The sequence below is a fragment of the Lissotriton helveticus genome, chromosome 9, assembly GCF_964261635.1.
Source record: "Lissotriton helveticus chromosome 9, aLisHel1.1, whole genome shotgun sequence".
NCBI classification, from domain to species: domain Eukaryota; kingdom Metazoa; phylum Chordata; class Amphibia; order Caudata; family Salamandridae; genus Lissotriton; species Lissotriton helveticus.
In genome coordinates, this window is record NC_136070.1 from 632656384 (window position 1) to 632728472 (window position 72089).

Below are 72089 nucleotides of genomic sequence, written 5' to 3' on the forward strand. Positions count from 1 at the left end.
TTTGCAGGGGCCGAGTCCCTTGTCTGACATCCATTCTGCTGCCCGAATTGCGAGGGTCTCTACTGCCCTGAACTTACTGGCACAGCGGCCGGGCTTTGCTCCGCCAAACCGCACTTCCTGACGACCGGCCGGGCTTGGCTCCGCCGGTCAACTACTACATCTCCCAGCAGCCTCCAGGGGGGAGGCGCCTACGACGAGGAACAGCGCGCCAGGCGGCGCATAAAGCGTTTGCAGGTCCCTCGTCCCGCGAGGACGCGCGCGGGACGCCCGGACGAAGCCCGGACAAAGGGCGGGCCGTCTGAGGCCGTCCGAGGTCGGACAAGGTTGGGTTGGGCCAGGTCCCTTATTTTGTGGTGTTCGTAAACGTTGTGTTATTACATCTGGCAAATCTGGTGATTCTCACAAGTGTGTATTGTAGACGCTGTGCACATATTTTATCATGCCGGTTAAAAAGGCAGTCACTTCTAGTAATTCTATCGAGAATTATCTTGTACAGGTTGTTGAAAGAATCAATAGTGATAGGAGATCCTCTCTTGGTATAGATCTGACTACCCAATCCTCCCTTACTGATATTGACTTAGATGATCCTTTTGGTCTTCAGATTAACACCTGCTCTAATGGCGTAATGCCTGATCCTGCTCCTGATACCAGCATTATTCAGCCTAGTGGTATTGTAGCTGGAATTGTAGACCGCAGTATTGATGAGGCTTTGGTAGAGATCACTAATAGTAGCGAACCCCTGATTTCCCCCTCAGCTCCTATTTTAGTTGTAGGGAAACGGGAGGGCTTAAGGTCAGCTAAGAACAGAGTAGCAAACCCTCCTAGGAAACACTCAGAGGAAGAGGAGCTTGATTTGACCAACGAGGCTTCTCTTACACTTTCTAACGCCCAATTCAACAGACTATTGTCTCTGATTGATAATAAAATTAAAGGTGCGGTTAAACCTCTTGTCAGTAAAATAGACAAGTTAACATCTGAGGTTAGCCGATTAGAAGGTCTATTAAAAGATACTGTGAGTGAGATGGATAAGATCCCAGAAAATTTTTCTACCAGGATTAAGGACATCCTAAGCAAACCAGACACAATTGATAGCAGCGGATTGGTCTCCACTTCCGTCCCAAATCCTCAACTGGTATCTAGGTGCGTCCCGGCTGGTGATGCTTCTAATGTTTTCATCCCAGTTCCCGACACTGAAGACCAAGCTGTGGTAAAAGGATCTTTCGAGCTTGTAGTAGAAGCCTCCCCACTAGTACTTGTTCTTGCCAACGTACCACCATTGGCCCACGATGAGAGGGAAACAACATCTTCCCTAATTAATAAATCCTTATCGTGGTTGACCAACAATATGGTTATTTCTCCCTGGGGTAAGCAACAACTTGCAGAAGAGCTTGTTAAAGCGAGAAGGGTACAGTGGATTGGGGACAGAGCGAAAAAGTTTAAGGGGGAGTGTGTTGTCCTACATTTTTCCGACCCAGGGGTTTTACCTAACATTTTGCCCAACATTTTCCCACCACAACGGAGATCCACCTCAATTGTCCCACTGACTTTGGACTTCTTTTACCCAAGAAAGGGAAGCGGGCCAAATCCTAGTATTCTAAGAACTAAATGGAACATTGTGACAAAGAGGGGGAGGAAGGATGTTGCTTCAGTGGATTGGGGATTGGGGTTGGAAAATCGATTCTCTGCACTATCGAATCTAAATGCTTGCGACTGACAACCACTTAGTAGCAATTCTTTGATTTTGTCTGATTGTGATGGAGGTATTGTTGAAGGGGTTGGTAATGTTGTTAAAGATTGTATTTGGGGGAATTCCGCTGTGGAGCTAGTAGCCCCCACCAACGAAAATAATAGTGTGCAGAACTCTGGTGGTACGGAGAGTCACGAGACTATTATAAACCCTTGTTCTCCTATGATATCTAGCTCAGGGAAGCTTTTGTCCTGGAACATAGCTGGACTATGTTCGAGGATGGATTGTGCTGACTGGTTGGGATTCATTAATAAATATGATCTATGTATCTTTCAAGAGACTTGGGCATGTGACCCTATCTTTGCCCTGGGGTATATAAATTTTTATGTTCCTGCCACTAAGGGCCCTAAAGGTCGGCCAATGGGGGGCCTTACCATATGGATCAGGCAGTCTCTGAAAACCATAGTAAAATGTGTGGAGCTTGACCATAAAGATATTCAGCTTATCAGATTGACCAGTGATGTATCCATCACCATAGACATTTATAATATCTATGCTAGAGGTGGCAGTAAAGGTAAATCAGAGGTTCTTTTGAGTCTTTTTAACTTTCTTGAGACTCATTCGGCAGGTAAAAATATTCTAATTGCAGGCGATTTAAATCGCACATTCGAACCCCTTATCACTGGCGACTCTCCTCTTGGAGCAGAGGAAGATAAGCTTTGGAATATCCCCATATTAGAATCACCACCAATAACTCGCTGGACATCTGACATATTAGGCTTGAACGCAATGTGTCTTGAGCACGGGCTTCGAGCCCTGAACGGTCGAACTAAATCAGACCGTGTTCCTGCTACGACTTTTAACAATGGGCGTAATAAAAGTCGTATCGACTATGTCATTTGTAGTACGTCATTATGGTCATCTCTGAATGACATGGTAGTAATAGCCAGGCCAGAAAGCGATCACGACCCTTTATGTGTCTCACACAAATGGTGGACATCTAAAGAAATTATTCACAACCTCTCAGATGAATTTCTGCCCCCAACGATTCTACCATCTAACAATATGCGTAGGTTAAGGTGGGCAGGTGTCAAGGCAGACCAACAGACCCTTGTAAAAATAAGTGCTGCGGCTGACAAGGCCATCATGGCATTGGAGAATGTAGACGGGTGTTCCCAGGGCAATGAGGATATCATAAATGCACATACTATTCTCTTTACGGAAGTCAAAGGCTTCTTTGTGAAACCTGTGAACAAGAGGGCCTGCCCTTGCAAATCAGCAAAATGGTATAACCCTGCCTGTAGGACGGCAAGATTAAAACTAGGAGCTGCAATTAAAGGTAAAAATTTGGATGGGATCCGTTCAGCTAGGAAGTACTACAAAAATTGTATTGTAAGGGCTAAAAGAGACTGGGACGAAGAATACTGGCAGAAGCTAAAGGATGCAAGCGATCGTAAACATTCCAGACTCTTTTGGCATATTGTCAAATGGGGTCATGATAGGCCTCCAGAAACTCCCAATAACAACGTCTCCCATGATGCGTGGGTTAAATTTTTCAGTGAGCAGTACTCCTCCAGGGATCAACTTTTTAATAGTGTAAGTCTAAAGTACCTGTATGCAGATGATGACATCTTTGTGCAAAGTGAAGTACTGTCTGCCCTGAAATCTGTTCACCCTGGCAGAGCCCCGGGTATAGACGGAGTCCCTGCGGATGTCTTTCTAAATGACACCGACAGGTGGAGTAAATATATCTGCCTCTTATTGAATCATATTGCCAAGGGAGCAGAAATCCCGGTATCATGGCGTGGTGCTGTTATTATTCCAGTATATAAAAAGGGAGACCGTGCCCAACCTTGCAATTACCGCCCAATTAGCTTAATTGACACAGTTCAAAAAGTTGTTGGACGTGTAATTATTAACAATTTGTTAGATTGGGCTGAGGAGCAGAATGTTTTATCCCCCTTCCAGGCTGGGTTCCGCAGGGCAACTAGCACTGTGGACCAGGTCTTCCGTTTTCAATTGATACAATGGAGGACCGTGGTACTGGGAGGATGCAGCCTTTACGCAGCGTTTGTTGACCTGCGGGCTGCATTCGACCTGGTGCCAAGGGCAAAATTGTGGGAGGTCCTTGCAGCTCTAGGGGTCCCAAAGATTATTTTAACGATGATTATGAGACTCCACGAGGGCACTTATGCCAAAATCCAATGGGGTGGCTATGGCAACGACACTATTGATTTTCCAGTCGCCAGAGGCGTCCGTCAGGGTTGCTCAATGGCACCAACACTTTTCACTCTTTTTATTAATGGAGTCGTTGCCCGCATGCAATCGCAGGTAGTGGATGCTCCTTCCCTTGCAGGTGCAAAAGTCCCTATTTTAATGTTTGCAGACGACACCCTAATTTTATCAAAATCCCCCAGCGGTCTCCAAAAGGCTTTGGTAATTTTTGACAAATTTTGTAGCGACCATGGCCTGGAGGTCAACGCCGATAAAACAAAGCTCATGGCTTTTAATCCATGTAGAAATTTTAAATCTAAAATAACCATGAGTGGGCGTTGCCTCGAAGTAGTAAACTCTTTTACCTACCTGGGTATTCATATTTCAAATGACAACAGATGGAACCAACATATAAACATCGCAGTTTTAAGACATAAACAACTGGCTGGTACCATCATTAAGGAGCATTTTAAATCTCTGACAAAACCAATCAAACCTCCTTTGATCATATATGAGGCCAAGGCCTTGGGGTCAGCCCTGTATGGGGCTGAGCTGTGGGGTCAAGAAAATCTTCTGGACCTTCAGGTCTCAGAAAATAATTTCCTTCGTAAACTTACAGGTACCCCACAGAGTAGTCCCCTTTTGCCTCTTAGATATGATCTCGGTAGGAAAGAAATATCGGTAATGTGCAAATTACGTCCAATATTATACTGGCGTAGAATCTGGACCACCCCTGAGTTGTCACAATACGCAGCTGGGTTTGCTGATGTCATCAAAGCAGACCGATTTCACAAAATCAAATGGTTTAGATTTTTAAAAGCAGCATTAGGCGAACTAGGGTTAGCTGAACTGTGGTCCGACCCAACTGGGTCGTCCTTCCCCACTAAGGAATTTATAAAAAATCTTTTCTGGGAACAGGTAGAAAACAGGAGTCTTCTTAGTAACAACCATGGGTCTATGACGGTTATTTTTCTTGAAGCTAAGCTTTTCCCCATGTATGAAATCTATTGGGATTTAATAACGAAACCCATGGATAGGAAACTGTTTTTCCAAATGAGGGCTGGCTCTCTACCTCTGTGTAATCTAACTGCAAAATGGAGAGAGGGAAGTCCAGCTCTATGCCCAGTCTGTGGGGAAGGAAAGGAAACGTTGGGTCATTTTTTGTTCTCTTGTTATGCATATTCTGTTCCTAGACGTGTTTGGTTGGCTCCTATGTCTAGAAATCTGGGTACTAAAAGCAGCATGGTAGCTTTACGTATAATAAAAACTACCTCCTTAAATTGGATTACCATAGCGACCGCAAAGTTTTTGGGGTGGTCGTGGGTAATTAGGCAGAGATTGCTAGTAGGGTAACTACTCTCTGCTTAGTTGAACAGAGATTGCTAGATCATCTACTCTCTGTTCCCCATGCGGGGTGTCTGATCTGTTAATCTATTTTTATCATGCGAACTTTGCACTTTTTGTCAATATATATTTGTTAAATGAATTTTTAATTGTCTTTTAAAATGTATCGTGCTAAAGTCATATTCGAAACTGTAATTTAATTGTATTTTTATTATGTGTTTGTTTGTCTGCTTTTATGAGTAATACTCGAATAAAGCACTTTTGAATTGAATTGAATTGGTAGCGGAATTCAAACTGTGCAGTCAATGATAAGATGAGAGGCTTCCAGTCTCATGAGTATATGCAGGGTTTACTCAAGAAGGGGAGGCACCATCAGTCCACACTCAGCACCCTCTCACAACTGTAGATTGCACTGTACATCAGTTGCGGTATTCAAGATAGGCAGTTACTCACAAGTGTCTAGTGAGTATGCTTGGTGGTTCAGTGTCAAGGAGGAATGCCATCGGATCTCACCTGGCCCCCTCACATTACGAAAGAGCAGCAGTTCAGGAGTTGGTGTTCTGTACAACTTTGTACCAATAGTTATCTGGAAAAAGTTGGCCTAACTCATCTGCTGTCAGGGTGAACAGGAAGGATCAGGATACCAGTGATGCCTCAGGAGAAGGGCAAAGACTGACGGTACAACTTGGGCGGTGATGTCAACGCTATCCCACTCAAAGGGATTGTCGCCAATGTTAAAATCAAGAATCCTATGACTAGATGAGAAGCAGAATAGATTTATTTGATATCACCACTTTCATTCAAAGAAGCAGTTCCTAGTCAGTGTAAAGAACAATGGAAATGACAGTTGACAGCTGATGGATTGTACTAAGGTAAAAAGAATGGAAAGGGAGGCGAAAGGAGGAGGATACCAACAGATTGAAAAACATCAGGGATTAAACAACAAAATCCAGCAGACATTCACAAATTGCCCACTGAGAAGACTCCCAGCCCTAACAGATTCCCACTCAAAGTCTTCAAGCGATACGCCAGACTAATTATCCATCATTTCAGGGCAATGTTTGTGGAAACCTACAAAACTCAATCCATGCAACATTTTTTTAAACAATTTTTATTAAGTTTAGAAAGTGGCACATCACATGGTAAAGCATATTACATTGTATTTCTACGTAGTATCTTTTTGCTAATTTCCTTATGTTTTAAATGCCACGTTTTCATGTTGCAGCAGCACAACTTCTGTAACATGAACTGTCCCTCATCCCTTGTGAGTCGCCTCCGTATGTGTGGTCATTTCTATTCTGTCTTCTCCAGTGTACGAGTTCCAGGGCCAGGAGGAATACTCTGCTACTAGTTTCATTCTGCGCTCTCCCGTGCCAGAGTCTAGGGGGTGTCAGTATCCCTTTGGCTATTCATTGATTCCCTATAATGGAGATGGGTTCATAGTCGCCTGCGTGCCCTCTGGTTTAGGGTCTCCTGAGCCTGAGTCTGGGTCCTTCAAGCTATCTACTGGTGCTTCCCAGGCTGTAGCCCTCTCAAATTAGCCAATCCCCAGCTAGCCTTTCTGAGAAGCACTCTCCCTTTTCAGTCTGCTCATCTCTTCAGTTCTTTTCGCCATGCAGTCACCTGCCCCCCTGGGCTTTTTAATGTCTTATAATTTCCCTTTTTGCTAAGATAAATACTAAATCCTGGAATACACTGCCCTGCTTTGTCTTGGATTTGTGAGGGAACCAACCCAGCAGGGAATGAGCTGACGAGTAGGGAATGACCATTTCTGTGACATCTGCAACCACCTTAGCTATCTCCTCCCAGTACCTGTGCAGTACAGGGCAAGCCCATAGCATATGTAGGATTTCAGTTCCCACCTCCCCGGATCATATACAGGCTGCTTCCGCTGTATTGAAAAGTGTATTACTATGTCCAGGTGTAAGGTATGCCCTATGTAATATATGAAAATTAAGTTTGAAGTGTGCATTTGTGGACACCTTGGGGGTTCGCTCAAGTATATTTGTCCAGTCCCTATTTGCCACAGGGTCCCCTAAATCCTCCTCCCATTTAGCTCACAGGCCAACTAGTGGTTGGAGCATATCCCATCGTATTGCCCTGTAGAAGCATTTGACTGTTTTTATTGTGTGCTCAGACAGGCCAATATATTGGCAAGCTTTATGGTTCTTAGGTTCTAATGTACCTGTCTTCCAGTGGCGACAGAGGGCCAGCGTCCCCGTTCTTTAGAGCAAGAGGTGGCCCTGAGGGAGCTCGAATTGCAAGCGGAAATAGTAGCTCCCCCTATCTGTACAGATACCCAAGTTTCTTCGCTCCCACTGCTAACCATTCTTCCATCCCTCTCTACTGTCCACCGTGGGGTAGAGGTAGGACATTCAGCATGATCATAGGTAGGTCAGGGGAGTATAGGACTGGGCTGTATGTCTTTTGAACACATTCATTCCAATAGGGCCTCATCATTACTTGGTGTTCTCTGGTGGTAGCCAGTGTAAGGCGACCAACCTTCAGTAATACTCTCGTCAGTACGTCTGTAAGGCGACCAACCTTCAGTAATACTCTCGTCAGTACGTCTAATTTTGGGACGAAAGCCCCCACTATGCAGTCTCTTGCCTGTCTGCCTGCAAGCCATTGCGTGAACCATTGTAGATGCCTAACTAAATCATAAGTCTCATAGTCAGGCCCCCCTTTGAGCGTCAGGTACTTTAGAGTGGATAATGCCTCTCTTTTCCAGCCCTCGTCCCAGATAAATAACGTGATCAGAGAGTTCACCTCAGCAAAGAGCGCTCTTGGGATCCATATGGGGAGAATCATAAATAGGTACAGTAGCCTAGGAAGTGCCACCATTTTCAGGAGTGCTACTCTACCCGCTACTAACAGGGGCTGTGTCTTCCAGAATTCTATACGGGAGTGCAATGTTCTGATGGCTACCCTATATTCCCTTCTATCATGTACGCTAGGTGATAGAAGCTCTTGACCCCCAGGTACGATAAGCATCTGGGTTCCTATTGCAGACCTCCCAGCCCCTCCCGTTGGTTCCAAGTCTTCTCCCACATCCCAGAGGAAAAGCAACAGGTTGTCTGCATAAAGCGCTCTATGCTGGCAATGATCCCCTGTTTGTATGCCCTGACATTTCCTCCCGTTGTGGGCTAGACTGGCCAAGGGCTCCACCGCCAGTGCACAAAGCCCCTGCCTGGTACCCCGCTCCACAGTGTATCGATCCAATATTGTTCTTCCCATCTGGAACTTGGCCTGAGGGTCCACGTATAGCATTTTAACCCAGGCCAGAAAGCCTCCCCCAAACTGCATGCGCTCTATTACGGCAGTTAGGAAGCTCCATTCGAGGCTATCAAAAACCTTTTCTATGTCGATTGCCGAACACAGCTGCGTCCCCCTATCCTACTGATGCGCCTCCTATCGACACCAGATGCCTTGTAACTTGGGATGAATCCCGCTTGGTCAGGATGAACTAGTGTAGTTATGTATGGGAAGATTCTTGTGGCAAATATTTAACCCAGGAGCTTGAAATCTAGGTTGTGCATCGACAACGGTATATAAGCTCTACAATTGTGTGGTGGCTTACAAGGCTTTAGGAGTGGTTGCGGTGAGACCCCATTGTCCTAGCTGCCTCATATATCTCCACTAATTTAGATGCCCGCGCTTCTATGTATGCAGCATAGAACTTAACTGGGAGCCCATCTGCACCTGGGGTTTTACCCCTTGCCAGGCCCTAGATAGCTGCACTTACTTACTGTATGGTGACCGCCTCATCCAAAATCTCATCCTCTTCAGCTGTGAGAGTTATAAGGGGAAGCTGTGCCAGGAAGTCCTGGATCGCTCTCTCCAACCGCCCCCTCCACACTCTTATATAGGTTGGCATATTAGCTGAGGAAATGCTGATTGATCTCTTCCTGCCTATACTTTCGGAGGCCATCCTCTCCTACATTTTCAACTATGGCTGAGCTTCTCCTGGTTGGGCTTCGAAATCCATGTTAACAGGGAGGCAGTGCAATCTCTCTTCATGGGTTCACTCCATGTACCATTTAAAATCGACACATCGTACTTTTTCCACTTGGGCTGCTACCTTGTCCTTAGACTCTAGTAAGGGTGGCTGCATTCCCAGGTTTCCTGGGCTTTGTTTTTCTGTCCCGCAAGTCATGTGCTGCTTTCTCTACCTCTGTTACCAGGGTATGCCTTGCTCCCATTGATGCCACTATGCTCCTGCCTCTAATCAAGGCCATGAACGCATCCCACTCTAATTGTGGGGAGGATGCTGTGCCCCCATTATTCACAAAATAGTGAACAATCTGTTCGCTAATCTCCTCTAAGAACAACTGGTCTTCCAGAGATTCCGGTTTGAGCTGCCAGGTAGGCATGCGGGTAGTCTCCCAATTCAGTTGCATAAGAACTGGTGGTCCCACAGCTTATGGGACAGATATTCTACATTGGTAACCAGACCGTGAATGTCAGGAGTATGGATTAAGGTGTCCAGTCACACATGCAGTTTGTCAAGTCGTGAAAAGAATGAATAATCATAGACCTGGGGGTGAATGTGTATCCATGTATCTAGTACCCCCATCTTCCTTGCCATTCGCAAAGGTGCGTGCTGTGCAATATCCTGGTGAGTCTCTCAGAGAGGGGTGTGAACAGTCCATCTGTGGGTCTACAGCACAATTAAAATCTCCCCCCATGATCATGGAGTGGACAGTCTCGTCAGGGAAGCATCCTGTTCTACATTGGGGCCATAGATATTTATTATAGCCACATCACGGCCATACAACCTACCCGTCACCATTATATACTTTCCCTCTGGGTCTATCAAGTCCCCAGTGTGCTGGGAGGGTACTGACGCTCTAATCCATATTAGGACTCCTCTGGCGTATGCTGAGTAGGCGATGTAGTATGCCTGTCCTCTCCATCTATGCTGTAAAGCTGCCCTTTCCTTGGCTAGTAGGTGAGTCTCTTGCAAAAGGGCAACGTGGATATCCCGCCTGGTCAAGTAAGAAAATATCTTATGATGCTTGGACATAGTGTGCATCTCCCTGATGTTCCATCTGATAACTTTGTAAGTCAGGAAGGTAGCCATAGACATGCCTTGTGCTTGATCCTGCATCTATCCCACTCTTCAAAATTCCTCACTCTGCGGCATGACAATCCTCCCTGGCCCCAGAACATTCTGGTTCCCAGGATGCGACTCACTATTTCCCCCAAACCAATAAACAGTTAACATCCCAACTCCCATAACCCAGGACAAATGAGTAAGAACCCCCAATCAAAACTTTTGTAACTCTCACAATTTACAATTGCGTGTGGGAGCACCCACTGCCTGCTCAAGGGTAGAGGTGATAATCAGGGTTGGCCCCCATGTGGGTTCCACCCCTCCAGTATATCTATCCTTCAAAGCTATTGTAGGCTCAGGGAAAGTAAGAAAAGCCTTCCTCTGATGTGCCCTACAAGGGCGATCATTGCTCTCCCCAACTCTGAAACGTCTTATGCCCTTTGTGGAATAAATTATTTAGTTGGATGTCCCTGGGGTTATTCTGGTTGGTTCCTTCCTGGAGGCCCTCGATATGCTTGTGCTATGGTCTGATTCTGAGTCATGGGCATCTCCCTCGGATGCTGGTTCTTCCCTGCCGGCTCCATTATTATTCAGTGATTCTACAGCTGCCACCGCTTTCTGTCTTTCTTGCTGAGCTCCGCCTTAGATGGGGCCGTGGAGGTGCAAGATCCACGCCTGCAATGAGAGCCAGTTCTGTTAGCTCTTCGACTGCGTGGGGCAAGGCCAGTCTCTGCCTGGGGCCGTTGATTGATTTAATCACAGACTTCCTGGAGGGCATTGAAAAATCACATACCTGTTGGGGTCAGCACTCTTAGCCTTGCTAGGAACATCATAGCGTACGGGATCTCAATCTGCTGAAGTGTCTTTGCCTCCAGGTATGCGTAGTGCTGTCGCCTGAAGAAATCTAGTAAAATCCTGACCGTGCTGTTCTCTACTGAGATTGATGCCTTCCATCAAGCCTGGCACAGATTATATGATCCCTGTCTTTGTAAAACTGGGTTTTGCTACAACCGGGCCCGACTGTGCCCCTGGGAGCAGGGACTCAGTAGGCACCCTGTGTGTATGTTTGAAGGTATAAAAAGGCGAGAGTGCAATCTTTTCCCTAATCCACTTCTCCAGATATGCCAGCATATTGTTGCCTTCAATTTTTTCTGACAGCCCCACCATCTGGATATTGTTACAACGTGATCTGTTCTCCCAGTCTTCTGCTCTCACTTTGAAGGTACAGACCTTCTGCTCCATGAAGACTAGTCTGGTGACTGCTGATGCCATAGTCTGAGGTATTTCCGCAAGTTCATTTTCCGCTGAGGTGACATGTTCAGCAAGGTGTCGATGATTGTCTCTTAAGAGGCCCTGATCATCTCTCTGGGAATCTAGTTTGGTCTCCACCACTGCTCGAGACTCTGTGATGGCCTGCATAATATTCCCGAGTGTAGGTCCCCCAGTTCCTACAGGCTGCAAGGTTTGGCTTTTGTTAGTTTGTGTACCCCCGCCTCTTTCCTGAGGTGTTCCAGTAGCGTCCTTATCTTTCCTGCAGGTTGCTTTCCCCATGTTGGCAGCCACAAAGATCTTTGTAGTGCAACCTCTATTCTTCTGTTCAGGAGTAGGCATATGTGGCTCTCACACTGTCCCCAGTGGTTTCCGCTGCTCTTTCCCAGGCCATCCGTGTTGCCCACAAGGCTATCTATAGAGCTACTCCAAGTCCTCACGCCCACAGTTGTTGAAGTTCTGCACTCTCAGTCTCAACCTCTAAGTCTCAGTGGCAGGGTATTGCAGGTGGACTTTGTGCTTTCTACATAATCCCCTCTTCTGCTGGGCCAGTCTTATAAGAGGGCTCTGCAGTCAAGTTCAGGGGTGAGGCACCTCCCTTTCTATTGTTCTCCCCAGGCCAGGGCTCGCCACCGACCGAGAGGTTCAGCCGAACCTTTCTCCCTCTTTGTTCACACTTCTCTTTCCAGAAATTAGGTCACCTCTAGGATATGTTGGGCACCCCTGGCTCAGGGAGGGAACCAGAACCTGCTCACATCTACAGGCACCGTTGTTTATTTCACTACCGACCACTTCACGTGGTGCCGCTCCTCTGCCTCTTATGAGTTGCCCTGGGCGTTCTCCGGTTTCATTACTCTTGGGTGAAGGCTGTACAGCTGATAGCGGCTCAAGACCCAGCTTCCTGTGCCACACAGGCTGCTCAGGCTATGCTCCAGAGTCTAGTGTCTCATGTCGGTAGTAGGGGAGGCCCTCCTGCGTCTCCAGGCATCAGTGCCGCATCTCTGATCTCCGTAACCCAAGGGAGTTAGGTCCTTGAACGGGACGGGGGGCAGGCTGGACCCTTAAAATTTCAAAAATACAAAAATAGTGCCACACCCTCCTTATTAGTTATAACTCTATTATTTCAGTTGAGACCAAACAATACTTCGTCACGTTTGGTCAGGTACTTTTATTTATACCAATCATTTTTTTGTTTTTTAACAAAATTTCATCTGTTTTTTTGGCAGAAAAATGATACATATTGAAACTTAAATTACTTTTTACACATATATATATACATATTATACAACACAAATATATTCACAAATCAAACAAAAAAACATCCAAATAACATTAGACATTAGACATTTCAATTATCGTTTTCTCTACCAAAGGTTTTCTTCAAGATTATCTAAGGCTACGTCAAATACCAGGAAAATATCCCCTTCTTGACTTACAAACTACAGATTATTCATAAGGCCCTGATGAGAGTTTGGGAACTTGTTGCCCGAACTTGAAACGTGTCGCGTCGGCACATCAACGGGAACAAATTAGTATATTAAGTATACATTGGAAATAGGCAAAAATCCAAATGTTCCTGGTATTTGACGTAGCCTTAGATAATCTTGAAGAAAACCTTTGGTAGAGAAAACGATAATTGAAATGTCTAACGTCTAATGTTATTTGGATTTTTTTTTGTTTGATTTGTGAATATATTTGTGTTGTATAATATGTATATGTATGTGTAAAAAGTAATTTAAGTGTCAATATGTATCATTTTTCTGCCTAAAAAACAGATGAAATTTTGTTAAAAAACAAAAAAATGATTGGTATAAATAAAAGTACCTGACCAAACGTGACGAAGTATTGTTTGGTCTCAACTGAAATAATAGAGTTATAACTAATAAGGAGGGTGTGGGCACTATTTTTGTATTTTTGGCATCTCTGATCTCGGCACACCACACAATCTCCACACTGCCTACCATCTGTCTAGGCCTCTCTTCCGTCTCCTCTGCCCTAACATGGGAGCGGAGGGGCCAGACAACTGTCTCAATTGTCAGCACGGCACTGATGGATCGTGGCCAGAGGTGCGGCCCACAATCCCCTCGGGTGACACCACTTTGGTTACTTCTTAGGGGGCGGAAGCAGGAAGCCTGCTCCGGCACTGTACCGGGCAGTACTGCGGCACCAGCGGTATGGCGCGACTCAGGGTATGGTCCTCCGTGGTTATGCCAGCTGTCCAGATTCTCTTTTAGGAGCCAGTGACCTTTAGCAGGAGCAGACACAAGGCCCCTGCGCTTCTGCAGGTCTCAATGCCGCAGCACCACTGACCGTGACTCGAGGTACTCATCCCTCCGCTACCTTACTGCAGCCAGTCTCTCTTGGGGGTCGCCACTTACAGCCAGTACTTTTGCCCCCACCTGCTTTGCCTTTCTGGCACTGCCCCCCTGGTCGCCACTGTCCCCCAGGCCAACACTCTCTCCCTGGTCACACCTTCAGGATCCCTCAAGGGTATGTAGTCCACGGCCTAGCGGAGATTCTCGGCCGCCATTTTGTCTCTGCCGTTCGCCACGCCATATTTGCTTGGCCAGTCCCTTAATCTTAATCCGGGTGCCTATCCACAGCTCCCTGGCACCGGGGATCCCGTAGGGCTCTTTCCGAGACCCTGAGTCCGTTTTATGGCATCAGGATGACACTGGATGGAACTTCACCGGGAGGAGCACCGATTTGCGCTGCCTACTCTATCGGTGCCAAGCCATGCACCCTCGAGCCAAACAACATGATCCATGTGGGGGAACAATATTGGTAATTCTGGAACCAAGGAAGCAGTCAAATGATTGTGCGTCATATCACCCTTAAACTAAAAGCAAACTGTCAAATTGACTAAAAGTCAAAATAAATACACATTAAGGAAAGTCTGCTACTGCTCAGTCACCACTAAACTACATATAGCTGGCGACCAATTTAAATACTAACGGATGAAAAGAACACAAAACCAGCAGTTGAGATCTGAAAATCACCCCCTTTCTAGCAGCTACAAAATGAGATTTTAAATCCTGCCCCCCCGCTCTTCATAATATGAAAAGGAGCATTATATACAATAGTCTCACTACCCCCTTTTTCCCTTTTTAATATCCTCTATAGAAATACCCATTTATATCACCCCTTGCCGTATTACAGAATTGCAGTCGTTGGTTAATAATTTCCTGTGGGGAAGACAGAACTACACAAGTCTCATTTCCAAAATGTTGTCAGTCATCATATGAGGAAGAGTTAGGAGTGGCAGACTTTAGGCTATATTACTGGGCCTCACAGATGGCCTTGACCAATGAGTGGGTGTTTTGCGACAGAAGAGACCTGTTGATTAGATTACAAATGGGCCTGCTGTATAGATATGGTCTTCTCACACTGCCCCTCATGCTCTACCACTAATCTCTAGATTTCTGTAATGTGCTGGCAGGACAACTTGAGAGATATTAAATGGTATGGAACACTCACTGAGGAAACCCCCATTATGGCAGGGCACCTCGCTTGCTCACAGGGGAGGCTAACAGGGTTCGGTCCATGGGATTTGATCAAAATATCAAGGCTCGAGGATTCCTGGACTCAAGTTACATCAAATCGTTCAGGGATTTGGTGGCAGAATTTGCACTCCTCAAGATCCAGTTTTATAGGTACTTGCAGTCGAGGCATGCCTGGAAACACTATAGAAACAAGCTGGAGGCAGTGCCCAAATACAAATACAATCTCCTAGAAGCAAAAAACTATTGAAGAGAGATTAGTCAGTAAAGGAATATCGAAATTGTGCAGGGTCTTGGTGGTTAATTCCTCTCATCCATTGCTTGTACTTGAAGAAATAAATGGGAACTTGACCTGGGCTGATTAGAGGATGAAGAATGGGCCGGAGTGAAAGTGAATTTGAGATTCCAGGCTTAGACTCAGACAGTTCAAATACTTTCATGGTGCCTATTACACCCCACAAGACTCTGGTGGAAGGGTTTGGCGCAAAAGCCCAAATGTTTGTGATGTGGAAATACTACAGGCAGGCATTCTTCCATACAATTTGGTAGTATCCAGTAAAATCCAGATATTGGCCCAAGAGATGAAGCCCCTTCGGGAGAGCCATGGGTAGGCCAGTTGCGTTAGACCCTAAAATTATTCTGTTGGGAATAAATGAGTGATTGGGTGGCTCATGGAGCACTCATAGCTATAGGCCTGCTGATAGCAAAATGAGACTGGCAGGACCCTGGCAAACAAAGGAAACCCCCAATCTTGATGAGTGGAGAAGGGGTATAGACTTTTGTGCAAATCCTGAACAGTTGGAGTATAAGGTAAGAAGTTGTCAGAAAAGCATGCCATAATATGTGGCAATGGTGAGACTATTCTCAATTTGCATTATAACAATCAAATACTAGGCACTTGTAAAATAAGAGGAATATCACCATACGGAACACATTAAGAATGATTTTTGATTTGTAGAAACAATTTTTATTGGCTGTCAAGTTCGAAAATAGTTCAGTACAATGGATAAAACGATGCAGTAATAACCGACATTCTAGGATTACAATGCATTTCTGACAAGATGCCTTTTATATATAACAATCCCCCAAACCGTTTCCTCCCCGTGTCCCACCCCCCTCGTCAGTGTGCCGTTGTCCTCTCTCTCAAGCAGCTGTGAACCAACAGCGAGTCACCTCCCTGATAAGAACAATAGTAAAAGGTAAGTAGTGCGTATCAATGGGGGATCCGATCTCTCAGAACCTCTGTCTTTACTTGTTGTTATTGTGTGCCTCGTTGGAAGTGGGGTACCCCTTAAGATAATATCCCTACGGTGTCGCTACTCCTTCATCTTCGCTCAGTTCGCTCTCAGGCAACTGGAGCGCAATCACTAGGGCCTCCCACGCTCTAGCCACCTCTAAGGCCTTGTCATTGTCTAGGCGCCTGGCCTGTTGCAGCCGCAACGCGCTCTCCGCCTTTGCCCATCGCACCAGGGTGGTCCTCCACGCAAGTAGCTGGGTCCCTGGTTAGATTTCCAGTGCATGGTGATCTCTCGTTTGGCCAGTATCAAGCCCAAATCGTAAAACGTACTGGTAACGCGAGTACGGGGGGTGCGAGGGAACCATAACAATAAGCAAGCGCCCATATCCGCGGCTATCTGCCGGTCCGTGACAGCATTCAGGCAGGCCATCACCGCTTCCCAGTAACCAGTTAGCTCACCACAGGACCAAAACATGTGTGCGAAGTCCGCTTCCGCTGTCCCGCATCTAGGATAGAGCGAAGATACACCTTCAAAATATTGCGAGATCTTAACTGGCGTTAGGTACGCTCGGTGTAGAGTAAAAAACTGGATCAACTGGAACCTGGCATTCCTAGTGCCCTTCCACGCCCGCCGTATTAGCTGCGGCCACGTCGACTCAGGGATCGGTCGCCCGATATCACCTTCCCACTTGGCTCTCAGCCCATCCATGGGCTGCAGGGCTTCAGTCGACAGCCTCCGATAAAGGTAGGTGATGGCCTTGTAAGTACCAGCTGCCATGACCACATACTGACAGCACTCCGATGTCGGTGGTTCGGTGAGCCCTCTCTTCCAGTGTCTCCGAATACAGGCCACCAGCAAGGCGTGCAGCAGATAGTCACCTCTTGGGAGGTCGTAAGCGTCTCGCAGCTCTTGGAATGTGAGCAGCGATCCGTCTTTGTAAAGATCACCGAGCATTTGCAAACCAAGCTCCTCCCAGGTCGCCAGCGCAGACCAGTCGCCTCCGCGCGGAAAGGCCGTGCACATCCCTAGCGGGATCTCAGGGGCATATGGGCGAGCGGTGCCGGAGCGCCTATGGCAACGAAGCCAACAGCTACGAATTGTACGTTCCTCCAGTGTGAGCTGGGCAAGGTCCAATTTCTGGCCTAGGATTATAAAGGAGATGACATGTCTTGGAAATAGCCTGCCCACTACCCCCTCCGGACCCCGGAATTCCAAAGCCACTGCCTGGATAAGCCACTGCAGCTGCGCCGCCAAGTAATACCACTCGAAATCCGGGACCGCAAGTCCCCCGTCTGCCCTGGGGCGCATCAACGTCGCCAGCGCAACGCGCCGTCTGCCGGACCCCCAGATGAACCCGGAGAGTAGGGAGCGGAGTCTGTTAAAAACCGACGCCGGGATCCAGATCGGCAGAGTGCGAAACAGATATAATAAACGGGGAAGTGCCACCATTTTCAGTAACGCCACTCGTCCCGCGACCGATAGCGGCAGTGTCCGCCAGTATCCCATGCAGCTTTGCAGATTCCGGATCGCTCTCTCGACGTTACCCTCCAGGAGGGCCAACGAGGAATGATAGATGTGCGTACCTAGATAAGGGAGGCAATGGTATTCCCATCGCAGTTCTCCCTCCGGTTGGGAGTCATCCGTCCCTGGTGCCAGCGGGAAGAGGCAAGATTTCCCCCAGTTGACTCTCAGTCCTGAAAGGTGGCCAAAATCTGAGAGCAAGCGCTCGGCCCCACGCAGGGAATCGTCAGTGTCTGCTAAAAACAGCAAACAGTCGTCTGCATAGAGAGAGATGTAATGGGTGTCGCCTCTCAGTGGAAGGCCTTCATACGCTCGGCCCATACGGGCGTGAGCGGCCAGAGGCTCTATAGCGAGCGCGAATAGTAGAGGGGACAAGGAGCATCCCTGCCGAGTCCCCCATCCAACCCTGTACGGGGCAGAGATGGTGGCACCCGTCTTGACCCGGGCAGTGGCCGCGGCGTAAAGCAAGGCAGTCCACTTCACAAATCGTTCACCCAGTCCAAAGGCCCCCAGTACCCGGAGCAGGTATGGCCACTCAACGCTGTCAAATGCTTTCTCGATGTCAATCGAAAGGACGGCGGCACCCGGGAGGCCAGCAACATCGCCCCCCATGACCCGAAGCAGCCGACGCACACAGGTGGCGGTGGTGCGCTGGGGAATAAAGCCCGCCTGGTCTGAGTGCACCAAAGCGCGCATGTGGGCCAGAAGCCGCGTCGCAAGAACCTTGCTCAGAATCTTATAGTCCGTCGTGAGCATGGATAGGGGGCGGTAGGCCGAACGGGAGCCAGCAGCACCGCCACGCTTCAGTAAGGGTACCACCAAAGCCTCGCGAGTAGTCGCAGGTAAGGCCCCGGCGTCCCAGGCCTCCCGGTAGACCGCCCGCAATCGCGGTACCAGCACATCCGCGTAGGCTGCGTAAAATTCAATCGGTAGCCCATCTGTGCCAGGGGTCTTGTGGCGAGCCATGTGTTTAATGGCCACACGGATCTCCCCTTCGGAGATATCCCCGCCCAAGCGGTCCACGTGCTCCGGGTCGAGCCGGGGAAGCTGCGCCGCTAATAGGAACTAATCTAGCTCCACAGGCGCACTTGGCATCTCGCTCCTATAAAGGTGTGCATAATACGTCAAGAATTGATCGTTGATCTCCGATTGAGTATAAACCATGCGTCCCTCCGGTGTAGTCAAAGCTACAATCGGAGTGCCTCGGGTCCCAGGATTGGCCAGCCAGGCCAGCAGCGAGCCCACCTTGTCTCGTTCAGCATGAGCTCTAACAAGAAACTCCTTATAGTCAAAGCAGCGCAGTTTCTCCATTGCTGACGCCACTTCCTCCCGCGCGGTCGAAACCGCTCCGCGCGCCTCAGGAGTCGTGTGACTACGTCGTTCCTCCTCGCGTAAGCGATCCTCGCTTTGCGCGACATCCTGCAGGAGGGTCTTACGGACTCCCGCGGTAGCCGAAATACAGACGCCCCGAACCACCGCCTTAAAGGCGTCCCACTCTAGCGCCCTACTTGAAGCTGTACCCACATTAGCATCGAAATAGCCTTCCACCCCAGTGCGTACCTCAGCCTTAAATGCCGCATCCTCCTGCGCCAATGGGTTCAACCGCCACATCGGGATAGCTTGGCGTTGCCACGTCCATTGGACCACTACCAAGCAAGGGTTATGATCGGATATCGTTTTAGCCAGGTATTTGCTGTGGCGGACCAAGCACTGAGCGTCCGGCGAGCAGAGAATGCTGTCAAGGCGAACATGCAGAGGGGAGTAAAAGGAAAAATCCCTTTCCGTAGGGTGTTGAGTTCGCCATGCATCAACCAGGCCCCAGCTACTTTGCCACTCTCCCCTACTCTTCGCGAGCCTGTGAGCTGCCGCCTGCGCCAGTGGTGGGTGAGATCTATCTAATTCCACATCCAATACAGAGTTAAAATCCCCCCCCTAGTAGGACCGTATTGGCTAGGACTGTCGCCAGTTTCCCGGACAATCGCGCAAAGAAAGGCAGGCTGTTCCACATTTGGGGCGTAGACGCTGCAGAGCGTCACGTCCCTCCCATCCAGGCGGCCCTGTACAGCCACAAACCTCCCCTCAGGATCGACTACTGTCACCAAGGGTTGGAAGGGAACCCCCGCCCGCACCCAAATCAAAACTCCCCTTGCAAAGGCCGAGTATACAGTGTAAAACAGCTGTCCCCGCCACCTGCGCTGCAGAGCCAGCCCCTCTGTCTAGTCAATATGGGTTTCCTGCAGGAAGGCTACCTGAATCCCCCTACGAACAAGATAGGCATGCACCTTGTGACGTTTCAGCATGGAGTTCAGTCCCGGCACATTCCAGGTCACACACTTCAGCTCAGGTAAGGTCCCCATTCACAAAAGCAAGTACAGTTCTAAGTAAAGAAAAAATCCTAGGAACACTGACAACACCCCAAAACCAGAACCCTAAGACCACCCAACAGTCCCGCGTCCCACCCATGCCCAGAATAGGCCCCAAACTGTAGAAACCCATCCAAAAGTCAAAATCCCAAGAAAGCCAGTCTCTGGTAACTACCAGAGTCTCACAATAGGTGTGAGATAGGGGGGGTGCCTGTCGCTATTTCCAACAGACCGCGAGCTACATATGCCTCCCGACCGGCCCTCCCCAGTGTGTCCTAGGTGCCCCACATCCCCACCCCGTCGATGGCAGGAGCCACAAAGTGTGCAAGGCAGCCGCCCAACAACAGTTCCCTGCCCGCCCGGGTTACATGCCTCCACCCCAAACACAGATCAGGAACTCAGCAGCATATACAATACCACTTCGGGGGGGCATTAGGATCATTCGTCTAGTAAGTCATCTGCAGTTCCAGGTGTGACATGGGGCGGCCCGGGGCCGCCACCGCCCGATTCCTCCGCCGCCGCCTCCTCAGATCCCCCACGGGAGCCCGACTCCATCGCCGACGTCGATCCCACTGTCTTGGAAATGGTAGAGACCGCCCGGAGGGCCTCCTGGCGTTCCAGCTCAGTCTGTGAGACGGAGGGGGTCCGAGCATTCGGTGGTCTTCTCTTGGGCCTCCTGTTCCGCCTAGGTCTCGGCGCTGCCCTCCGCGGCTCCCCAGATGTCAGATGAGCATCCGCACCGGTCCTGTATAATTCCAGCCAGTCCCATACCTCGTCAGGAGAATTGTAGAAGGAGGATTTACCTTCCATCATGATCCGCAGGCGGGCTGGGAACAAGAGAGAGTAACGGATACCCTCCTCCTGAAGAGCCTTCTTGACTGCCAGGAAGGTTGAGCGCTGCCTCTGAACCTCAAGAGAATAGTCCGGGTAGATGGAAACTTGGGCATTGTCCACTTTATAGGGCCCCAGTGCCCGCGCCTTTTGCAGAATAAGATCCCGGTCCCTGTAGTGCAACAAGCGCGCCACCACCAGCCGAGGAGGCCGACCCTCAGCTGGGGGCCGGGCCGGCACCCGGTGGGTGCGCTCCAAAGTGTAGAACGGCGTCAGACCCTCCGGGACCACCACGTCACGCAGCCAGGCCTCCAGATAGTCCTACATGTCCAACCCCTCAATTTTTTCAGGCAGGCCAACCACGCGTACATTATTGCGGCGGTTGCGTCCCTCTGCATCCTCCGCTCTCTGTTCCAGCAGGTTCACCCGTTGTTGCAGATCCCCCAGAGAAGCCTCAGATGCCTTGACCGTGGGTTCCAGTGGGACCATCCGAATCTCGGCCTGCTTGACCCGGTCTGCTAGTTTGCCATGGTCCGCCCGCAGGAGCCCCAAACTCATGGATACCTGACCGATGTCGTGGTGCAAGGCCTCTCTGGTGTCGGCGATGGCCTTCAAGATCTGCTCCAGCTGGTCTTGCGGTAGGCCCGTCGTCGATCCATGGGCCATTGTGGTGTCCTGACTGCTCGCCGTTCCCCCCGCATTGTCCGGAGGAGGCTTCAGGCGCTTCCCCATGGTGGCAGCCGGTCTCTGTTCTCCCCGACAGCAGGTGTTGGGCGTCTCCCCAATCAGATCCGCCGAGAGTTCACGCCGCGCTGGCGGGCCAGCACACCAGCCTGCAATCCCAAGGGACACTCCCCGTGTTACGCACGTGTTGGCGCCGAGGGTCTCCAAGTCCAGCACCCCACTTCCAGCACCGGGCTGACGTGCCCTGCGGCCCAGGACAGATGCCGCGGCTCGTGCCCTCCGGCTCGAGGAGCAGGGCACCTGGTAGGCGGCCGTCAGCGCGTCCCCCGTGGTGTGGTGGTGTCAGTGGTGGGCGGCCCCGGTCCCAGCCATGGGAAGGTCGAAGGTATGCACGCCAGGAGAGAGCCGCCCCCCGGGGTCAGGCCTCGCTATGGTCTTTGGCCCCCCGTCCGGGCCTCAGCTCCCCACGCCAGTAGCAACCGGTAGGGCACCACAGGATTAGGCCGCTTCGGGGGCCCACAGTGCTGACCCTTCAGGCCTCCCGCCGTCGGCAGGGCACTCCAGCTCCGCAGGACAATTATCCAGTGCTAGCAAAGCACTCTCTGCGAGGCACTGCAGGATCGGGCCCGCCCCGATCCCGCGTCCAGCGACCAGCGCCCAGCAGGCCCCCGCAGCCACAGGAGACTTCCAGCCCTCTCACCTGCGGGCGCTTTCGCTCAAATCCCGCTGCTGCTCCACTTCGAGACGGCCCATCCACCGCCGCCGCTGACCGGCCGTGAATCCGCGGCTCCGACTCCCGTGGCGGCCGGCCAGCCCCCACCGCAGGTCGGCCTCCTGCGTAATCGACGCCGGGGATGCAGCAGGGTGCGCAGGCCGCAACAAGATGGCCGGCGCTGTCCGCGAGATCTCGGGTGCGGCGCGGCTCCACACCGCCGTCGGGTCGACCTCTCCGCCCCCGATCAGGCCTCACTGTCCGCAGGTGGGGATGCGGTCAAATCCAGGTCAGTAGGGTCATCAGGATAAGGGATAGCAGGATAATCGGGGAAGGCCGCCTCGGAGCTCAGAGCTCACGCGTCCATTTTCTTCGGCGGCCAAGCCACGCCCAGAATGATTTTTGATAATGGTTTATTTGAAAAGATGGAATGAAAATTGCAGTGTCTGTCTGTTCCTAAGGGTTTTAACATTTTAAATCCATAACATAGTCTTAAAAAGCTGCAGGTATATGGCAACAGTTGATGGTGGAGGATTGCAAGTATGTATTCGTCTAGAAGTGCTGTGGAGAAAGAAGAAATGTTTATGTTTGCGCATACTTATTATGCATACTTTCTATGATAGAGAAATGGATTTCACAGAAATGTAATAGTTGTTGACATAGAAGCATGGACCCAGGCACACCAGCTCACTGCCTGTGACTTCGCCCAACTCTTAGTAATTACTTGCCTAAAGTTATTGATGCTACCTGCAAAATATTGAATATTGCCATGCCTATACACTACTAGGCTTAGCAAATAACCAAGCGTATCCACTACACTAATGAAGGGGCAAACAGATGCAATTAGCAGTAGGTGCAACAAGATAGGCTATTACTTCCCTTTGGGAGAAAACTAGATCCATTGAATTCAGATAATGGTTGTATAGATTATGGGATCTATTGTATTTGGAAAAAACTCTATAGCACTTGGCCATAAAATAGATGCTCACGAGACAGACTTGGAGACCATTCCTCAACTTCCTCTCAGAAGACTTTGGACAGCATACATACCCTAGATACCTCAGGATATGTGGATAATGCCACACAAGGGTACCCAAATATATCAGCTGGAGTGAGACCCCGATAGCATAATCAGAGGATATTCAAAACGGTTCAACCAGTATTTTCTAACGTGGGAACACCATACTATTCTTAAGTTTCTCTTCTGATTCTCTGCCTTTGGAAGTCTCTGGTGAGGTGGGGACAAGGAGGGAAAGTGTTGGGTAGGGTTGCTTGATACAGCGTGGCTTGTTTTCTTATAGCCTATTGCTCACTTGCAGCCTGTTGTAGGCGTGTTGGTGTCACGAAAAAGTAAATAAAAAGATTTGCTTGAAAAACAACTAGAGTACACTACCTCTGCACTTGCTTACTTTAAAGAGCTCCCAATGAAGGCACACTGCACTCTGAGAACTGGGTGTCTCACTGTCAAAGCCCTGCCGCGTGCCTCGCCCAAGGGGTGACATAGAGGGGGCAGCATCCTAGTGCTGCTCTCCTGCTAGATAGGATGGCAAATTGTGCAGTAAGGGCATCAATGGGTGAAGAGGGCTTCACCTCTATTTACTGCCATGTGGTGTAAGGAAGGGAGCGAAGAGGCTAGAGCAGGATCTTTAAGAGATTATCTGGCAGGCTAGGCCTCTTTGTCTTAGGAGGATAAACAGCAGCGGAGAAGTAAGGTTCCGACAGAACAGATTATAGACAACTTGCTAGAAACGTTTGCTATATTATCCATTGTGGGCATGGAGAAGGGCCCCCAACTTATTTATGAGAAATATAAGACAAAAGGAGGCACAGGTTGTCTGAACTATGATGGGGAATTCATGCTGAAGATGGAGTGGGCACCAGTGATGTTGTGGGGGTCATGAAATTGACCTTTGGGTGCAATACATGGGGAATGATGACAGACAGACCAACAAGACCCCCCCCCCCTTCCCCAACTCACCCACAGTGAGGCTCCAACAGACAAAGCCATAAGATTTTAGATAATAGTTTAGGAATGCTTTTTAGAACAAGGGACCACAGGTTAGCTTCAAAGGACCAGGAACTTGTGCAAGTCTCTGGCTATACAGTACAGGGGAATGCTCATGCGGACTCACTTGCAAATTCACTCACATCTGCTCCAAGTGTGCCAGTTGGCACCCACCAACCAAATGTAGCAAACGGAGTAAGACGGATAAATCCTAGGGAGGTCAATATCAGTGCAAAACAGCCATAACTTAGCACACTCTATGTCAGCACCATGACACACTTCGTTTTGCTTCTTCGCCCACTTTCCCAAGGATTATCCTAACCAGCAGAGCACGAACTGTTGTTGGAAGGTTTCTGCGAGGGTTTTAGGATTCCATACTCTGGATCTGCATTTATAAGACGAGCCAATATTTTTAATTCGGCCATTGAGGCACCTAGGGTGGTCCGGGGAGAAGTCAGTGAAAGTGTACCATTTAGAGAGGTTGGGCGGGCCTTTCGTACAGCAACCCCTACCTGACTTTATGTTTCCCATGGGAATTGCCTTAAAGAAAGAGCAGAACAAATACAGGATGATACATCAACTCTCTTACCCCAAGTGATCATATGTGAGTGACTACTTGGATGAAGGAGGATGCTTAGTTAGTTATCCCTCATTCGATGAGGCTGTTGATCTTGTTCAAGCGGCAGGCAATGATGCTCTTCCCACGTAGGCTGACCGAGTCTGCTTTCTGCCTCCTCCCTGTCAACCCAGATAGTTTTCATCTTCTGGATATGTCAGTGGGATGGGCAATATTTCTATGATAAATGCCTGACAATGGGTTGTCTGGTGTCATATTCCCAATTTGATTTATTTTCCTATTTCCTGGAGTGGGCATTAAGGCAGATCAATCCATTAAAGGGTGTTGTTGCACTATCTAGATGAGTTCCTCTTCATTGGGGGGGCAGACTCCAAAAAGCGCACCAAAACTCTTCCTGCCGTCCAGCACCTTAGTCGGTCATTAGAGGTCCCCTTAAAATCAGAATAGATTAGGTAGGTACACACTACGCAATACTAATAACCATAGGCCTAGATCACGCATGGACACATAACCTCTCTAGTATAAACTCTACTAGGCAGAACACAACCACCTAAGAATAAAATACATTTAGGGGTTTAAGCAAGAACACATTACACATGATGCATCACAACATTCAGAGGTGTACGGAAGGAAAACACATGATCCATAAACATACATTCAGCGGTGTAAGAACAGGGCACTCGATGCATCAAAAACACATTCAGAGGTGCAGGCCAACACAATTGCGCAAAACTCACATAAGGCAATTACCATCACATAGATAATCACATTGCGCCTAAATAAAATCACATACCAGCCCCCTGGCCAACTGGCCATCTCAAGGAGACTCAACAGCCCTGTGTCCAGAATGTCAGGGCGCACTGTCAATGCAGCGCCAGTCAGGGGTGCGCCACCGGCGCAAACCTAAACGTTGCAGCTGCACACTAATTGCTGGGCAGCTGGGAACACCAACAGGGCCTAAACGTTGCAGCTGGCACTAAGTGCTGCGCAGCTGTAGAAGGGGCCTGGCACCACTGTGCCATCTCTGTCCCTCCCAGGGACTCTCTCTTTCTCATTGCGCCTAAAATGGTGCAGCTGCCCACTAATTGCTGGGCAGCTGGAGAACAACAAAACTGCAACAGGGCCCTCACTGACCCTAGAACAGGACTGCACCAACTGTTGGAGCCACACAGGCTCTGAATACATATATGCGCAGGCTGTAGCCACACGGGGCTCTGTAAATAAAGATGTCCCCCAAACACTAAGGCATCCCATGGGGGAAACACGGGACTCTCAAAATCAATGGCCACGGGGAGCGCACTGGCTCCTGAAAGAATCACAGATGCCCCAAGTCACTCTGGAGCCTCAGGGGCTCTGAAACAAAATATGCCCTTGAGCCTTTCAGGCTCCTAAAACAAATATGGCCCCGTCGGTGGAGCCATCTGGGCTCGGAAAACACCTGGCCCACGGGGGCACTCTGACCCCCTCGAACTCTGGAGCCCTCTGCACTCTGAAGGTGTTCTCGAGGTCTTGGGACCCCCACGGGGTCCTCTTCAATCTATGTCCACGTTGGAGCGGCCGACTGACACACGGGGCCGCTCTGACACGGTGCCTCCAACCGGCACCAACAGCAGCCTCACGGAGCCCCCCCACTCCTTTCTACTCACCGGGCTGTTCTTCGGCGGGGCTCCTCTGCAGGGGCAGCAGGCGGGGCTCCTTTCTCCTCACAGGAGCCTCGCAGGTACGTTGCTGCGCTCGCTCTCCCCCCGGGCCCCATCCTGGGACCCGGGGCCACACTGCACCGGCAGGGCTCTCTCATCACATGGGAGCCCTGCTACCGCCGCCATCTCCGCTGCTCCCTTCCTTCCGTGTCAGGTCCCGGGCCAGCAGCCAATCACAGCGCTGCCCGGGGAATGACGTCACTGGGGTGTCCCGGGCCGGCTGGCGGTGATTTCTCGGGGCAGTACCGAGGGGTGGGCACCCTCGAAATCCAAATAAAAGGCAGAAGCGAGGTAGGCACTCGCTAGGGCGCCATACACGGGGTAGCACCCGAAATATAAAAAAATAGGCAAATAAAGGCGCCGGGTGGGCACCGGCACTCGGGGCACACAGAGGGCAGGAGCGCTTCCCTCAGAGGAAAAACAACAGCGCTCTGCCCAGCAATTCACAATAAAGCGCCCTCAAGGCGCTGGGGCCATGGGCAGCACCAGGCTCCACAGGAATGGCCCCCTTTCAGAAACCAGGGACCCAGCAACAAGGCCCTCCTAGGAGCAGAGGGCAGGAGGGTCAAAAGGAAGTCCTTCAGCCCCCAAGCAAAGCAGAGGGGCCCCTAAAACAAAGTCCATCCAGCATCCAGAGCCATCAGGTATCCAGGGGCTGGGCAGGGCCCAGGGAGGCAAGCCTTCCCCTGGGCCCAAGCAGCAGCACGCCCCTGGCAGGATTCAAGTCAGAAACAAGAACATTTTGTAAGGGGACACAGCCCCTTTTTATACAGTAAAATCCTTTGTCTAGCAGGGTGCAGGCAATGGGAGAACCAACTACAACTGGTTACAGGGAACTCCTTTCACTGGCCAGGCAGGGACATCAGACGCACCACAGGTGGTGGAGCCAGCATTGTGGCAGGCAGGCACAGCCCTATTCACTCCCTGGTGCTATCTCCTCCCACCACTCTAGTTGCAGATGCACTCATTCAACCAAGGGCTGACTCAGACAACCTCCTGAGGGCTCCCCAGCCCCTGTCACCCTCAAACCAAACAGTCAATCCACAAGCAGGCCCAGGCACACTCCTGGAGCCAGGCTCCAGCCAATCACGTGCCAGCAGACTCACTACACACGCACACCCATGTCTAGAAGTGGCACTTCCACACTAGACACATTCATGCCACATACATCATTACGCAGCATTCAATCTCACAAGTTCGCACATACCAAACTCGACCCTGCACTCCCCACACATCAGGAACTACCATGGTCACACATATTCCCCATGCATTCCTATGGGAGGGCAGGTCACTCACCACACATACACAGAGAGCTCACGCACTTTACACTGTACCACAGTGAAAAAGTGCGCAGAGGCCTAAAATCACCAACACCAGGTTACAGAAACAGGCTGGGTAAAAGCAAAAAGTTTCGGGGTGAACCTGCCAGAAAAGGGCCAGGTCCAACCGGTACCATGTAATCTTTCATGAAAATGAAGTAGTAGTTGTCATAAAAATCATTATGACATAGCACCTGTATCCCAGAAAAAACCTGTGAAGTTTAAAAAGATTATTGTCATAGGACTGACCTAGTTGTCTGGTCAAGTAGTCCTGGTCTCATGGAGCAAATTGTCACGCATCATAACTTATCAGTAAATATAAGTAATCCAACAAAAGTTTTCATGCAATATCCAGATTGTCCACAATGTACTGTTCTTACTATCAGGTTCAAAGCAGTCCAAAACCAATGGAAACTAGGTCCTAAAATGACATGCTTATATAAGCCATCTTATAATGATGTCATGATTCGTCAAAGTGTCGGAGCGACGTTCTAAAAAATATATATGAAATACAATTTCCATTTTACCATAATAAGATTCCTATGTGGCCAATGGTAAAGTTCCTCAATGGTTCATCAATCAATTCGAAACAATTTCCTAAGTAAATAATAAGTATCAGTATTAATTATCAAGAACTCAACCATAAATGTCAACCGGAGTTTATAGAGTGCATTAGGTATCATTGAAATTGGAGCCCACCCAGGGAAGCCGAGGTGCGGTCTCCCTTCACCAGTAATAAAACACCTATTCAGTCCGGGGGTAACCCTGATAAGACTTACAGGGCCAGATGTATCAAAGGGTTTTACCCATTCTGTGTCTATCAGAAAATGTACGCGTACATGTGGCCCATAGACAGAGTTTTTTTTTACCTCTGTACTATGTGCATATAGGGTAGTAGGATGCACTAGGACCATGCAGCACCACACTTAAAATAACTTTTTGTGATTTTTTTTTTACAAAGAACGGCACATGCCAATTAGAAGTGCGATCTGTAAAACCATCACTACCCTCTTTAGTTTTGAACATGGCTGCAGTGCAAGTTATTAATTGCCAGTCTGGGCCTAGCCTGATGCTTATGGGTATGTTGAGGGAGTTGGTGAAGGTTGTCTGCTGAGAAATGTTGAATTTCATGTGCACCATGTCCAAGTGGCGAAGTACATAGATGCTTTTTCTCATTTCCAGTGGGCAATATACCTGGTTCTTTACCCACAGGTGATGGAAGGAATGACTCCCTTCTAGGTAGAATTGTGGCACATGGCGCTTTGGAGCAGAGAATAGTGGCTTCAGAGATATATCACTGATTCCCGGGACCAGAGACAAATTACAACACACTCAAGTTTGTGAACTATTCCCAGACATGTTGCGTGGGGGGTATCATCTACCTGTCTGAAAGGTAAAGGGGTTTGTGCTTTGGCTAAGGACAATGGGAAATCACATGCATGGGTCTCGAGAAAACCTAGCAGCAGAGTCTCACTTTAAGAAGCTAAAAGTGGAGGAAGATACAACTGCAGGTTTCTCAGGAACGGCGGCCGTGACAGGATGGACGAAGCAAGAGGTGATGACAACAGACCAGAGGGCGCCAATTGATTCTGAAATGCTAAATGGGCATGTGGTGGCACCCACTGTCATCTGTAGCCTAATTATGAGGAGCTAGTGTACTTCACCATGTTTTCGCTAGCCTTCTTTTGGGTGTTCAAGACGTGTGAGCTAGTGGGGAAGGCAAGATTTGAAACATCATAAAGGGCACTGACATTTGGCGATTTCAAGATGAGCCAGGACAATGCCGAGGCAACAGTGACCTATTCAAAAATGGACCAAGAGGGCAAAGGAGTAGTGGTCCATTTGAGGAAACCATAAGTGTTGCCCTATAAAGCTGCTAAAGCCTATATGGCTTGTCATCCCAAGCAACCTGGATACTTGCTGGTTCGCCAGGATGGCAGACCTCTCACCCAATTTCATTCCAGATGCATCCTGAGGTGTGCACTTTTAGAGGTGGGATATCAATGACAAATACTTTTGACACACTCCTTTAGATTTGGGGCTGCCACCACTGAACTTCAGGACAGCTTGGGAGCAGGGGTAATGATACAAATTTGTAGGTGACAATTGGATAGATAAAGATCATATGTTAGGAACTGCGGCAAGTGGGGGCTTTGCCATCACTGCTTTCTCTGGGTTTCCAACGACACTGTGGTTTGTTAGTACATGGGACTGCAGTAAATCCTCCTTAACAGCGTTCGACAAACAGAGTTGTCGTGAATTGTTAATTATCGCACTGCTTGAAGGTATTTGTATGATGGGTGTTTTAAAGGGTTTAACTTGCAGGTAAAAATGATGTTTATGCATGGCAAATATGAAAGTGCGGGCTGTAGCTGGTCATAATGCAGGTGAACTTGCAGCTGTCAATAAAGTGTATGGTAATGTGTACCTTGATGTTTTATTCAGGAGTTTAAAAAGTGTGGATGATCGGTCACTCCTTTGTGGCCAGAGCGGAACAGCGGGCCAGAGAGAAGAGGTGGAACCACTGTTTCAGGAAAAGTCAATTGTCCTAGACGAGAAGCCCGAGAATGAGATGGGCCATGCTGGAACATAATTTTTGCCAGGTCTTATAGAAGAGAGCACATAAGTCAGACATACGGCTGATCATCCATCTTGGTGAAAATGACCTGCCGTTCTCTGGGAAGAGTCCCCATATTACATGTCTTGCCAACAAGACAGCGCTAATGGAAATCTGTGGGATAGTTTGGTTGGAAATGATCCGTGGCAGGAGATAGCAAGAATCTAGATTACTTGCAGCCATTGAAATTTCCAGGCTGAGAATTAACCTGCCTGTACTGAAATTCACAATGCTACAAGGATTGGGCTTTATAATACATAGCCTTCTAAGTAGGCATCTGAGCAGTAATTTTGCACCGGGTGGGTTACACTTGTCCGATACAGGTACAGATCTTTTCATCACAAACTTTAGGGATGCTTTGGAAAGGGCTGTCTGTACGTAATAGAGAAGCGAGATGAGCACAGGTTCATGTGAATCTGGGCAATAGCTTGCTTAATCTTCCCGACGGCCCCCAGCGCCTAGAGACCCTTACGGGTGATTGTGCGCTTTACAAATATGGATAATTATTATTATTATGGGGCTCGTGTATTGCGAAGTGCCATCCCTAAGGCTTGCCAGAGTTATAGGGCGATCCTGAATCTTTCAACAACTACAAGGGCACCCAGATAGTTGATCTTGGAGCCAAACAGCAATTTCTTAGGCCACTGGGAGTCATCATGGCAGGCTAGGATAATGTGACAGTGCTCTTTAATTCCTGAAGGGACAGTTGAAATCCTAAGCAGCTGTGGAGGCTGGGTGGGGTCTTGCCATGCCTTATCAGGACCATGACGCAAGCTAAAAGAGTATGGTGGCAACCTACTTTAATTGAATCAGCAGTAAAGAATCTAAGTGCATTAGTGTTGATACCACCAACGGGACAGTTCTGGCTTTCTTATGGTGGATTCCAGCTGTTTGATGAACTCCCCTATGACACCTGGATGGCCTGTAAAATAACCCAACGTATACATTCTCAAGTATCATTGGCAATGCTATGAACCTTCACACTCCAGAAGATTTCACCCAGATACTTTACATTTCTGGAAGTATGTTATCTCCCTGACACAGACAGAACATCTCACTCCACTCCTTGCTCAACCTGTACTCAACCTTTGTTTGCAATCGTGTATTTCTCAATGTCTACGTACGTATCTATGTACGTATGTAGGTGTCTCCCAAGCCTTGTGTATACATTCGATGTATTCTAATGCCATCCGCCTCTTTTATCACAACCAATTGTATTTTGTTCTGTGATGCTACTGGTCAATGCAAGGTTGGCTTTCTGATAGTTCATCCTGTGCAGCTCTAGGCACCGCCATGTTTGGAGTTCGTGCTCTGTATATCACGACAACAAAAGCAGTGGCGTTACGAAACTCGAGGGGGGCCCTTGCAAAGTACAAGATGGGGGGCCCCTCCGACCACACTCAGGAGTTCTCCAACCAGGTGCCGGCCTGAGGTGGGCCCCTGGTACTCGACCCCCCCCCCCCGACCCGCGGGTGGGTTGGTGGGTGGGTGCAGGGGCCTTTGTTACCCCACTCAACAAAATAATAAATAAAAAAAGGTAACCACCCCACCCGTCATTTCCGCTGTTCCTCTCCTATAAGAAGTTAATCATTTCTTGTGCTTGTGCTGTAGAGATCTCCTTGCGATGCCTTTGTGATTCTCGTGCTGTTTGTATGGCTGCTGTGGCCAGTGACTGTAATTAACAGAGGTCGCTGGTAACGTCGTCTGGAGATGTCTGCAGGGCAGGTTGGCGGGGTCACGGCGTCTTTAGTTGTATCACCCTAAGCCGCCGTGTCGAGGGCTGCAAGAATGTTTGTGGTAATTAAACTAGTGAGCGCGGGCGTGAATAATTCAGGACTACTTATTTAGGGTAGAGATTGCTGATAACATGCTGTGGACGTTTTTTTTGTTTTTGTTTTAGAAATGATTCACTGATTTTCTAGATCTTTTACAGAAAGTGTAAAGACAACAAAACTGTATTTTATTTAATTATTGTTTGCATTTTTACGTAGCGCAAACTTGGCCCAAGGACATCATAGCATTTTACATGAGCACCGGATTACATTACATATAAAGTGTATATTGTATTGCATTGTAATTGCATTACGAGGGGTCATCAAATAAAAAAAAACAATTAAAAACGGAATTTTTTCAAACGTTAGGTTAGCAATCTGAACTTGGAGGCTAAAAATGATGTTATTATCCACATATTGATTCGTGGGAGCAGACCAAATACATCAAAAAGCCCAATGGGTTATGAGTGGCCTTCAAATGAATTTAGAGAAGCTACATCCTTCACATTAAAACTCACATTCTGATTATGTTTTTATATTTGTTTGTGAATTAATTAAAGTATTTAATCATTTGTGTATTTGTTTTTGGAATAATAATTTATGTATTTTATGGTACAAATCTTTGAAAATTCTTAGGCTGGCATTCCCAACTTCTAGTAATGACTCAGTGGGGGTACCCGTACTCCAATAATGATTCAACGGGGGTCTCCGAATTCATGTAATGATTAAGTGGGGGTTCACAGAAGTAAAAAAGGTTGTATGTATTATTTATTTTGCGCTTCCCATGAGGTATTGCTGCTCCGCAGATTTGCTACAGATTTGCATCTCGCTCTGGGCACCCTTCAAGGGCATGGTTGAAAGGTTGTTGGGTGAAGTCTGGCCTGCATTTTGGTGCAGTGCGTGCGGTTTGAAGGTGTTGTGCTCATAGGTTTGGAGCACTGCAGAGGAATGGGAGAAAAGACAACAGCACATATGCTCACCATTTTTTCCTGGATATTTATTCTAAGAGAGGCGATTGAAGGCATCAGAGTGAATATTACAATACGTTTTTGCTAGAGGTGTGCCCGCTCGTGATGATAAAACACTAGAGGTCAACATTAATATGGGGACCTCCCAGCGGAGATGGATTGACTGATCCATAGGTACACTAGAAAGCCTCTGAAGGTACATTATTTTATTTATGAAGGAACAAAACCACAAAGACGTCTGTCTAGTTTTGCAATTTGCACTCTATTTTGAGGAAAATCAAAGTGTTTGAAAGTTTTTTGAACTGTAGGATGTTCATTATCCTTTCTTTTCCTTGGGAATGATGTTCCATTATCAGCAGGTTTGTACTGAGCAAGAGCCTCCATCTGATCAGTTTTTTTTAAAGTGGGGATGGTTTAGAGGGATGGCGCAGGTCATCTGTTTCTTTTTTGGTTGTATAAGTTAAGTTGCAATATAAACATGCATTAGGTTTCATCTATGTGATTAAAAATAAGCAGTTTTTGTTGTATAAGTTGTAGCTTGCTGAGTAGTTGTACAATACAAGTTACAGAAAGTCTGTTAAAGTGTTATGGCTTGTTTATGTACAAAAATGCAATATATTGTGCTGCTATTAGTGGATAGTGCGGGTAAGTAGTAGCAATATTTTGAAACATGTCATGAAAGAAGGAAATATTACAATACATTGATATACCAATATTATGTGTTTAGAGGAGTTCTGACAACTTTTGGGCATGGTACCACTGCATCTGCTGCACCATTCAAATCATTCCCCTTGTGCCTGCAAGATAACTCCATTTGTAATTCCCTGTTTAGTAGTAAAATATAGCAATATTTGGTGTTTAGAGGAGTTATGACAACTTTTGGCCCGGTGCACTGCACCTGCTGCATCATTCAAATCATGACCGGAATTGCTTGTAAGGTAACTGCACTTGTGACTCCTTGTTTAGTAGTGAACTATTGCAATATTTGGTGTTTAGAGGGGTTCCTAGAGCTCTGGACCCCGGTGTCACTGCACCAGTGGAAACCACTTGAAATCATGATCCGTGTGACTGCAAGATAACTGCAATTGTGTCTGCCTGTATAGTAGTAAAAAATTGCTTTGTTAGGTCTTTCAAGGATTTCTCACAGCATTTGGTTCCGGCGCCACTGCACCTGCTACACCATGCACATTTTCAAACTGTTGTCTGCAAGGTAACTGCACTTGTGACTGCCTGTTTAATAGCAAAATATTGCAATATTAGGTGTTTAGTGGGATGCCTAGATCTTTTGGTCCTGGTGCTACTGCACCTGCTTTACCATTGAAATCACGACCCCATGACATGCTAGATAAATGCACTTGTGACTGATCTTGTTTAGTAGTAAAATGTATCAATAATATGGGTTTAGTGGGGTCCCTAGAACTTTTGGCCCCAGAACCACTGCACCTGCTGCACCATTCAAATTCAGTCCCTATTAACCGCAAGATAGCTGCAATTGTGGCTGCCTGTTTAGTAGACAAATATAGCAATATTAAGGGGCTGATTACAATGTAGGGTGGATTGCCACCGCCCGCATTCCGTGGCGATCCGCCCTACATTTTCCTCCGCCCGCCACCTATTTTCCCCCCGCCATATTAGTATGGCGGGGAGGACCAGTCGACCGGGCTGAAAAGGGGCTAAATATGGTGGTGGTGTCTGCTAGACACCGCCATCCATATTAGCATGGGTGCGGGAAAGGCATGCAGATGTTGCTGCCGCGCATCGGGCACGCCTAAGGCAAGCCCGTCTGTGCCCATCCGTGCCTGGACCGTGCCCAGCACCAGAACGCCTGGCCCCCGCGACCGACATGACACCCGGCACCGCTATGATGCCAGCACCCTCCACGCACTCAGCACCGGACGATCACACACCTGCTTCCTGGCCACCCCGAAGCACACCCAAGGACCCTTCTCCTGCCGGAACGGCAGCTTCACCAGCATCCGACCCACCAACCCGACCACCGGGAAAGAAGCCAACTACCTCAGATGCATTCTTCTCAACACCCGCTCCGCACGCAAACACTCCATTGAACTCTGGGACCTGCTCGACACATCCTCCCGGGACATCGCCTTCGTGACGAAGACCTGGCTAAACCTCTCCTCGGCAACCAACATCGCCATAGCCATCCCAGACAGCTACAAGATCACCCGCAGGGACCGCACCAACGGAGTAGGAGGAGGAATCGCCATCGTCCACAGGAACACTCTCAGAGTCTCGACCAACACCGACGACACCCTCTGCACAGCTGAACACCTGCACTTCCAGTTCCCGATCCTTACCGACCCCAACACCACCCTCAGAGGAACCCTCATCTACAGACACCCCTGACCCCGAACACAGTTCAGGCACTCCATCGCGGACTTCGTCAGCACACACGCCCTTGCCTCCACAGACTACATCCTCCTCGGGGACCTGAACTTCCACCTAGAGAACAACAACAACGCCAACTCCACCACCCTGATCGACAAACTCGCCAACCTCAGACTCAGACAACTCGTCACTACACCCAGCCACTCCGCCGGCCACACGCTTGACTCCATCTTCTCCGCAAGCCCCTACGTCTCCTTCAACCACCTCCTTCAACCACACCACCGAACTCCACTGGACCGACCATCGCTGCATCCACTTCACCTTCCAGAAACCCACCAACGCACCACCGCACCCAACAGATCCCTCACCGCTGCTGGAGCAAAGTCACCGAAGACCAGCTAACCACCACCCTCGCCCGGAGCCCACCCGCTGACCCCACCGACCCCAACACCGCCACCCGCAACCTCAGACAGTGGATCGACGACTGCACCAACACCCTCTCCCCTCTCAAGAAACCCTCCAACAGCCACACCAACAAGAAAACCAGCTGGTTCACGGAAGACCTCCAGGCCTCCAAGCAAACCTGCCGTAAGCTAAAGAAGAACTGGCACCGTGAACATCGGACAGCTACACAGCCGACAAGAACGCCACCTGCAAACACCATCACCTCATCAGATCTGCCAAAAGGGCCTCCTTCAAAGACCGCCTAGACAACAACGCACACAACAGCAAAGAGCTCTTCAACATCGTGAAGGAACTCTCCAACCCCGGCTCCAACACCCACGACATCCCACCTTCACGAGACCTATGCGACTCGATGGCCACATTCTTCCATCGCAAGATCGCAGACATCCACGACAGCTTCAACGCCACGACCGCCCCGACAACCACTGAGACCTCCATCCCCAAGACCACCATCCGCACCGACCGCCTGCTCTCCTGGGCCATCATAAACGACAACGACACCATCAAAATCATGAACACCATCCACTCCGGATCCCCTTCAGACCCATGCCCACACCACATCTTCAACAAAACCAGCACCACCATCGCATCCCACCTCCGAAAAGCCATCAACATCTCCTTCGAGACTGCAACCTTCCCAGAGAGCTGGAAGCACGCCGAGATCAACGCCCTACTCAAGAAACCCAAGGGGGACCTCAAGAACTTCCGGCCCATCTCCCTGCTCCCGTTCCCGGCGAAGGTCATCGAGAAAACCGTCAACAAACAACTGACCTGCTACCTCGAGGAGAACAGAATTCTGGACCCATCCCAGTCCGGGTTCCGCAGCAACCACAGCACCGAAACTGCCCTCATCACCGCCACCGATGACATCAGGTCCTGCTAGACAATGGAGAAACCGCGGCCCTCATCCTCCTGGACCTGTCAGCCACCTTTGACACGGACTGCCACCGCACATTATGCACATGCCTCCACGACGCCGGGATCCAAGAGAAGGCCCTGGACTGGACCACCTCCTTCCTCTGCGGCAGAACACAAAGCGCCTGCCTGCCCCCCCTTCCACTCCGAAGCCACCGAGATCGTCTGCAGCATTCCCCAGGGATCTTCCCTCAGCCCAACGCTGTTTAACATCTACATGGCACCGCTCGCCCACGTGTGCTGACTGCACGACCTCAACATCATCTCATACGCCGATGACACCCAGCTGATCCTCTCCCTCACCAAGGACCCCCACACCGCTAAAACCAACCTCCAGGAAGGAATGAAAGCCGTTGCCGAGTGGATGAAGAATAGCCGACTGAAGCTGAACTAGGAAAAGACGGAAGTCCTCATCCTCGGATCCTCCCCCTCAGCCTGGGACGACTCCTGGTGGCCGACCACACTGGGAATAGCTCTAACACCCACCGACCACGCACGCAACCTAGGGGTCATCCTCGATTCTACCCTCTCAATGACAAAGCAGGTCAACGCCGTCTCTTCCTCCTGCTTCAACATCCTCTGCATGCTCCGCAAGATCTACAAATGAATCCCCACCGAAACGAGAGGAACGGTCGCCCAGGCCCTCGTCAGCAGCAGGTTGGACTACGGACACGCCCTCTAGGCAGGAGCCCCGGCCAAACACCTGAACGACCTCAACGCATCCAGAACACCTCCGCACGCCTGATCCTCGACATCCCTTGCCGCAGCCACATCACACCCCATCTGAGAGACCTGCACTGGCTCCCCGTCAACAAAAGGATAACCTTCAAGCTCCTCACCCACGCACACAAGGCACTCCACAAGACCGGACCAGCGAACCTCAACAGACGACTCAGCTACTACACCCCCACCCGCCAGCTTCGCTCCGCCGCCCTCGACCTCACCACAGTCCCCCCCATCCGAAGAGCGACCATCACGGGTAAGTAGTGCGCTTTACAAATGCTATGATTGATTGATTGATTGATTGATTGATTGCCCGTTGTGGGCCCCCAGGTTATTGGGGGCGTGGGGGGGTGCACATGGGGGGTACCTATGGTATCCCCTACATAGTCATGGACAAGGTGGCAGGCACTGCGCGGTGCCTGTCACCTTGTGCATGACAATGCATCCCCAGCATTGTGGCGATGGTGCTGTGAGCACAGCCCTCTACAATGCTGGGAATAGAGGATGCCACGGTGGCGGTGACGTCCTAATTGCAGGTGCCGGACCGCTGCACCACTGACAGCCGTTCTCAGCATCGCTAGGGTGGCGGGCACCTAATCGGGCCCTGTGTGTTTAGAGGAGTTCTGCCAACTTTTGGGCCCGGTGCTACTGCACCTGCTGCACCATTCAAATCATGACCCTGTTGTCTGCAAGGTAACTGCACTTGTGGCTGCCTGTTTAGAAATAAAATATAGCAATATTAGTTGTTTAGTGGGGTGCCTGGCGCTTCAAGTCCCGGTGCCACTGCACCTGCCGCACTATTGAAATCATGACCTTAGTGCTTGCTAGATAACTGCACTTATGACTGCCTGTTTAGTTGTAAAATATATCAGTAATATTAGGTGTTTAGATGAGTTCTGACCACTGTTAGACCCGGTGCCACTGCACCTGCCGCACCATTTAAATGATGACCCTGTTCCTGCAAGATAACTGCACTTGTGACTGCCTGTTTAGTATTAAAATATAGCAATATTTAGTGTTTAGTTGAGTTCTGAAAACGTTTGGACCCAGTGCCACTGAACTTGCTGCACCGTTTAAATCAAGCACTTTTCAATTGCAAGGTAATTGCAATTGCGACCGCCTGTTTAGTAGTAACATATAGCAATATTAGGTGTCTAGAGAAGTTCTGACAACTTTGTGACCCGGTACCACTGCACCTGCAGCACCATTAAAATCATGACCCTAGTGCCTGAAAGATAACTGCACTTGTGACAGCTTGTTTAGTAGTAAAATATAGCAATATATTTAGGGAAGTTATGACAACTGTTGGCCGCGGTGCCACTGTACATGCTGCACCATTTAAATCAAGCATTTAAATCAAGCCCCTTTTAAATACAAGGTAACTGCAATTGTGACTGCCTGTTTAGTCATCAAATGTAGCAATATTATGTGTTTAAAGGAGTTCTGATATCTTTTGGACCCGGTGCTACTGCCCCTGCTGCACCATTCAAACCCTGACCCTCTTGTCTGCAAGGTAACTCCACTTGTGGCTGCCTGTTTAGTAGTAAAATATAGCATAGCTCTTGTATATTAACTTTATTTTTAATGCACAATGTTTATAACAACATTTAGAATATGATAGTAATGACCAAATAGATTAAGTTGAAAAAATCTATCTGATAATGCCTACAAAGTGCAAAGAAAGGTACTGAGGCATGAATAGGAAATGCCACAAACATTCTAAGGCTAAAACATCTGCTTTACACAGCTAAGTAATAAAAAAGGAAGCATTCCAGCATACTGTTAGAAGCTGTCTGCCTTTTTCAGGGGAAGAGATCTTATTTAGACAGTAAATGGGGCTTAAACAGCGTGAACAGCTTCATTAGAAGTATTCTAAATGCTGCCGCCAGGGGGTGTTAACAAAAAAAGAAGTTCCACACAAAAACGAATGAACACAGTAATTTTGGTGTGGGGAATGATAAGAGACCCCTTTTAAGATATATTAAATACAAGAGATTTCACAAGCACAGCACAAGCAATATGCAGGCGAAACCTCAAAAGGGTAGTATTATATTATCTGGTGAGCAAATCCGAGTGTTTTGAAGGACATTTTTCTTGAAAGAGGTAACAAGTGCAGATACCTGAGTGCCGGAGTGATATAGTCACACTGGTTAAGGCTTAGAACTTATCTGGCAGCAGCATTCCGGCATCATTAAGGCTCATGCATTCATTGCATTGTCATATGTTTGATATAAAGTCAACTAGCACAATTAAGGCATGACAGCTTCGAGAGCTGTTGAAGCTTTGACTCTTTGAGGACACATCAGGTATGGTAAGAGGCACCATAATATTATCATGTTGTTGGAAGCATAACTTGTTTAGCTCTCTTTGAAGTGAGAGTTTAGACTTCATAATCACAGCCCGGTTCTTTAGTTCTGTTGATATGGCAGTGTGAGGGCTCCAATTTCCTTATCCTAGGTCGTGGTGGGGTTGTAAGTATTTTGATAGATCACAAGTATTCTCTCTCTTTTTCAGTTTTAGGGGCATTGTTTGGGTATCCATGGGTAAACAGCGTTTACAACGTAACTTTTATCACGCAAATCGTTACAACGACTTGCGCTGGGGGGCGCTCTAGGATAGGTAATAGTTGAATTTACTATCCAAAACCTTCCCTACTATCCACAGGGACTGGAGTTGGAATAGTAAATTAAACTATTCACTATCCAGCGCCCCCCAATGCAAGTCATTGTAACGACTTGCGTGTTAAAAGTTGCGTGGTAAAGGCATGCGTGGTAACGACATACATCCGTATCCATGTATCTATTGCCTGCACAAAATAAGAGGGTACAGAATTCCCTATATTTCATGTTTTTTTTCTCCAGTTTTTCTATAGGACATATTTAGGCCAAATTAGAGCGCATTACATGAGCATCATATTTCATTACATGAGTTCAATTTTTTTTATAGGCATGTATCAATTATGTGATTTGCCCAGCCAGAATTAAAAGATTTTGTACCAATGCCGAGACACAAACTTGGTTTCTCAGTTCCAAAGTCGATAGCTCTAGCCATTAAGCAACACCCTCTTGTTGTTTCCCTAGTGTCAAGATAATGTGGGTACCGTTAGCATAATTGTAATAGGTAAGGTTAAAGGTGTTGAAAAAGCTCAGTAAGAAGGGACAGCTATTCAAAGAGGAGAAGCAGTGAGATTTTGAGTCCATGTGGTACACGTCAACTAGATGAAGAAGGTAGGTAGATGTACGATATCAAAGGTTGGCTTTCTTGCCTTCAGAGTTGGGTTGAAAAAATCTGCTGTCCTTATGTTGTCTATTGTTCTTTCTCAGGTCCTCTTGTACATCCTTATTTAGTAGTTCACTAACCTATGCTGTGAATATCTTAAAAATAAGATGCTACTCTTGACCATCCCTCATTGTTAGACACAGTGTTCTCCTTAAACATGGAGGCCAAAAGCATTTTTGACCCTCTTTACATTATTGTCACCTGGGCTTTTTTGTAGTTGAACTCATTTTTTTTTTGTGTGTTGTATATCGCTTACTCATACACCTACCTACATCCTACGGCTGGTGGGGTAACACAAAAGGAGAAAACATAAATTAACTTCAATATTTCAAAGTAACCCACTGAGCCCCCCTCCCCGTCTGCTCAAAACTGCCCTAGATTTATTGATGTAGCCCACATCTTTTCACTGTCTATGGTTTCTGCCTTTCCTTTGTAAGTGGAACCTACCACAGTAGGAGTCACTCAGCGCTTTCTAGGATGTTAGAGTAGTGACCTTGGATTCTCTGTAGGATTCTCAGAAACGTTGGGCACAATAGCTCCCAAAAGTCTCTGGCTTAGAAGAATATACAAGAGACCGATACTTTATAAAAGTGATCTGATTAGTGGTTCAGGGCCGCTGAAATTATTTCCACCCCAAGAAGTTCCCGGTTTGTTTATCCAGGACTTTATTCCAGCATTTGGTCGGAACCTTATAATGTATTTAACCCAGATCTGTGACTGGGGGTGAGTGTTTGAAAATGTTCAACGCTCCGTCCATCATCTCTTTGTGTTTGCTTTGTGCATATCCTTATAATGCCATAATGGCTTCTTTTGCTGTGCATAGGATCAGAGACATGGCCTTCCCCCTGTGAGACCAACCAGGGACTGTATGTCTCTTAGGAGGGCCAAGAAGGATATAGGTGGGGATTGAGGAATAGCAGACTCAAAAATTATGTTAACATCAGCCAGGACCTTTTACCAGTACCTATTTAACTTGGGACATTGACACTGCAGATGGGTTAGTGTTTCTGTCCAACCACTGTTCCTTTAGCATTTCTTCAAACCTAGTTGGTTCCATTTGTATATTCACACTGGAGTATATTATTAGCAGTGCACAGTTTTTAAAATATCCTCCCTACCAGCTTTACTGTCTGCAAAGGTGTGTTCTCTGTGATAAATGCTGCCACATTTATTTTATGTATTTATTTATCCATTTTCATAAAGCATTATGTAGAAGTACTGTGTGAGGAAATAATAGAATAGACAGTTATTTTGGAATGAGCCATGTTTTGAGCTTCCTTCCAAATCCAAGATAGTCATTAGTACAGGGGAGATCTAGAGGCAGTAGATTCCAGTTTGCTGCGGCTAAAGTGTGAAAGGGCGTCCCCCAGCTCTTACATTTTCACTGGTTTAGCTTTAGCAAGGGCAAGGTTCACAGATCTCAGCCTTCTTGTAGGAGTGCAAAACTCCATTTTAGATCGAAGCATCAGAGGATCTGTGTTGTGAAGGGCCCTATGTGCATTGCACAGAAGTTTGAATTTAGCCCTCAATCAGTGCAGGGTTTTAAGGCAAGTAGAAGCGGAGCTGTACCTGTCTTGGCTGCATATGAGTTTAGCAGCCGTGTTTTGAATCACCTGCAGACGTGAAATAAGATGGTCTGACATCCCTAAGTAGAGGGCATTCCCATAGTCCAATCTGCTATCCACCAGGTCTTGGACTATGGTTCTGTGCCAATCTACTGGAATCCATTTCATAAGAAGTTTGAGCAGACCATAACATTTGCCACATGTAGAAATAACTTGCTCACACATTGTTAAGGACTCATCAATCAAGAACCTCAGATTTCCTATCACTTTTTTCACTTAGGGGTGGGGCCCAAGGATCCTGGCTACCATGATGAGTCCCACATGTTGTGGGCACCTCCAAAAAGCAGAATCTCTATTTAGACAATGAGTCCTCACCCAACTGGCTTCCTCCTTGAGGTGCCAAAAAGGTTCTCGCTGATTTTTTCATGTTGCTCACGTAAAGATTTGACCAATTGAGTGTCATCAGCGTATGAACAAAATTCAAAACCTCACTTGCGCACCAGCCTAGCGAAGGCTGCAACATACACATTAAAGGGTATCAGGCTCAGCAATGAGCCCCGTGGCACCCCGCAGTTGGAACTACGGGGAGATGAGCTTATAGTACTCAACTGGACTGATTGAGTTCTATTATTCAAGAAGGAACCAAACCACCGCAAGGCAGTTGAATGAAGCCCAGCCTCATGGAGTTTGTTTATCAAAAAGCTGTGTGTGACAGTGTCAAATGCTGCAGACAGATCGAGTAAAATCATGGCAACTGCTTTGCCCTGCTTTGCCTTGATCTACTTCAAAACTGATATTATCCAGGACAACCAGAAATGTGGTTTCTGTACTATTCTTGGGCTTAAAGCCCGTTTGAGATGGATTGAGCAAGTCAATATCTTCAAAAAACTTGATCAACTGACTGTTGACAAGTCATTCTAAAACCTTACACATGTATGGAAGTAAAGAGATGGGGAAATAGTTTGATAGTATTGAGACGTATTGTCCTGCTTTCTTAGCTAGGGAGAGAATCAATGCTTGCTTCCATGTGTCCTTGTGAAAGGAAGCAAACCAATTGCAGTTCCCATCTCTTTTGTACAGGGGACCTCCAAGAGTAAGGGCTACCATTGGAACCTGTAAATGATAGATAGCTGGTGTCAATCATCCCTTTTGGTTATGATCCATTTTAAGTGGGTAAGAGGTCTGCTATTGTGGAGTTTAATTGAAACCTGTGTAACCCAGTGCCTTATGTGACAATACTTCAACTTTTCCACTTGGGGACCCTAACTTTAGCCTAAATTTGATCTAAGGATTGTGTCCAGTCATGTTGTACAGGTCCCTACTTCTTTTACAGTTTGCATCCTGCTATTTGACGCATGCCTTCCCAGACACTGCCGGAATGAAATCTGGGTTCCCTATAATAATGGTAAATGGTGATGGGAAAGAAGTAAGTCCCCTTATGATAGCCACCCTACCCTGAGCCTGTATGATGGATCTAGTGATTGTGAGGATCTGCGATTTTTGCTCAGCCATTACACCTTCCATATGTGTATCCCTGAAATATGCTGTTCTGTAAAGGTCTAGTGTTTCTCAGATTTGCTTCTGTTCCATTCCACAATTTATCTAAATAGAGCAGCATGTTTATAGTTATTTAGTTTAATGATTCCCAGGCCTTTATTTCCAGAGGTAGGTAGGCGAGTTATCTCACAAGCCAAGGCTTCTTGACCTGTCAAATAAAGTTCTCCATCAGTTTTCGCATGTTATTTAGCATTGTTGGATGGGGTTACAGTGGTACAGCCTGAAACACATACAGAATGTTAGGCAGAAGAGTGATCTTGATCGCTGCAATTGTAGGTTCCTTTGAGTATGTTCATGGAGGAACAGATTTTAATCCCCATATACTGTATATGTTGCTTTGCCCACAACAATAGAATACACTTTCATAGTGTGCCCTGTGTGTCTGATGCGGTTGGTACATTCAATATCTGTTATTTCTGGGTATTCATTTTGAAGCTTAACCCCCCAACCCCCCAAAAAAGAGGCTGAGCTTGACCCACAAGCAAGTATGGGTGAAATGAAGCAAATTTGCCGTTCGCAAAATCTGTGAATTTGTGCGAATTTGCGGATGTCTTTTTTTTACGTGTTCGCGGGGCGCTTTGCGTGTTCGCGGTTTTTTTTCAGGGCGGTGACCGCGAAGTTACCCATGCGGTCGCACATGGACGCGGCCATCTTGTTTTCAGTGTTCACGTTGCATATTTCCGTTTCCGGGCGCCTGTTGCATGCTCGCGTTATGCATTTCCTATGTGCGGGCCGCAATTGCGTGTTCGCGTCTGTTTTTGCGTGCTCGCAGTGGAAATATCGCGCAACCTTACCCACGCGGCCGCAATGGGCGCGGCCATCTTGTTTTTGTACATCTATATTTTGTGTTTTTTTCTACTTTTGGTTACTTTAAAACTACCTTTTTTTAACTCTCTTTTCTTTTCTTTACTTTTTCCCTATTCTTTCCTATTTTTTTTTCTTCAGCTGTCCAGGACCATGGCAAAGGGAGCCGGGAAGAACCTTAAGGGGAAGGGTCCCGCACCCCGTACCCGGCTCCCTTGCGGGCGCATAAGGGGGGATGCAGTAACTGCCCGGGAGGTCTTCAGCGCGGTGGAGGTGGCCGCACTAGTTTTCTTTGTACAGCGTCACCTCCCCAAGACCATCGCGACAGGCGGCAGTCCCGGTACCGGGTACGGGCTCCGGGAGCGTCACCAGCTATGGGGGAAGGTGTGCCAGGCCATGTATCGGGAGTCTGGGGTCCGGGGCACCTACAACCAGGCGACGCACCGGTGGTCCGACATCCTGAACCGGGAGCAAGACCTGCTCAACCTGCTTGGAGTCGAGATCCCGGGCCTTGGTGAGTAGCAGTAGCTAGTATTTAATCACTACTTTGTTTTCTCCTGCTCTGTGTTATGATATTGCAAATATTTGTTTTTTCTGAAGAGCAAGAATGCTGCCGATTACATTGCAGGTAAATTATGTTTCAAAAGCTTCTGTGATTGCAGGTGCTCGCCTGCTCACTGGCGGTGCTACTAAGCTTACTTGTTTTCAATTTTGTGCTCATTTGGCCTGAGTGATTATGTATGAGTGTACTTTACAGAACTGCGTAATGCTAGACACTAGAGACTCAAGTCCAGTCCTTCCTTTGTACTCCTGCCACTAAGAAGAGATAGTGGTGGTGGATTGCTAGGTTGAGTATATTATGACTGGTTATTTACTATTTAGTAGGAAACTTTTTAGTGGTTCGCAATCATGACGGACTGTGTCTGTCACTTCGCGTGCTGCGGAGTGCTGCCTGCCAGTCCTAGTAGAACCGTTTTGTAGTTGGTTTAGTGAGTTACATAACTTTCCAAGTAGACGGTCCGCGAATCCAGCAATGCTAATATCCTAGTAGAACACATCAGGTAGGTCAATACATTTAGTGGAATTGTTGTCTATTTCCCCAAAATAATGTGTTATTGTTTTTTTTAAATGTTTGATTTGGTTGACAACAATCATCCATGTTTGTGTCTTTCTTTCATGTTGTACATCAGCTCCCCCCAGGGGCAAGAGGACGAAAGAGGAGGTAGCGGCGCCGGCGGAGCTGGAACAGCAAGGACAGGATAGGTCTGCCGAGGGCTTCTCTGCTGGCCCCAGTAAGTTTTCCTGTTAATATTATTAATTATACTTCCCTATCTTTTACAGCACCTATTTATTCCAAACGTTCCTCACGATTCTATTTTTTCCTAAATCGCCTTTGATCTTCTTGTAGACTGTTTCTAAATTCTTATCATGACTCTCTGTGCTACTACTAGATTATTATTATTAGTCTGACTGTGTAGCTAGCTAAGCTTGCACAGTTGGCAAAAGGTGTTAAACAAAACTCCTATTCAGCAATAGCTCTAGGCACTGAGTGCAGTCCTCTAGGTTGTCCATAATGTCTATTGAAGTCTTCTTAATGTTTATGCTTTTACAATTCCCAATAATAAAATGTCAGTGGCCACCAAGAATAAGATACTAGTTTACATTTTGATTTGGTATGAGGACATACTACTACTGTTGCAGGGACTATTCTGCACATACAGAACTATGGACAAGAAATAGGGCATTGATGATAATAGGCGCAGTTAGATTTTCCAGTTTCCACATACCTCAGTCATAACAGAAGTTGAACCCCCAATCTCCTTATACTGAGACTAGCTAGTGTGTCAGAGTCTTTATTTAGCTCCCGAATGCAGCGAAGATCCCCAAAGATTATACAACCCAGAACATAAGACTACGGAGTCAGAGTCCACTCCCGACTTTTCAGAGTCACGGAATCATGCTTTCAAATTGCAAACCCTTTCGCTCATTCACTCATGACCAAAAAACCACAGAGTTTATGTAAGTTTTAAAGCTTTATTAAAAGTAAAACAACTAGCTCGGTGTGTACTCAGTAGTCAGTATATTACATTTCAATTGTGCATTAAATAAAAACATGTATTACAATCAACTTCATTCATATAAGTTAAACGGTGAAGTCTTTGAAACTGAACAGTGGCTGATTTATTTTACACATTAATTGTGGGAGACCCCTCACCTGGTTGGAACTTAAAGTCTTGGTGGTGATGATGACGAGTCGACTCCGAGTAACATCTTGCTCTTGTTCGTACTCGTAGAAGGAAAGCTTCTGTCTGTTATGAGAATAATGGTGAATGTTAAAAAGCAAGCATTCATCAGTTGTGCCAAAACGTGTAGCTTCTTATCATGGCTAAGCATAAAAAAAAAACACCCTACCCTTCCGAAAGGGGAATTTTTAGTTTAGACTACGGAGTCACAAATAATTAAATTTGTTTAGTAACATATTTTTTCAGTCCTAGACAAAATAGGGAGTGGTGTATGGCATCTAAAAATTTCACAAGTATTTTCTAGGCGTAACACCATCGGCACAGCCAACCACCAGTGCCGGGGCCAGTGCGGGGGCGGTCACTCCAGGGGCGGATGCGGTGCCAGCAGGAACTGTTGTGGGGGATGCCACGGTGGTGGCGGGCAGTGGTAAGCGTAAGCTATTATATTCCTTCCTTATTGAGATTGCAGAGTAGGCTTGCTGCAGGGGTGTAAATGTTGTACAGTACAAGTAAGTACACTTTACTATTAAGAAGACTTACAAATTTAGAAGTAAGTTTTTGTCAACCAGGTAGAACTTAGAACTGAAGACAGTCACCCTTGACTTTAGCATTAGTGGCAGGAGTTGACGAGTAACCAATGGCCTACTCTGAATTTGACTTCAACTCAGCTGTGAAAGTTTTATCGAGAAGCCAAGTCAGATCAGAGATGAACTTGATTGGATGGGATGAACGAAAAGGGAAAGAAGGGTGTAAGGAAGGACGAGCGAGTTAAATTAATGACTGGCAAAGAATGATACGTGTTTTTGAATGCAGGCACAGTTGGCTGTGAATCTGATGCATGGCCGGTTGAAGGCTGAAGCAAGGATGGGTGGAAGGAGAAATAAAAGAGGACTGCCTGGGTGGGTGAAACAGAAAATGTATGTGTGCGCAAAATATCCTTTGGTGCAAATTCAAATACAAGTCAAGCACGGATGCATGACTGGCGGTTTTCAAAAAACAAATAAAAAGGGTGTTTTTTGGTGAGAAAAAGTAAGGGTTGTCCATTAAGAAGAATGATTGACATTTACTTTGAATGGATGGATGCCTGGATGGAATCTTCCTTAGTCAGTCAATCAGTCAAAATACTTTATTCGATTACTTAAAATCATAAAAGACAAGATAAAAACATTTCATATCATATATATACAATCAATAATTTCAATCACTATACCATATACAATAAGGGCCCATGATTACATTTTTTTAGAAAACAGATAAAAATCAGGCAGGGATATTAAGGGCCGCTAATCTTTTAGAATTGTTCCGAGCAGCAGCCACCAGAAAGCTAGCAACACAAAAAATGTCGCGAGTGCTACTTAACATCTACAGATAAGTAAGAGCGGGCCTAACTTGTAAAAAAAAAAACGCCTCTCTTAAAATCTATACAAATTTTTTTTTCCGAATGTCCGAGTAGTACTCACAAAACATAACAAAGTGCAACGTGTCTTGTATAGAAAAGCTATCACATTGGCATGGGTTAGAATTTTCAGGTTTGCCCCAGGTAGGAAGAACGCTAAGGGTTAAATGAATTAAGTTAAATCGAAATCTAATCAGTAGCTGGCGATGAAAAGGTCTAGTTACAATTTTTAAATACGACTCAAGTGAAGGAGTAGTTAATAACACATAATTAGCTTTTACACATGGTTTCTTTAACTCCTGCTCCTCCCGTTCCAATGTTAACATATTTAAAAAACTAGTCTTTGTCCAGCTTACATCCTCCTTTTTAATACAGTCAGGTGAAGTGTATATCTCAGGGCGCTCTAGTTTTGTGAACATTGCTCTTGCGTACACAAGCCAGGGGACCCTGTTAGCTTTATCCATAGATGCACAATCACTTAGGATCAGATGGTTCAATGTGATTTCTTGATTTAACCAAGTCTTTATCCAGCAGATCAGTGGGGCGACTTTCAACTGATCCGTGACATATCCAAGCCCTAGTTCCATATGTAATGAAAAGGTTGGGGTAGACTGGGGTACTGCCAGAAGAGATCTTAAAAACTTGTTTTCCGCAACTTCGATCTTCTCCTGGGATGTATAGCCCCATAGAGAGGCGCCATACGTAGCTATAGCCAAACATTTAGATTCATACATTTTCATAAGTGCCTCCATTGGTCTTGCCCCCAGCTGCTTAGCAAAACCCATGAGTGCTGAGGTAGACCTGGCTACAGCGTTACTTTTGAGCTTCTGTTGAGGTACCCAGCTACCTCTTTTATCGAAGAGGACCCCAAGATTTGTAAAAACAGGCACCTTAGTTACCTTGGCACCATGACAAAAAAAGGATTTTAACTTTGAATTCCTACAACGTTTACCAACCACCATGACATGTGACTTCTTGATGTTTACTTTTAGGTCCAAAGACCCCATGAAACCCCCAAAGGAGTCCCCAACAGCCTCTGGAGACCAAGGCCAGTACGGGCCAATAAAACAGCATCGTCCGCATATATGAGAACCGGGATTACTGAATCTCCTATACGCGGTACATCCAAAGAGGCCCCCCCTAGGGACTTCTCCAGGGCATTGATATATAAAGTAAAAAGGAGGGGGGCCAGGATGCATCCTTGCCTGACGCCCCTCTTCGAGCTAAAGTGACTGGTGCATCTACCATCCCGTGTAACCCTGACTGACGCTAAAAGACCCTGATGTAAAACAGCAAAAAAATTAACCAAAGGTGGGTCTATGCCTATATCCAACAAAACTGACCAAAGTTTTACCCGATTAACCAGGTCAAAGGCCGAGGAAAGGTCTATAAAACCCATATAAAAAGACCCTTCTTTGGCCACTGTGTATTTGCTTATCAGGAGCTGTAGATTCAGGCATTGATCTAGGGTGCTTCTCTTCTCCCTGAAGCCATATTGAAGGTTAGAGAGGAACCCTCTGCTATCTAACCAATCCCTAAGTTTATGCAGGATGACTCTACCCAAGATTTTTACTGCTGAGTCTATCAAAGAGATTGGTCTGTAGCATGAAGGGTCCCCTCTCTGCCCCTTTCTAAAAACAAGGATTATAACGGTTGTGGCCCATGATGCTGGGAACCGATTTAAACTTGAGGCATTGTAAACATTAGTTAGAATCTTAGCCCAGAATTTAGGAAAATTTCCATATAGATCTGCTGGGACCCCATCCGGGCCTGAGGCTTTGCTTTTTGATATTTCCAGGATTGCTCTTTCTACCTCAGCCACTTCAAAAGTTAGGGGAGACAAAGATTGTTTGAAAATATTGTCATCTTCCAGGGAGGCAAGGTTCTCATTACCATAAATCTCACTAAAATGTGAGAGCCATCGATCATCTGGGATGACACAGTCCAAGGTTGAGTTCTCTTGCCCCGAGAAAAAAGGATGGTTAATAGTTGCCCAAAATGTACTGTTATCACGTAGAACTTCATTTGATAGAAGATTGTTCCACGCCTCATCTTTAATTTCTTGTTTACAATTGGGAATAGCCAATTTATATGTCTTCCTCAAGCTGGCAACAGAATCCCTGTCTCTTGGTCTTTTCTTCAGGGCTTGAAGAAGGGCATCATGGGCTTTGGAACAGTTACTATCAAACCATCTTTGTGACTGGATAGGTCTTTCTTTGCTTTTAGCCTTTAGGTCATTTGCAATCTGGCTACATATAGAGACATAAGCACCAATAATCTCCACGCTAGGAGCAGAACTATCTAAACATATGGCCAGATTTGCATCGGCCTTGATACAAAAATCTTCAGGGACCACCCTAGACCATTTAAGCCTCCTACCTTGATCTTTTGTGGTCATGTGGCTAGTCTCCACAGTCACACTGTCCCTAAAACCAATAGCTTGTCCTAGATCCATCTCTATGATAACCGGGTTATGGTCACTGAACACGGAAGGTACAACTTTATAGGACGTGACCCTAGATAAAACATCGGAAGATAAGAAAATATAATCAATAACAGTACCTGACTCTTTGCCTTCGAATGTGGGGACCTTCTCCTCCCCCTCACTAATACCTGACTCAAAAAGGTTCATGTTAGCTAGGAGGTCCTCTAGGGCCTCTCCCTGCCTACTGTGTTCGAAGTGTGGAACCACAGAGCCAGGCGGCCCTTGGTGATCATCAAGATGACAGTCCCATCTACATGGTCGAATATTTAAATCGCCCATCAGGATAATAACAAATACAGTGTTGCGTTTTGTTTTATAATCTGACAAAAAACAGTCCAAGGAGCCCAAGTATTGATTAATAAGCTCGGTCTCTCTGGCATTATAAAAATTAATTAATAAAATATTAGACAGATTTGTGATAGCCCACTCAAGAATTAGAATGTTACTAGAACCTGAGTCCAGCATTTTTAAGGAACCTTTCAGCTTTAACGAGATAAGGAGGATTAAACTTCCTTTTGATCTACCCACTGTCCCTGGTGTTGCCGGAACAACATAGCTTATATAACCATCCAGGCTAAAATTCTTAGATGTATCCCACGTTTCCTGGAGGGCAATAATGTCATTTTGTTTTACAAAATCCAGCCAGATATCATCATTTCTCTTAGGCCTGATTCCTGCAATATTCCAACTTAAGATCTTACAAGGTGTTACATGACTTGGCTCCCTAGCTCGCTCCACTAAGTGCTGGGCAGTGTCCTGTAGTCAATCATTATCCTCCAAATATGTCAGAGGGGAGAAGTGATTAGTTAAGGCTATGTCAGTATCTCGTTGTTTTAAGGAGTTACAAGTTGAATGTGCGGCTACTTTAACTCTCTCCAATCTCTGGGGAGACCCCACTACTATTTTGCGCTGGGGAATATCATGCGAGAAATTGGGAACCAGCATGGGCCTCTTCTGGCTAGACAATAGTGGGAATTTAGCATGTGCCTTTATTTCAACTACTGGAGGGTAGAAATAACCCAATGGTACTGGTCTAATACCAAAATTATCTATCTCTGAGGCATCCCAAAACAATCTATCTGCCACGTTACGTCTATTAAAATTAACTACCACTATCTTCCTCATAGATAGCATAGGTGTATGTAGACTAGACGGTCACTGGATGAAGACTAAGAGTGTTACTTTGAAGAGCATGTAACACCGCACGTCCGTGCCAGAGTAGCAAAGCCGAGGAAAGTAGAAGTTGTAATTTTTCAGAATACTCCCTTGACTAACAGTAGTTTGCAAGCTCAGCATATATTGTGTAGCTATATTGTATAGTTCACATTATCAAGTCAAGTCACAAGTGCCTTCCTCCGGCAATTACGGACACCACTCACTACCTCTGTTAATACTTTTTTTTCAACTCTGTCATTCATGTGTGGCCTATCGGTGTTCACTCAATCAATAAAAACAAAGCACATAAAGTCATCCCTTATATAAGCAAATATCCTGTGAAGGGATAGATGATCATATTATCTTCTTCATTTTCCATTTGTAGTAGTGAGGGGCAGAGCAGGGTGAAAGTTAAATTAATTGAGCAGTAGCCCTTGTAACAGAGTATGGCCAGTGCCACCTGTAATAGAAAAGTTAGAGCTTCACCACCTGCATGTACTGGACTGGTAACAGTAACACAAGTCTGTGTCATCATGGCATGCGTCTGTTTTTTTCGGGTGCAAGTTGACTGCGCTGGCATTATGTCGGCTTCCTCAAGTTTACGTACCAATTTTGCTAAACAAGAGAGAAGAAGAAGACTGGTGTACTGTCTGAGTCTAATGTAGTGAGTCGATATAGTGCTAGTAGAATTCCTGAAACTCCCACTAATGTTAGAGCAGAGGCCGACGAAGTGGGAGGTTAGATAGATACATGCCACAAATGTGATGTACTGTGCTTGCAAGTTGCTAGTGCTACTGACACAACTTTCTGCTGAATTATTTTGTGTTAATCATAAAGAGCATTGGTTACAGTATGTTTTTCTTTCTTCATATAGATGTTCCTTCCAAACTAACAAGGAAGTAGTTGGCTAGACGGGCCCGGCAATGGAAGCTGGAGGCAATTGTCGCCGAATATCGGCGGCTGGTGGCCCAGGAGGAGGAGGAATCGCAGTCGACATCGACAACAGCTGCATCCTCCTCCGCTCCCCCTGAGTAATCCGGTCAGCGCAATCCTCCAGCGGTACGGCGCCGTGGTCTGGCAGCCACCCACCGCCGCTGAGCAGCAACAACAACAGCTGCCCCCCACAGTGCCTGCAAGGCAGGGATACACCGTTTGTCCCTGAGAGTGGCCTACCTTGAGCAGCAGGTGGCCCAACTGTCGAGACAGAAAGCTCAACTCAAGGCCCTCCGTCGGGAGCTCAGCGACCACCTGGCCACAGGACACCGCCGGCGGAAGTAGATGGAGAGAGACTGTCCCTTGCCCCTTTTTTAAAGACTTTTTTTGGGGGGGGGGAATTGGGCGTTGGGGTTTTTTGACTTTTGGGACATTTGATTTCATGAACATTGGTTGGGGTTAGGGAGGGGGGTGGGTTGGGTCTTGTGGGATAGTTTATTTTTGTTAGGGACAAAATAATTATTTTTTTTCTACTGAAACATAGCATACGCGTTTTATGTTTTGTGGGGGAGGCAGGGTGGGGTTAACTCAACTGTACATTTGTTTTCCTGAAACTTAACTGGCTGCTTGATTATAATTGCCTAAGTAATCGCCAAAATTTCTACAAAAGTGCCCCTGACAGAGTTAGTGAATTCAATTGTCCTACTACTTTACTAGTACTACCAGTCAGTCTCCCCTCTCCTCCTACTCCATTATTCTTCCTCCGACAAAATGCTTATCTTACCTGTCATTAGTGTTTGAGAATAGGGCTAGGCACAGGGCTGGCTGCATGGCAAATGGCGATTAAGGTTGGCAATGGAATCCTGGACGATGAATTGGCATCGTTGTGGTGGTAGTAGTAGTGGTACACACTGGCAGTAGCAGCATATGAAAAAAAAAGGAAATGAAACATTGAGTGGCCTGAGCGTAGCATTAGAACAGTACGATAGATAGTACAGTACACAAGAACAGTGCCATTGTAGCCTAAGCAATGCTAAAGTATTCAAAATATAAGTACTAGTTGCGTGGAGTATGGCTACTACAAGAAATAGTACTGAAGGTGAAGGACACAGCAGCGTAACCATTCGATTCATCACGTGTAGGAGGAGGATGTTGTTGATGATCAATCCACTTGATGGCGCACATGAAATTCTGATTTGATTTGCAAATAGTTACTCATTGGTGTGTGTCAAGCAGAATAAGAATATATCCTCGGATTCCTTCACTAGCCTTGAAATTGATTTTCTGTTGCTTTGACCTTATCCTCCCCAGCAAGTGTGTGGAATTATTGTTGTCATTTAGTCACACCTCAATGAAAACTACACAGCCCTGGGGGAGAGGGTTAGGGTTAAAAAATTGGATGGGAATGGGGGTTTTGGGAAAGTTTTGTGGAGAGAGGAAAAAAACACAGCATGGACAAACAACAAATGAAGAAAACCAAATCTTTGGATACGAAGATATCCATAAATCTTTAAAGGGACATAACGGAAGTGCACTATTGCATGCATGAAGTTGTTTGCTAAATGGATGGTTAGGTTACTGAAAAGTAGTACTTACTACAACTTACTAACTATGAAGAAACAATTTGACAGTACAGGGCTGCAGTAATTATGCAATTTCACTTGCCTATCTGCCCTCAGAGAGAATAAACACTTATTAGTACATTAAATTAGTTTTAAAAATAGCAAAGAAACTCATCAAATAGCTGGAGGGATGAATTTGAAGCAGAGAGCAAACAAACGCACGGAGTCACACTCATAGAAGTTCACAACAATAACATTATGTAAAAGATAAGGAGAAGTGAAGAGGATACTGTAACTGTATGTTGTAGTTGTCCTGTTCAATTTGGGAAGTTGCATGCATCCAGCCATTCTTCTTATTCGCGGTACTCCTCCATTCCATCTGACGCTCCATCGGTCAATCTTGGTAACCAGACAGACACACTGTCCACTGCCTGCCTGGCGGATGCGGAATTGCGGATCGCTAATGGTAAGCCTGGGTTAATTGTTTTTACCATCGTACAGGGTAAAAGCCGGCCTGTAATTGTTGGTGGAAAAACAGGAAGTGATCTTAAAATACCACAGAAAAAAAATATAAGGTACGGTGTGTAGTGCAAAAATAACACTTTCAATGTCAGAGGCGACAGTATTACATACAAGCATCATTTCTAAAGTGCGTACTCTGAGTCTTCTTTTCAAGGATAGTATTTAGCACACAGCAGGCCAGGGCCATGCAGACAGTCAAGGCAGGCACCACTGAGTGAAGCAACCTGATGTAGCATACCTCTTTGACACAGACAGACAAAGCATATCTAATTGTATGCAGCAAGCCACATAGCCGCAATTTTACATGAACTGCTGTCTGGACTCTGGCATAACAACACTACACTGGCTCAACCACTCCATACCACGACTAGACAGACATGTAGTTCTGCTGTAGTTGTTGTTGACTGGTTTACCTGTTTGCCACTCACGAAATTGCCATAGTTCTTCCGTAAACTGACGATGATGATCCATCCATCCCAGTGAGTGACTGTAAAGAAAAAATATATTATGTAAGTTTGATCATCAAGACTCATCATCATCATGGTATATTGGCAAACTCAATGTTGTTCATGCAGTCGCAGTCTAGTAGTCTACACACATAGTGAGTCCAAGGACATTTTGCATATTAAAAAATGCAACATAGTGGCCCCTGCAGTAGAAGTACAATTTGAATTAAACAAGGTAAAAAAACAGAGTAGACTTGAGTTACATTTAGTGTGTAAAAGATTAAATAATAACAGAAGACATATGATTCATTTCATGCACAACAAACAAACAGCAATTGCTTTCAGCAGAGCCAGACAGCCAGTGCTGTCCACTGCATGCCATCTCATTATTCATTACCTGTTCCACTTTTTGTCCGCATCCTATTCTTAAAGTGAAGGCCCACAAGGCAGCCTCTCGTGTCAATTTCAGAAGTAACTGTCAGCAATCAGCATATAGTCAGTAATTCCAGTGCCACTTCTTTTGAGGGGACTCTTCTACGAAGCGACAGTTTCTTCATTCTGTGTAATCCAGCCATCTGCCTTGAGGGAAATGGATAGGGGGAGTCTGGAGGAGGAGGATAGAGGAGCATGACTGAGTTGTGGACTTGTGAACTTCAGGATTGCAGACAGCGGCACCTTCAACAAGGAAATAAGACGAAGACAGTGCTGGTGATGGATTTGTTGTGATTAGAGTTTTGTTGTGATAAAAGTTGCAAAACAAAGAAAGACACACAGGAGTAAAAGTGAATAAGGAGTCAGGATGAAAAAAAAGGAAGTCAGTTTCAGGCCTAGGTGTCAGGGTAGTAGAGCTCGTCCTCAAACTCTGTGAATTGAGATGGGAGTAGGTCAGCTAACAGAGAAGAACTTCCGTCACCTAAGTCGATGTCCTCTTCTTCCTGCGTGGATTCCCGTATTTTGTAATCTGGTGGTATGAAGTGCTGATTCCTCTTGATCATTGTTAACCTCTCCACATTTTTGGGCGAGAGGCGGGTCCTTTTTGAAGTTACAGTGGCACCAGCAGCACTGAAAACACGTTCAGAAGACACACTTGCGAGTGGGCAAGACAAATAATTTAGAGCCAGCTTGGTGATCAGTGTCCCCTTTTCCCATACCAATACAGCAATGAGTTGTGATCAATGTAGACCTCTGTTGGGTCATCCAGATAGGCCTGCACCATCCCCTCAAGGTCATCCAGGGGTGCTGAACTTTGCGTACCATCTGAGGCCTTTGCATCAACACTGGAACGAGCAAACCCTTGATGAGTTATCCATTCCGCCTCCGACAATATTATGGCTGGGCCTGGTGCAGGTGAAGATGATGACACGGTTCCTGGTGTCGGTAACGGCTGTGAGGGAAAGTGACTGCCTTGGGCCATAGAAGTGGAGGACCTTGACGCCGGATGGCCTGCTGATTCAGTAGTACTTCTGGCACTTTCTTCAATTTCCTGCCTCTCTTTTTCAAACCGAGTGGCTGACAGAGCTAGCCAATGTTTGTACTTTGAAACATCTGCTTCATTAAAAGGAATGAATGCTTTGTTGGCCAGTGCCTTTTTGTACAGTGGATCCAGAATAGTGGCACAAATATAATGTTGCTCTGTATGTATTTTTTTAAGCCTTTCATTGTCAACTAGGCGGGTTAATAAGCTCTCTGCCAACTGATATGCGTCTTGCTTGTCAGTATCACCATTGAACGTTGAAGACACCGCCTTCAGTTGGTGCTCTAGCATGCGCAACAATGGGATAGCTTTGCCCAAAGTACAGTCCTCCCTGCTGACTTCACGCGTGAAGGCCTCAAAAGGACGAAGCATGTCTGTCAGGCTTTTAACTAGGTCCCATTCCTTCAACTGTAGCCTCATGTCTTTCATAGTAGAACTCCGTGCAAAGACATACTCATTGATTACCAAGCACTGCTCAGACAGACGCTCAAGCATGTAGAAGTTTGAGTTCCAACGTGTTACCACCTCCTGGATGAGTCCTCTGACTGGCACTCCACGGTCACGTTGAATGTTCCTCAGCTGCTTCCGGGCCTTAAAAGAATGGCTGAAATGTGTGCAGATTCTTCGGCAGGTGGTCAGTAACTTGCTGACTTTGTTATCTTTTTTCAAGAAATCTTGAACAACAGTGTTAATACTGTGCGCCAAACACGGCACTCTGAAATAGCCACCCGCATTCATGGCCCTGACTATATTACTGCCATTATCCGTTGAAACATAACCAATCATGCGCTTTCTTGGATGCAGCCATTGAAATACCTTACTGTTAAACTCCTTCAAAATGTTTACTGCAGTATGAGATTTCTCCATGGCAAACATGGCTACTGTTGCATGTCCGACTAGCTTTAAAAACGGTGTCACTGTCAACACCTGCATATAACTTGTCTCTAACCCCTGCAAAAGAGACCCAGTGTGCAGTGATGCACATGTAATCAAGGGCATGGCAACTGGTCCACATGTCTGTTGTCAGGTGGATAGTGTGAACAGCACTCTTCTGCAAAGCTGCCCCAATCACCTCCAGCACATCTTGATGTAGTGCTGGAACCGCAACTCTGGCAAAATAGGACCGGCTAGGAACCTTCCATTTAGGGCAGACTGTTGCCACAAATTCTAGAAAACGCACCCCTTCCACGAAAGAAAAAGGGAGAAGGTCCAGCACTAAGATTTTAGCCAGCATTGCATTATAAAGACGTGCCGTTGGGTGGTTGCGTTCAAATGGCGCCTCCGACCAAAACATGCTTTTGATGGTGATCTGGACCGTTTTCATATGTGATGAGGATCCAGACCTCTTCAACCCAGTTAGGCTCATTGATGTACTTTTTCGCATTGGTGTCTCTACCAGACTACTGTGCCTCCTTGATGTTGTTGGGGTAGAGGAGGGTGTGGGCGCTACCACTGCATTGCTGCTGCCAGGGGTACTGTGTGTACTAGAAAAAATGCCTCTCGGTTGTTCACCTCCCCCCTGCACGATCAGCTCCTCTTCATCATCACATACAATATCAATGTCTACATTTGGATTTGTACTTTTGGCTTTCCGGATGTTACTTAGGCGTGCCTCCCACTGGATAATATGGTGTTTTTTGAGATGACCTCTCTGGCCTCCGGTACCATAGTTGGTACCAAGCTTACCCCGACTAACTACTTGTTTACAAATCAAACAAATGACTAAGTTTTCTGCCTTTTTGCTAATACTAAAGAAGTCCCAAACTGGGGACTGGAGATTTCTGGTGGTGGTGGAGGTGCTACTTCCAATGCCAGATGAAGTGGAGGATGGACGTGGTTGAATTTGACTCTGTTGTGCACTTACAGCACCACTACTTGAGGTAATGGAGGTCGAGCTGGATGGAGGTCCCTGCCGGCCCTTCTGATGAGAAAATATGGAAGCTGTAGGTCGTGTTGGTGTAGTAGTTACCTGTGTTGGTGGTGGTACCAGTGCCACGCCGCCCACATCCCGCTCAGCAGCAATTCTGGATAGGGTAAAAATGTTTGTCTGCTGCATGCCCGCTGGGGCTGGAGTGACGACTGTGATGACTGGGTCGTCATTGTCAGTCTGTTCATCAGCAACAGAATACACCACTTCTACTTCTTGTTCGTCATCATCACCCATAAGTGAAAGCCTTGCGGAACCTTCCTTTTAGGCTTATCTACCTTTGTCGGCTCATGGCGTGCCTCCCTCTCAGACTACATTGGTTGGTTCCAATCAACATCTAGATAATCAGAAGGCAGGGGGCTTGAAGAAGAACTTGTACTAGCCCTCCTTGACCTTTTTCTTGTTGGGGATCTGGAAGACAATGGATCATCAGACGGAGTGGCTTGCTCGAATGATACCTCCGCTTGAATCTCGATTTTCTGATGTGCCCCTACTTCTGGAGGAACAAGCATTGTGGGCAGTTGTGCCTCTCCATGCGCGTCTCCATGCGCCTCTACTTGCGCCTCTACTTGCGCCTCTACTTGCGCCTCTCCATGCGCCTCTCCATGCACCTCTACTTTCGCCACTCCTTGTGCCTCTCCTTGCGCCTCTCCTTGCGCCTCTCCTTGTTGCACCTGTGGTTGTGGTTGCGGCTGTGGTTGAACACTCATCAGATGAGTTACACCCTGCGTTGACTGGATGCTACTTTCTTGCGATGAGTCAACGCCAACATCACTGGTCGATGGTGATTGACCAATTAAAGTGGCTGCCTCTGCGGCACTCATGGCATTGGGCCTAACTTGGCGTGGTGGCACTGAGACTAATGAAGCTGAGGTGCTGCTCCCAGCTTGGTCCCCGGCAGACACCGCTGCTGCAGGCGTAGTTTTGTTTTTCCCCAAAAAAGTGTCTGTGGGCACAGCAGTCTCCTTGGTAAGTGCCGGCGCCACTTGCTTCTACTGCTCCTTCTTACTGGCACTGGCAGTGGCAGTGGCATTGGCAACTTTCTTGGTAGAGGAGCTACGGCCACCTTTCTTTGGGCCCATCTTCTTCAGATGCCAGAACAGCAGGCCGCAGTTGCACGAGTTGCAGAGTTGTCTGTGGCCACACGTGACGTTCTGCTGCACACACCGCAGCAGGACTTCTTCCTGGCACTGATGATGAACAATGAGGATGATTCGTGGTTCTCTTCACCTAAAAGCAAAGGAAGCCAGAGGAACATCAGTTAAATAAATGTTGCATATGTCGTGCTTCAATTAATATTTGCAACTAGGCATTTATTATTATTACAACACACCCCAAAACAGAAAGACCAAAAATAAAAAAAATTGCAATTATTTCTAATCAAAAATGGATGTTTACATTAATAGAAGAGAGACCCCACAGAAAGCCTTGGTCCACTCCATGCACCACTGAGTACCCCTGGGCATAATGGATGAAAGCGGGGCAGACTGGGTGCAGGCCTATGGCACAAAGCACACTGCCTGGCTTCAAAATCGCCCCTTGACCCCACCCACATGGCCAGGCCCTGCCTGGACCAGGCCTCAAAAAGGCCCCCACCCACATGGCCAGGCCCCAACACAACCCCAAATAATCGAAAAACACACAAAAATCATCACAATCCAATACCATCCATGCTCTAAATAATGTTTAAATTCAAGAGACCCCACAGGAAGCCTTGGTCCATTCACCACTGAGAACCCCTGGGCATAATGGATGAAAGCAGGGCAGACTGGGTGCAGGCCTATGGCACAAAGCACACTGCCTGGCTTCAAAATGGCCCCTTGACCCCCACCCACTTGGCAAGGCCCTGCCTGGACCAGGCCTCAAAATGGCCCCCACCCACATAGTCAGGCCCCAACACCACCCCAAAAAATTGAAAAACACACAAAAATTACCACAATCCAATGCCATCCATGCCCTAAATGATGTTTAAATTCAAGATACCCCACAGAAAGCCTTGGTCCATGCACCACTGAGTACCCCTGGGCATAATGGATGAACGCAGGGCAGACTGGGTGCAGGCCTATGGCACAAAGCACACTGCCTGGCTTCAAAATGGCCCCTTGACCCCCACCCACATGGCTAGGCCCTGCCTGGACCAGGCCTCAAAATGGCCCCCACCCACATGGCCAGGCCCCAACACCACCCCAAAAAATCGAAAACACACAAAAATCACCACAATCCAATGCCATCCATGCCCTAAATGATGTTTACATTCAAGACACCCCACAGAAAGCCTTGGTCCATGCACCACTGAGTACCCCTGGGCATAATTGATGAAAGCAGGGCAGACTGGGTGCAGGCCTATGGCACAAAGCACACTGCCTGGCTTCAAAATGGCCCATTGACCCCCACCCACATTGCCAGGCCCTGCCTGGACCAGGCTCAAAATGGCCCCCACACACATGGCCAGGTCCCAACACCACCCCAAAAAACACACAAACATCACCACAATCCAATGCCATCCATGCCCTAAATGATGTTTAAATTCAAGACACCCCACAGAAAGCCTTGGTCCATGCACCACTGAGTACCCCTGGGCATAATGGATGAAAGCAAGGCAGACTGGGTGCAGGCCTATGGCACAAAGCACACTGCCTGGCTTCAAAATGGCCCCTTGACCCCCACCTACATGGCCAGGCCCTGCCTTGACCAGGCCTCAAAATGCCCCCACCAACATGGCCAGGCCCCAACACCACCCCAAAAAATTGAAAAACACAAAAATCACCACAATCCAATGCCATCCATGCCCTAAATGATGTTTAAATTCAAGACACCCCACAAAAAGCCTTGGTCCATGCACCACTGAGTACCCCTGGGCATAATTGATGAAAGCAGGGCAGCCTGGGTGCAGGCCTATGGCACAAAGCACAATGCCTGGCTTCAAAATGGCCCTTGACCCCCACCCACATTGCCAGGCCCTGCCTGGACCAGGCCTCAAAATGGCCCCCACCCAAATGGCCAGGTCCCAACACCACCCCAAAAAATAAAAAAACACACAAAAATCACCACAATCCAATGCCACCCATGCCCTAAATGATGTTTAAATTCAAGACACCCCACAGAAAGCCTTGGTCCATGCATCACTGAGTACCCCTTGGCATAATGGATGAAAGCAGGGCAGACTGGGTGCAGGCCTATGGCACAAAGCTCACTGCCTGGCTTCAAAATGGCCCCTTGAGGGGGCGTGGCTTGACCGGCGATGTGAGCAGACGCACGACTGCGGAGCTCCCGCCGCCGTTGGGCCTATCTTTGGCAATCAAAGCGGATTTCAGGGTGTCCAGACACGCCACACACCTCCCCAGTGCCCCTGACCAGCTGGGCAGTACTTTTAGGTGTGAAACCTCCGTGCTCCGCCTGGTGGAAGGCAGAAACGAGCGGTCGGCTCACTCCGGGCGGGACCGGCCGGTCCGTCCGCCATCTTGCGACCCTGCAGGGAGCGGCCTACTACGGAGCCTAGCGGACACTGGGACCATCGGCGGCCACTGGCTGGAGCTACCCCCGCCCTTCCCACACGGAGAGACTACCGCGCCCTCACCTGTGGCCGCTGCGGTGAGACGGGGTGATTGGGCTGGGACCCCTGAGCAGCTTCTGTGTCTGGTGCGCTCCGGCTCCCGCGTTTCGGGGCAGAGCTGGGAGGCAGCGGGGCCCGCTACCTGGTCCCAACGAGGGTCGGAGGCACTTCTGATCTCGCCTCCCCAGCGTGCGGCAGAGGGGAAGCGGTACTGCAGAACTGCGGCGGGGAGCGGCGGGGAAGATCGGAGCGGAGCTCTGGGTCGGACGGTGCCCCTGGGGCACTTTGAAAAGCGGACGGCGCCAGCCAAGCTACGACCCGCGCGAAGGCACCGTGTCAGCGCGACACTACAGCGGCTCCTCCCTGGGGGTGAGTGAAGGCTTGGGACTGCTGTGGGTGGCACTGTCTGGTGCTGCCCCCCCCCTAGGGAGATAGTGACCTCCTCTGACTACGAGCGCTGCGTGGGTCCCCACTGCTGAGAGGGGTCTGTTCCCTGGCCTGACCGGCCTCCTATCCCTGAGGCATACGGAAGGACTGATTCACGTCGGTGCGTTTGAAAGTGAGGTACCGTGATCTGGAGATCCCTGGGCTGCCTGCTCTGCCACGGGGGGTGTGTGCTGGGAGCTCCTTGCTGCGGGGAGTGACGGTACGGAGCCCGGAACCCCTGGATGCGTTGAGACTTCGCGCAGGTGCTCCCCCCCACCCCCCCTCCTACCTTCGCTTGCGCGGCCTACATCGGGCAAGGGCCCTGGCACGGCCTAGGCGGCACTCTTTGGCCCGCGCGGAGGATGACCCGCACGAACAGGAACAGCAAGGCGGAACCAGCGCCGACCCCCAAGGGGAACCCGGTGACGGCCATGTGGGTCAAGGTGGGAGTGCCAGCGGCCAGTGGAGGCCCCCCTGCGGAGATGGCGGATTCCCCCCCGGTCACACAAGCGTTCATGGCCGCCTTCATGACTGACCTTAAGGCTGAGATCGGATCCCTGAGGACGGAGGTCCACTCCTGCGTCACTGAGCTCCGGAAGGAAGTCACGGAACTGGGGGACCGCGTGGACAGCTTGGAGAGAACCGCGGACACGCGCACCGAGGACCAGGAACATCTATGGCAGCGCGTAGCGGCCTTGGAGGAACAAAATATTGAACTCCAAATCAAGCAGGAAGACTTAGAGAATCGGGGTCGACGAAACAACCTCCGCATCCGCGGCGTGCCACTCGGAGAAGAAGGGGAGGACGTAATGGACTTTGTGGCACAACTCCTCCACGAGGTGCGGGGCGACGAGGATGTATCACCTCCCACACTAGACCGGGCTCATCGGGTGGCGGCGCCTGCGGGGAGATCAGGGCTTCTCCCGGACATCATCACGCGGGTGCATTTCTTTGTGGAGAAGGAGGAGATCTGGAAGCGTGCTCGAGGCAAGCCGGACCTGCAGTACAAGGGCCATAAGATTCAGCTCTTCCAAGACTTAGCGCCCAACACCCTGAAGCGACGACGCGCTTTTCGCCCAGTAATGGAGAAGCTGCGGTCCATGAACATCTCATATCAGTGGGGCCACCCCTTTGCACTCATCTTTCAATGGGAGGGGAAGCGTAAATCCTTGCGGTCCTACAACGAGGCGGCGCGGCTCCTCAACATTGCAGGCTCTCCTCCGGGGAGCCCCTCTAGACACCCTCCAAGCAAGAGGACACCGCTTGCCCCGGACTGGACCACAGTGCCAAGGAGACAGCGAGCATCGCCTGTTGACGCACCGACAACCAGCCAAGCCAGACAGGATGTCATCGCCCACATTAGAGCGCTAGAGGAAGCGGAGATCGACCATGCGGGACGCTCCCCTGCGAAGCGGCCCTCTACACCGTGAGATGGACAGCACACATGTGACATGCTACTCGAGGTACTGTTCCCTTATACCCCTCCGGAGGGCAGGGGATGGTTGTGGGGCGGGAGGGAAGTTGCTTGGACTCCTGATCCACTTGTGCTGGGCCTAGGAGGGTGGGGGCTCCATGCCTCCTAGTATTTCTGGCCAGTCATGTCCCACCAGAACTGTCTCCTGGGGAGTGACATCCCGATGGACATTCAAACCTGTGGGTGTAGGATGCCCTACTTTGGGGACAGTGTAATTTGGCCCAGTTGGCCACACCTTAACGGCCTAGGCCGTCAGCCCTACAGGCTGCTGAAAGTTTGGCTTCTTCGTTTGACTTTCTTTTTTCTCTTTTTTTTCTCTTTCCTTCCTTTTTCTGTCTATTCTGAGGGGCTGGAGGTGGGGGGTGGTGGGATGGACGGGGGTGGGCCCTCTGGGTGGGGCTCAGGGCCGGTGGGTGCTCTGCTGCGCGTAGCTTTGCGTACCAACCTCAGGGACCCCCAAGATGATGAGTGATATAGCCAGACCCCTTAAGATTTTATCACTCAATGTTAAAGGCCTTAATTCACCTAATAAGCGCCAACAGCTCTGGCACTATTTCCTGCAACATGACCCAGACATCATTTTCATACAGGAGACCCACCTTCTCCAGGCAGATACAAGGCGCATGGCGCACCCTAGGTACCCCCTCCAATACTGGGCTACTGCGGATACGAAAACGGCAGGGGTGGCAATTTTGTGCAAAGCTGGCATCAGGCGGGGTTCTGACAAGCTCTTCCGGGGTGGTGACGGTCGCTTCCTCAAGGTGTCGGTCGAGGTGGGTTCCCGCCGTCTTACGCTGTGCAATGTGTATGTGCCCAATCTGGCACAGGATCGCTTCCTTCGGGATCTTCTGCGTGCTCACGTCCTCCGGGGTGGACCCTCGATTATTCTAGGGGGCGACCTTAACCTGGTATGGTGCCCTACGATAGACCGAAGTGCGAGCTCCTTTCTTGGAGCAGGGGCGATGTCCTCGGCTCTACGCAAACAGATAAGCGATTTGGGTCTCTTCGCCGCGTGGCGCTACTTCTCCCCCGAAAAAAGGGAATACTCTTTTTATTCTGGTGCTCACCGCTCTTATTCCCGCATCGATCATATGTTCGTATCTCACAATTTGCTTTGTGATGTGATGGATGTGGAAATGTCGGACATATCCATTTCGGACCATGCACATGTGGAGCTGCTTCTTAGAGATCCGCGGAGCGGCCCTCCTGGGGAACGGAAATGGCATCTGCCCCCATACCTCCTCAGAGATGCTGCGTCGGTTGACGACATCCGCATGGCCATTACCTCCTACTTTGAGTTCAACGATCTGCCTGAAACGCCGTTCCCGGTGGTGTGGGACGCCTTTAAGGCTACGATTCGGGGACATATCACCTCCCTCGAGATTGCGAGGGCACGGGAGAGGAGAGCAGTGGAGGAGGGCCTGGTGACGGATCTGCGGGCGGCGGAGGCGCAGAATCAAGAGGAGTCCACTCTAAGGACGAGGAGACGCCTGGCTAATCTGCGGGGGCAATTGCGCATGCTACGGGCGAATCGGGCGGAGAAAGCTCTCTTGGCACTAAAGCGCTTGCACTTTGACGGGGGGGATAAAGTGGGGAAACTTTTGGCGAGACGACTGAGGGTCAAGGCGGCCAGATCCCACATCGCAAACGTGATGCTCCCAGACGGGTCCCGGGCGACGGCGATGGAGACTAAAATGAAGGCGTTCCGAGACTACTACGCCTCCTTGTACGCGGCGGCTCCACCGGCCCCTACCCAGTCAGAGGAGGTTCTGGAGCATTATGGCGGGACGAGCTTACATTCCGAAGCGGCGGACAGGTTAGAAGAGCCACTCTCGCTTGCTGAGGTGACTGAGGCCATCAAAGATCTGAATTTGGGGAAGACGCCGGGCCCGGACGGCTTGCCGCTCTCCTTTTACCGCCTTTTTCAGGGGCAATTAAGTCCTTATCTTCTCAGACTCTTTGCCTCCTTCGATAATGGCCAGGGTCCCTCCCCGGACATGGGAATGGCCGAAATAGCTCTAGTCCCTAAGCCTGGGAAAGATCCGGCGCTCTGCTCGTCCTATCGCCCGATTGCGCTGCTTAATACTGATTTTAAAATTTACACGAAGGTGCTGGCTAAACGACTTGATCCCCACATGCCGGACCTTGTTGACCCTGATCAAGTGGGCTTCATTCGGGGCCGTCAAGGGGCAGATAATGTGCGGAGATTGGCGCACTTGGTGGGGAAGGTGCATCACTGGCATATTCCGGCATGCCTCCTGTCATTGGACGCTGAGAAAGCGTTTGATCGCGTGGACTGGGGGTTCCTCCAAGCGGTCCTCTGTAAGATGGGACTCGGCCCAAAGATGATTGCCAGGATCATGGCACCTTATGTTGCGCCGCGGGCACGGGTCAGGGTGAATGGGAGATTGACAGAACCGTTCGCCATTGGCAGAGGGACGAGGCAGGGCTGCCCTCTTTCGCCACTGCTGTTCGCCCTGGCGATTGAGCCGCTGGCGGATTTGATCAGGCGAAACCCAGACATTCGCGGCGTTCAGATGGGGGGGCAAGTCCATAAGGTGGCGCTATATGCGGACGACCTCATCCTCACTCTCACGGAGCCCCGACAGTCCTTACCGGCGCTCCATGCAGTGCTCTGCTCCTTCGAAGGCGCCTCCGGCTTGAAAATTAATCACGATAAGTCGTAGGTACTTAACCTTACGATCCCTCAGGCCGATATTCCTCCCCTGGAGCGACTGTGCCCCTACCGATGGACGGACCAACATATCCGATACCTCGGTCTCTCTCTGACTCCCTCATTGGAGGGTTGGTCGGCACTCAATTGGGCGGAATGCCGCAAATCTGTCCTCACTGATCTGCATCGGTGGAGGCCTCTTATCCCCTCTTGGCTGGGTAGATTGAACGCGATCAAAATGTCTATACTACCCAAAATACTCTACCTGTTTCAATGCCTTCCTACGCCTATCCCACTGCCGAAGATTAGAGCCTTTCAAAGGGACTGTACTAAATTCATTTGGGGGGGCAAGAGACCCCGCTTCTCTCAGGCACTCCTTATGGCCCCGCGAGATCGTGGAGGACTGGGATGCCCGAATCTGGTGGACTATTATTGGGCCGCTCACTTGCGGTTTGTGATTGAGTGGGGTATTAGGCGGAGTGAGAAGGGGTGGCTACATCTGGATCGGGCAGTCACAGGTCGCACCATCTGGAATCTGGCCTGGACCCATAGGGCGGGACGGTCCCCTAGTGCTTATTTGGCGATCCCCACGAGGACGGTTCTGAACGTGTGGGACAAGGTGGCGGTACGGAAAGGCCTGACGACTTTCCCCTCACCACACACCCCCATAGAGTATAACCCATGGTTCCCGCCGGCCAACCGCACACCCGCCTTTCGCAGGTGGACGCGAGAGGACTGCAAAGTCCTTACGGATCTCTTTGATGGAAGCTCCGTCAAGTCCTTTGCCCACTGTCGGGAGGAGTTCCATCTTCCCCCAGAGGCCGAATTGCAGTTTCTACAGCTGCGTCATTGGGCCTTATCGGATGCGGTATACCCAGGGGCCACCCGGGCCTTCACCCCGTTCGAGCGGCTAGCCCGCTCGGGTGCAGGCACGACTGGCCTTATATCTAAAATCTACCGAATTCTGCAACATCCACATACTCCCCCTGCTCACCCGTATCAGCGGCAATGGCAGGAGACTCTGGGCACTGATATCGATCATGCACAATGGACCCGCCTCTGGAGGGATGTCCCTAAGATATATCGCAGCGTGCCACAGCAAGAAAACGCGTATAAAGTAATGACGCAGTGGTACTACACGCCACAGCGCCTGCACAGGATGTTCCCCTCTGTGCCGCCCGGTTGCTGGAGGTGCCATCATGTGCCTGGAGACTTCTTACACATCTGGTGGACTTGCCCCGTGATCGCTATCTTTTGGAAGGAGGTGCTGAGCCACATTCGGGGGGGTGCTGGGATTTCCTCTGCCTGATGCTGCTAGTACAATATTGCTGGGGATCAAACCTGTCGACTTGCTGGCCCTGACCCGCAGTGACTGGACCATAGCGATGCAAATGTTGGGTGCCGCCAGGCAACTTATTGCCCTGTATTGGAAGAAGGTGGAGGCTCCCCCTCTAGCTATATGGTTTGGCAGATTGTGGCAGGTCATCACTATGGAACTACTCTCGGCTAGGCTACAATCTCGCACGACCCGCTTTGATAAGGTTTGGCGACCACTAGTGACTTACCTTTGCAGGAGCGAATATGCTAGGAATATGCCCCCGGCGCTGCGAGCATTGCAACTGGTGGAGGATGCGGTGCTCCCCTTTACCCCTCGTAACCTGTGACACGGGAATGGGCTTTCTGTTGGATGCTCCGATGACTGCGGCCCCCCCCTCTCCGGGCTCTTCCGCCCTCGCTGCTCTGGCTGTCCCCCCTAGCTCCCTCTGCTCTTCTTCTTTGTTCCCTCTAATCTTTGTCTCGACTCTTTTCGCTGCCTTCTGATAGGCTTCTGGTTGAGTGTTGGGCCCCTAAGGCCTGTTGTTTGTTTCTGTTTGTATTGTTCATACCTGCCCGCCTCTCGGGATGATGTATAAGGCGGGGTATCACTGGGGAGTGCTGGACTGCGCTTATGGACCCCCCTTTTGAGCGACTTACTGAGGATCTGGACTGACCTTGATGTACATGTTGACGAGTATGATCGGGGGTACCAACCCACACAGAGTCCACACAGAGTCCACACCACGAGTTATATAACGCGGCCGGCCCCATGGGGGTTGTAGGCTTATCGCTGTGTCAAAGTGACCCTTTTATTATGTGTGTCTCGGAATGAGACTTAATAAAAAGATGTTGAAACAAAAAATGGCCCCTTGATCCCACCCACATGGCCAGGTCCCAACACCACCCCAAAAAATAAAAAAGCACACAAATATCACCACAATCCAATGTCACCCATGCCCTAAATGATGTTTAAATTCAAGACACCCCACAGAAATCCTTGGTCCATGCACCACTGAGTACCCCTGGGCATAATGGATGAAAGCAGGGCAGACTGGGTGCAGGCCTATGGCACAAAGCACACTGCCTGGCTTCAAAATGGCCCCTTGACCCCACCCACATGGCCACGCCCTGCCTGGACCAGGCCTCAAAATGGCCCCCACCCACATGTCCAGGCCCCAACACAACCCCAAATAATCGAAAAACACACAAAAATCACCACAATCCAGTGCCATCCATGCCCTAAATGATGTGTACATTCAAGACACCCCACAGAAAGGCTTGGTCCATGCACCACTGAGTACCCCTGGGCATAATTGATGAAAGGAGGGCAGACTGGGTGCAGGCCTATGGCACAAAGCACACTGCCTGGCTTCAAAATGGCCCCTTGACCCCCACCCACATTGCCAGGCCCTGCCTGGACCAGGCCACAAAATGGCCCCCACCCACATGGCCAGGTCCCAACACCATCCCAAAAAATAAAAAAACACTCAAAAATCACCACAATCCAATGCCACCCATGCCCTAAATGATGTTTAAATTCAAGACACCCCACAGAAAGCCTTGGTCCATGCACCACTGAGTACCCCTGGGCATAATGGATGAAAGCAGGGCAGACTGGGTGCAGGCATATGGCACAAAGCTCACTGCCTGGCTTCAAAATGGCCCCTTGACCCCCACCCACATGGCCAGGTCCTGCCTGGACCAGACCTCAGAATGGCCCCCACCCACATGGCCAGGCCCCAACACCACCCTAAAAATTAAAAAAAAACACACAAAAATCACCACAATCCAATGCCACCCATGCCCTAAATGATGTTTAAATTCAAGACACCCCACAGAAAGCCTTGGTCCATGCACCACTGAGTACCCCTGGGCATAATGGATGAAAGCAAGGCAGACTGGGTGCAGGCCTATGGCACAAAGCACACTGCCTGGCTTCAAAATGGCCCCTTGACCCCCACCTACATGGCCAGGCCCTGCCTTGACCAGGCCTCAAAATGCCCCCCACCAACATGGCCAGGCCCCAACACCACCCCAAAAAATTTAAAAACACAAAAATCACCACAATCCAATGCCACCCATGCCCTAAATGATATTTAAATTCAAGACACCCCACAGAAAGCCTTGGTCCATGCACCACTGAGTACCCCTGGGCATAATGGATGAAAGCAGGGCGGACTGGGTGCAGGCCTATGGCACAAAGCACACTGCCTGGCTTCAAAATGGCCCCTTGACCCCCACCCGCATGGCCAGGCCCTGCCTGGACCAGGCCTCAAAATGGCCCCCACCCACATGGCCAGGCCCCAACACCACCCCAAAAAATCGAAAAACACACAAAAACCACCACAATCCAATGCCATCCATGCCCTAAATGATGTTTACATTCAAGACACCCCACAGAAAGACTTAGTCCATGCACCACTGACTACCCCTGGGCCTACTGGCTAGTGTGGCTTTACACGCACCCCAAAATTAAAAAAAAAAATCCAAATATAACAGTGAGCTATTCAATTCCATGACATAAATGATATTTAAGTGCAACAAAATTCACAGAAACAGTTGTATCATGCACCCATGACTAACCCTGGGCCTACTGGATACTGGCCCACCCATAATATATATATTTTTTAAGTTGTGAAAAAGTTTAAAAATTGTAGTTGCAGCAACTGCAATGCCCCAAACAAACAACGCCAACTTACTTGTAAAACCTCAAATCCAAAAGTAATCCAAAAGTGATCCTAACAAAAGTCCTCAAATACAAATATCCAGCAGCAGCCACAAAAAGTATTCCTTCCAGCTCCAGATCCAAATGAAAAGTGATCAGGACATGGACAAAGCACTAGGAGGAGCCTGCTGGATAGGAACAAGAAGTTGGAGACTGTGGGGCACTTCCTTCTTCCCACCCCCCCAAAAATGGAATCCTTGCACAAAAAAGTGCAGCCAAATGTCAATCTGTTATTCTGATCCAAATCATCATTTTCAGAAGGTTTATGCTGCGTGCGCTAGATTTCTTGTGCGGAATTGCAATTTTTGCAAGTTCGGGAAAGCGAGCTGTTCAAATCTTCAGCCGGAAGTCAGCTGCGCGTCGCATCTACGCGTTCGCAATTGTTTACTCCCGCGATGCGTGATCGCGGGCCCTTATGACGTAGTCGCGTTCTCAAACTCTCGCAGTGCAAGATGGCGGGCTGCTATGACGTACTCGCGGTCGAAAAGTCTCGCGCGATCACGCAGCCAGATCCAAAATGGCGTAGCGCAGGCAAACCGGGACGAAAAACAACTCGGCAAACTCAGAATCACGGTAAGTCAACGCCGCGCGCGTGAGATTATATTTTTAAAGCGCAACCAAGTAAAAAAATCCACCAGCTTGCGAATTGCGAATTTATTGACAATTTTGCACGATTCGCGGACTGCGAATTTGTCAAAAATTTGCAAATTCCGTGAGCGGAACGGATTTTCAGCCCACAAGACTGG